This window comes from Salmo trutta, chromosome 5 (assembly GCF_901001165.1).
Source record: "Salmo trutta chromosome 5, fSalTru1.1, whole genome shotgun sequence".
Classification (NCBI taxonomy): domain Eukaryota; kingdom Metazoa; phylum Chordata; class Actinopteri; order Salmoniformes; family Salmonidae; genus Salmo; species Salmo trutta.
The window spans coordinates 56672283-56744371 of NC_042961.1; the positions used below are offsets into that span (position 1 = coordinate 56672283).

Consider the following 72089-nt stretch of genomic DNA (forward strand, 5'->3'; position numbering starts at 1 on the left):
TGTGAAGTTTGTTCTATAGAAAGTATTTGACTCTGATGTGTGCCACAGAAAGTATTTGACTCTAGCCACAGAATTAAGGAAATTGGAAGGGGGGTTTCGGCAAGGCTATTTTCTATCTCTTTTTTTATCCCCTTCTATCTTGGGACTGCAAGGCCGACCTATCAGGACTAGGTTAGGCTTGAGTTCCAGGCGACGTATCACCTGGAAAACTTTCCATAAAAAGTGGACTAAATGTTCAGTCGAGCTGTTGCATCTATCCAATATTTGTTTGTTATTTATTGTCTTAATATTTGATTTATTGTCATTTTACATCTTATTATGCAAAGATCAACATTTGTATTTCTTATTTAATGTTTGTTAACAAACTTAACTTTCTGTGATGTTTTTTGTTACTGTGTGATAATATTTGTGTATTATCATTATTTTCTTAAACATTACAAAATGTTTCTAAAATAAATGCTTATGTTTCTGGTCAACATGAGCTACCAAAATTATTCTGAAGTGTGCCAGGCCTTGCAGTCCCAAGATAGAAGGATGGAGGGGGATTTCGGCAGGCAAGAAAATAGCCTTTCCTTCATTTTGTGGCTAGAGTCAAATACTTTCTGTGGCACACATCAGAGCCAAACACTTTCTATAGAACAAACTTCAAATCAGGATAGGAAACCAAAATCAATAATTAATGTATGTGTGTTATATTAATCATAGAGGAGGGAGTAAACTGTAGGCAAGCAGTAAACATTTCAGAACAACTACTAGTCCAATAGGAATAAAATTAATTTTGTCAAAGAGATTTATTTATGGACTAATACAGTTGAAACAAATAGCCAAACCGAGACGTGCAGACATTACTAGTGCCTCCCCCGCGATCAAAATGACATAAAATATCAAATGAAACGCAGCCTAGCGTGATCAGAAATCTCAACTAGCAAGCAAGTCACAGCAATTCTGGCAGGTGGAGCTTTTCGGCACAGCACCGGAAAGTAGTGCATGTCAAGCGGGAGAGAACAGGACTCGGTTCTTTTATTTAACCAGACAAGTCAGTTAAGAACAAAGTCTTATTTACAATGACCGCCTACCCCTAACCCGGACGACGCTGGGCCAATTGTGCGCCGCTCTATGGGATCACAATCAGGGCCAGTTGTGATACAGCCTGAATCGAACCAGGGTATGTAGTGACGCCTTTAGCTCTGAGATGCAGTGCCTTAGACCGGTGCAACACACGGGAGCTCCTGGTGTTGTTGCCGTTCATTCCCTCCACATTGAGCAATCAATATTAGTTGTTTCTTGTGTAGGCTGCTGTCTTACTTGATATACAATAATGTGAGGCAAAGAAATGGCAGTGATACTCAGTTGGAAGCTTAATTATCGCGGTCAGATCTCAGGTTGGCAGGCATGTCCATACAAAACCAGTTCACTGGTCGCAGGTTTATTGACTCGTCGTGCAAACCAATGTATGTAGTTCTGTCCTTGAGCTGTTCTTGTCTAATGCTGTTCTGTATTATGTCATTCTGTATTATGTTTCATGTTTCATGTGGACCCCAGGAAGAGTAGCTGCTGCTTTTGCAACAGCTAATGGGGGTCCTAATAAAATACCAAGTAGGCCACACAAAACAGTCTTGAGTGGCAACAAATATGCCAAACTAGCTGACTGGTTTTCCATACACCCACTCCTTTCGACACACCCAATACTCCGGTTGCCATCTCGTTTTAGATCAATGGAAAAAAGATAAGAGAACTACAGTGCACCCTCACGAAAAATGCAAAACCATGGATAAAACAACCACTCAGCTGGAGGAGACCATCTCCAAAGCTGAACGATACAATATAAGATGTTGCCTGTACGAACTGACTGAAAACAACGTTGTGGACGTAAAACAAAAAGTAATTGACATGAACTAGCGCCCGGTCTTGGTGAGTCAGCGAGGCCGTCGACATCGCACACAGGCTGGGCTGGCGAGACAACAACAATTCAGTTAAGTAGTTAATTACTTTTATTGTTGTTACTTTTTATATCCTTTAACACAACAGAATATTGTAAAAAGGAAAGCATTTTTTTCTATTTTGTAAAGAGGCAAAGGAAGATTTAAGTTTCTTTAAAAAAAAATGCCATTCATACTCAGAAGATGTGCAATTTTGGAAAAACCAGTGGGGGCTATCAATGAGCTATGGTTATCACATGGTTTAAATTATTCTGCAGGGGTCGCTATTCTCAAAGAAAAGTATTGACAACTAAGGCTTTTTCAAGAGGTCACTGGGTCTTTTAGTAATTGAAACTGCTTAAAAACAGTAATTACTTTGTAATGTTTATGGTCATAACGCAAGAAATGCAAATAGAAAAACTATTGGAAGATATAGAAGAGAACGCAAATTCACTCGTAGATCATTTTACTTCTGCAAAGCTGATATTTGGGGGATACTTTAATATGGTCCTACACAATAGCATATATGAATATCCTGTACTCTAGGAAAATTAATGTATTATCTGCATTCTGTAATTGTATTAATGTTATTGATATATGGAGGTATAGAAAACCTGTGGTAAAATATTTCTCAAAAAATACTTCACTCTACAGTGCAGAATAGACTTATGGCTGATTTCCAATGATTTAGAACCTAAAGTTGATTAAATTGAGAACTCACCAGCTATTTTAACAGATCATAAAGTACTAAAAATAAAACTGAATCTTTGTGATGACTCACAGAAATGTTCAAATCCAATTTGAAAACTTCACAGCAAATGTCAATTATCTTATTTAACACTGGACATTATCCATTGATGATGATGACTTTGAGAAATAGTGTGAATTATTCATGTTTAAGATTAGAAGATTGGCAACGAGGCATGGCAAGGAACATGCATCAAAAAAGAGATTGAGGATTAAAAGCATTGTCAGTGAAATGACTTCTCTATCTGAACGTCAAAACGAAGGTACAGGGTTGTAGGATATTCAGTTACATGAACTGCTAAATTAATTAGATGAAATGTACAAAGAGAAGGCTAGAGAGGCTTTTGTTACATCAAGAAGACAATGGATGGAGGAAGGCGAGAATAATTCAGAAATGTATGTTTTAAGGAAACCAGCAACTGATGGAGCTATGTGAAGATAGTAAAATCTCTACCTTTTGTGGCTAGTTTTTAGAGTAATCTTTACAAACTGACTCTTCAACAAGGAAGTTCAGAAATATACTGAACAAAAATATAAATGCAACAATTTCAACGAGTTTTTACTGACTTACAGTTCATATAAGGAAATCAGTCTATTGAAATTAATTCATTAGGCCCTAATATATGGATTTCACATGATTGGAAATACAGATATGCAGCTGTTGGTCACAGATACCTTTAAAAAAAGGTAGGGGCGTGGATCAGAAAACCAGTCAGTATCTGGTGTGACCACGATTTGCCTCATGCAGAGCGACACATCTCCTTCACATACTATAGAGTTGATCAGGCTGTTGATTGTGGCCTGTGGGATGTTGTCCCACTACTCTTCAATCGTTGTCCAGTTGCTGGATATTGGCAGGAACTGGAACACGCTATCCTACAAGTCACTCCAGAGCATCCCAAACATGCTCAATGGTTTACATATCTGGTGAGTATGCTGGCCATGGAAGAACCAGGGCATTTTCAGCTTCCAGGAATTGTGTATAGATCCTTGCGACATGGGGCCACACATTATCATGCTGAAACATAAGGTGATGGCAGCGGATGAATGGCACGACAATGGGCCTCAGGATCTCATTACAGTATCTCTGTGCATTCAAATTGCCATCGATAAAATGCAATTGTGTTTGTTGTCTGTAGCTTACGGTTGGACGTACTGCCAGATTTTCAAAAACTATGTTGGAGGCAGTTTAAGGTAGAGAAATTAACATGAAAGTATTTGGCAACAGCTCTGGCTGACATTCCTGCAATCAACATGCTTCTTGATGTGCCACACCTGTCAGGTGGATGGATTATCTTGGCAAAGGAGAAATGCTCACTAACAGGGGTGTAAACAAATTTGTGCACAACATTTGAGAGAAATAAGCTTATTGTCCATATGGAACATTTTTTGGCTTCATATTTTTTGTTCAGTGTATTTCAGCCAATTATTCATCCAGTAATGTAAATGAGGAATTCAAAACTAAATGTTCCAAAATCATAACTATAGATGAAATAAAAATAAAAGTTTCAAAAACAATAAATCCCCGGGCAATTATGGGTTAATGGCAAAGTTTTACAAAGCCTCTATAGATAACATTACAAAATGTATTCTGGTAGTTTATGATGAATCTATGATGAATTACCCTCTTCCCCAAAACATGGTCTTTCACACTTCTGAATAATGATTAGCAGGTACGTGCCTCCATTTTAGCAAAGCGATTAAAATTTGGCTTGCATGTTATTATGTGTTCTCCTGTCTTGACAGTCCCAAATGTATTTTCTCCCAATTACTTAAGACACTGTTTAACTTTATTTGGAAAAGTAAATCTCACAGTGAAAAAATATGTTCTTAAACAGAGTGTGAGGGCAGTCCAACTGTGTTGATTAAATACAGTTGAAGTCGGAAGTTTTCATACACTTACTGTATGTTGGAGTCATTAAAATTAGTTTTTCAACCACTCCACAAATTTCTTGTTAACAAACTATAGTTTTGGCAAGTCGGTTAGGACATCTACTTTGTGCATGACACAAGTAATTGTTCCAACAATTGTTTTTTTCACTTATAATTCACTGTATCACAATTCCAATGGGTCTGAAGTTTACATACACTAAGTTGACTGTGCCTTTAAGCTTGGAAAATTCCATAAAATTATGTCATGGCTTTAGAAGCTTCTGATATGCTAATTGACATCCTTTGAGTCAATTGGAGGTGTACCTGTGGATCCCTGTGGCTCAGTTGGTAGAGCATGGTGTTTGCAACGCCAGGATGGTGTGTGCAACGCCAGGGTTGTGGGTTTGATTCCCACGGGGGGCCTGTGCATGAAATGAAATGTATGCATTCACTACTGTAAGTCGCTCTGGATAAGAGTGTCTGCTAAATGACGTAAATGTATTTCAAGGTCTACCTTCAAACTCAGTGCCTCTGCTTGACATTATGGGAAAATCAAAAGAAATCAGCCAAGACCTCAGAAAAGATTTGTAGACCTCCACAAGTCTGGTTCATCCTCGGGAGCAATTTTCAAATGCCTGAAGGTACCATGTTCATCTGTACACAACAATAGTACGCAAGTATGAACACCATGGGACCACGCAGCCGTCATACTGCTCAGGAAGGAGACGTGTTCTGTCGTACTTTGATGTGAAAATCAATCCCAGAACAACAGCAAAGGACCTTGTGAAGATGCTGGAGGAAACATGTACAAAAGTATCTATATCCACAGTAAAATAAGTCCTATATAACCTGAAAGGCCCCTCAGCAAGGAAGAAGCCACTGCTCCAAAACCACCATAAAAAAGCCAAACTATGGTTTGCAACTGCACATGAGGACAAAGATTGTACTTTTTGGAGAAATGTCCTCTGGTCTGATGAAACAAAAATAGAACTGTTTGGCCATAATGACCATCGTTATGTTTGGAGGAAAAAGGGGAATGCTTGCAAGCCGAAGAACACCGTCCCAACTGTGAAGTATGGATGTGGCAGCATCATGTTGTGGGGGTGCTTTGCTGCAGGAGGGACTGGTGCATTTCACAAAATAGATGGCAGGAAAAGGATGTGGATATTTTGAAGCAACATCTCAAGACATCAGTCAGGAATTTAAAGCTTGGTCGCAATTGGGTCTTCCAAATGGACAATGACCCCAAGCATACTTCCAAAGTTGTGGAAAAATGGCTTAAGGACAACAAAGTCAAGGTATTGGAGTGGCCATCACAAAGCCCTGACCTCAAGCCTATAGAAAATTTGTGGGCAGAACTGAAAAAGCATGTGCGAGCAAGGAGGCCTACAAACCTGACTCAGTTACACCAGCTATGTCAGGAGGAATGGGCCAAAATTCACACAACTTACTGTGGGAAGTTTATGGAAGGCTACCCGAAACGTTTGACCCAAGTTAAACAATTTAAAGGCAATGCTACCAAATACTAATTGAGTGTATGTAAACTTCTGACCCACTGGGAATGTGATGAAAGTGATAAAAGCTGAAATAAATCATTCTCCCTACTATTATTCTGACATTTCACCTAAGACAGGGATTTTTTTACTAGGATTAAATGTCAGGATTTGGGAGAAACTGAGTTTAAATGTATTTGGCTAAGGTGTATGTAAACTTCCGACTTCAACTGTACATTTAACCAACTGAAAGATTTATTGGATAAAGCGATACTTTAAGGACCAAACAGCTTTTGGTTTACAATACCAAATATTTTTTTCAGAACAATTGGTGTCTTAAGTTTCCCTTTGCAGTGTCCTTATGTAGTTAAAAAATGTTCTGTTAAACTGGCTGATTTCCAGAAACAAATGCTTAACTGTTGGTCCCTTCTATACAAACATACATTTTCCCCCTAATAAATATGTTTTATGGAATAATCACTGTTTTTAGAATATTGGTTTAGGAAGGACATTTTACTTGTGGGCCAGCTGCTCAACTCGGATGGACATCTGTATACATGCAGTGTATTCGGAAAGTATTCAGACCCCTTTTTTTCCACATTTTGTTTTACGATACAGCCTTACTCTAAAATTGATTAAATGTTTTTTTTCCCTCATCAATCTACGCACAATACCCTGTAATGACAAAGCAAAAACAGGTTTTGGAACAGGTTTTCATCAAGGATTTCTCTGTACTTTACATGTTTCTCTCAATCCTGACTAGTCTCCCAGTCCCTGCTGCTGATAAACATCCCCACAGCATGAAGCTGCCACCACCATGCTACACCATGGGGATGGTGCCAGGTTTCCTCTGGACGGGAAGCTTGGCATTCAGGCCAAAGAGTTCAATCTTGTTTCATCAGACCAGAGAATCTTGTTTCTCATGGTCTGAGAGTCCTTTAGGTGCTGTGGTGGATGAATCAGAATTAGTTGGGTAACATAGATAATTAAGATGTTTTATTTGTATAATATGCTTATGTGAGATACTTGTCATTAGGATGGCGTGCCCTTTGGACTCTGGTGTTGACAGTTGTACTTTTCCCTTAGCTAGGGCTCAGTCACTTGGGGCCCAGAGAGGGGAGAAGTCAGAATGAAACATTGTCTTCATATGTGAATGTGTCTTTACCTATTCTTAATCCATGTGAAGGGATGACGTGATTAATGGGGAACCAATTACTTGTCTCCACAATGTCTGTGCGCAAGTTACTCCCTCCTTTTCTATGTTGTGAGGAGGTTTATGGCAGTGTCTGGGACCATTGTATGTCCTCTCTCTAGATCTTGCACTTATCCTGGGATAGTGTATGACCTAGAGGCTCACTCCCCTCAGTGAGCTTGTCCAGGAGTGGGGTCAAGAGGGGTTTGCTTGAGATGGGAGTATTTAGAGTTGACAATTGATATATGCCATTGGATGAGTTGGTGTTTTTGTACTATGAAGTACCAGGAACGAGATTAGAAACCTCGTCAAGGGGACCAAACTGAATGATAATTTATAGCGAATGCTATCTGGCTGTGGATACTCCTCTCTCAAGTAACAGTCTTTCTTTGTGAACCATTCCTAACTATCTGTGGTTTGTCATGTCAAAGGGGGGTGGATCTTTGCTATAAAGTAGCCATTGTGTAGCCATCAGTAGCCATTGTGTTGACACTCTCAATGGTTCATTAGAAATGGTGAATCGTTGAAAGTCAAGTGCTTTTGCAAAGCTCTTAATTAAAGATGTAGTTTTAAGTATAACTGACTTCTGTGAAGTTTGTAACTCTCCTCATTTGGTAATGCAGAAATTAGCCACCACAGTGCCCTTTGGCAATCTCCAAATGGGCTGTCATGTGCCTTTTACTGAGGAGTGGCTTCCGTCTGGCCACTCTACCATAAAAACCTTGTTTGATGGCGTGCTGCAGAGATGGTTGTCCTTCTGGAAGGTTCTACCATCTCCACAGAGGAACTCTGGAGCTCTGTCAGAGTGACCATCGGGTTCTTGGTCACCTCCCTGACCAAAGCCCTTCTCCCCCGATTGCTTAGTTTGGCTGGGTGGCCAGCTCAAGGAAGAGTCTTGGTGGTTCCAAACCTCTTCCATTTAAGAATGATGGAGGCCACTGTTCTTGGGGACCTTCAATGCTGCAGAAATGTTTTGGTACCCTTCCCCAGATCTGTGCCTTGACACAATCCTGTCTCGGAGCTCTACGGACAAGTCCTTCAACCTCATGGCTTGGTTTTTGCTCTGACATGCACTGTCAACTGTGGGACCTTGTATAGACAGGTGTGTGCCTTTCCAAGTCATGTCCAATCAATTGAATTTAACACAAGATGTGGAAACATCAAGGATGATCAATGGAAACAGGATGAAATTTCGAGTCTCATAGCAAAGATTTTGAAAACATATATAAATAAGGTACAATTACTTTTTAACAACGTATGAGCTCCCTGTCTCACCAAAGGAACATGAAACAGTGTGTAAAGCAATACCAGGGGGTGTTCTAACCCTTTAGAAACAAACTGTGGTCAATCCAGATCCATCCCTTGGAAATTCAACCATAGTAGTTATTAGGCAATTACTGATAAAAAAAAAAACAGTTCAGTAATTCATTCTTTAGAAAAAGCTTTTTATGATAGTGATGTTCCAATAGCAAAATGTAGGTGGAACTTGCAATATGTTGTGAATTGGCCAAAGGTATGGACTTTCTCATGCAAATATGTGCTCACAAACAAAGTGAGGGAAACACTCTTTAAAATAACTCCTAGATATTTTCCCGTCCAATGAAAGCATTTGAAATGTTGATGAGAAATGTACATGTTGTCAATCTGGGACTGAATCACTTGGGCATTTGTTTTTCCAATGTGTGTATGAGGCTATGTTCTGGGTGGCTCTTCGGCTGGACATCCATCTCCAAGCTGGTGATGTTCTTTTTGTTACGGATAGTTCAAGATTCTCAACAAACGAAAAGTGTGTAATACATTTTGATTATGATTCTTGCTAAATATCACATCCATAAAATTAAATTAAGGAAAAATACATCTTATTCAATATGTTTTAAGGTAGACTTAAATAATGACTTTGCCACATTGAAAAGTATGTTTTGTAAGAATAAGAAAGGTATTGAAATCAATTGATACTCTTAACCTTTTCAAATTTCTTTTAATGTTAAAACCCTGTGTGTGTTTTTGTGTTTATCTGTTTGTGATGTTTTATGTGAAACATTTTAAGGATGCATAGATTTTTCAAACATTTGAATTTGTATCCTTCAAAATGTTTGGAATTTCAATAATAAAATGTTTAACTCTGGTCACCATATTGGTCTGCAGCTACCCCACTTGACTTTTCTTACCGCCGTGCTAGCTCTGGTCGAACGTCAGCTCGTAGTTAAAATCCGACCAGAGCTTGCTAGTTGCCGTCTCACTGTTTGTCTTTGATACCTAGCTAGCACACCCTCTCGTCCGTGAATAAAACCAACGCACTATGTGAACAAGAAGACTGAAAAGACAGTCGTGAAGCAGGCTCTGAAGTAAACTTGCTGCGGTGCCTCAACAAGTAGAGCAAGATCGGGAGCATCCTGACCGGTTGCGTAACTGCCTGGTTTGGCAAGTGCTCCGCATCTGACCATAAAGCGCTACAGAGGGTAGTGAGTACGGCCCAGTACATCACTGGGGCCAAGCTTCCTGTCATCCAGGACCACTGCTGCTACTCGCTGTTTATTATCTATGCATAATCACTTCAACTACCCTGTACCCCCGCACATTGACTCGGTACCCCCTGTATATAGCCTCGTTATTGTTATGTCATTTTCTTGTGTTACTTTTTGAATATATAGATTTGTTTATTTAGTAAATATTTTCTTAACTCTATTTCTTGAACTGCATTGTTGGTTAAGGGCTTGTAAGTAAACATTTCACAGTAAGGTCTACCTGTTGTATTCAGCGCATGTGACAATCTTTTTGATTTGATTTGAAGATGACAAAACTCTTCCAAGCAGTCCACAGCAGAAGTTAGTTATTCTTCTCTCTTCGGTTTCTCTGTCTCTCTTTGTGTCTGTCTGTGTAAGAGAGAGAGAGTGCGAGTGGTCTGTGTGTAAACTTTGTCTGTTAACATTACTGTTTCTACTGTAGTTATACTCGTAGGCAACATATCAACAGTGTTTCCTATGGATATATACTGTACTGTACTGTATATAAAATACCAATTCTGTTTGTTATATTATGGTATTATATTACCGGTATGTAATTGTGTTTCTCCTTTATCTACTCCGATTCAATACCGGTTGGAGTCTCAGATGTGTGTGATGCGACCGGTGGTGGGGCTGGTGAAGAGGCAGAGGAGTCAGCAGAAGGTCGTCCAGCTGTGGGCTGAGCTGGCTCACGATATCGCTGGAGCCCTGGAGGAGTCCATCACCTCGGCCTTCGCTCAGGGGTCGTTCCACCTCAAAAAGCACAAGAAAAAAAAGATATCAACACCAGCCGTCTCAGATGTTTGTTGAAATGTAATTTGATCTGAGAAATAAACCTAATTGATTGCACCCAAATTGGCCACTTTAATTTATATGATTTTAATAATATTCAATAAATATAGTACCTAACATCCGATTTGGACCAACCCTTTTTTATAACAATGATTTTGAACATGAGGAATCTACAGAAGTGGTAAATAGCCACCCACAGTCTCCCCACACCCCCCGCCAATTCCACCCCAACAATGAGTATATAGTATCAGTTGGACAAGTAGCGTGGAACTGCGGCTCAGAGTATTGTTTCTTCATCCTGTGTAATGTCTTCTCAGTGAATTTGGTGATGTCCCCCCTCTGTTTAGAGAAAAGAAATAAATGGGGGAGTATTTTTATATCACCTAATTAATAGCAGGAACAGTATTATCTCGTGGTTAGAACATGGTAATATCAGAATGTAGAATGGGACGTAAACCCAACAACTTCGACTCCAGCAGCCTCCATCAGACTTCGATAGGAGGTTGGTGGCACCTTAATTCGGGAGGATGGGCTAGTGGTAATGGCTGGAGCGGAATGGTATCAAATACATCAAACACATGGTTTTCCATGTTTGATGGCGTTCCATTTTGCTCCGTTCCGGAGCCATCCTCACCGTTGGCCATGTCCAGTGTGCTATCAGTGCAAATGGCTGCCACAGCCACTGTACCATCAGTACAGCCCCTTTCTACCTCATCCGGTCCTACTACAACACTGCAGTCCCAGTCTGTGCCACATGGTGGTACTCACACTCACCCGTCCAATGTCACTTCTACTCAGCCAGTCATTCAGCTGGCAGGAACGTTCTCTCCGGTCTCTGCTGGTGTGACAACACAACAAGAACAACAAACCACTCAAATCAAAATCAAATCAAATTTATTTATATAGCCCTTCGTATATCAGCTGAAATCTCAAAGTGCTGTACAGAAACGCAGCCTAAAACCCCAAACAGCAAGCAATGCATGTGAAAGAGGCACGTGGCTAGGAAAAACTCCCTAGGAAAAACTCCCTAGAAAGGCCAAAAACCTAGGAAGAAACCTAGAGAGGAACCAGGCTATGAGGGGTGGCCAGTCCTCTTCTGGCTGTGCCGGGTGGATATTATAACAGAACATGGTCAAGATGTTAAAATGTTCATAAATGACCAGCATGGTCAAATAATAATAATCATTGTAGTTGTCGAGGGTGCAACAAGCACGTCCGGTGAACAGGTCAGGGTTCCGTAGCCACAGGCAGAACAGTTGAAACTGGAGCAGCAGCATGGCCAGGTGGACTGGGGACAGCAAGGAGTCATCATGCCAGGTAGTCCCGAGGCATGGTCCTAGGGCTCAGGTCCTCCGAGAGAAAGAAAGAAAGAGAGAAAGAGAGAATTAGAGAGAGCATATTTAAATTCACACAGGACACCGGATAAGACAAGAGAATACTCCAGATGAAACAGACTGACCCTAGCCCCCCGGCACATAAACTACTGCAGCATAAATACTGGAGGCTGAGACAGGAGGGATCAGAAGACACTGTGGCCCCATCCGATGATACCCCCGGACAGGGCCAAACAGGCAGGATATAACCCCACCCACTTTGCCAAAGCACAGCCCCCACACCACTAGAGGGATGTCTACAACCACCAACTTACCGTCCGAAGACAAGGCCGAGTATAGCCCACAAAGATCTCCGCCACGGCACAACCCAAGGGGGGGCGCCAACCCAGACAGGAAGACCACGTCAGTGACTCAACCCACTCAAGTGACGCACCCCTCCCATGGACGGCATGGAAGAACACCAGTAAGTCAGTGACTCAGCCCCTGTAATAGGGTTAGAGGCAGAGAATCCCAGTGGAAAGAGGGGAACCGGCAAGGCAGAGACAGCAAGGGCGGTTCGTTGCTCCAGCCTTTCCGTTCACCTTCACACTCCTGGGCCAGACTACACTTAATCATAGGACCTACTGAAGAGATAAGTCTTCAGTAAAGACTTAAAGGTTGAGACTGAGTCTGCGTCTCTCACATGGGTAGGCAGACTATTCCATAAAAATGGAGCTCTATAGGAGAAAGCCCTACCTCCAGCCGTTTGCTTAGAAATTCTAGGGACAATTAGGAGGCCTGCGTCTTGTGACCGTAGTGTACGTGTAGGTATGTACGGCAGGACCAAATCGGAAAGATAGGTAGGAGCAAGCCCATGTAATGCTTTGTAGGTTAGCAGTAAAAACTTGAAATCAGCCCTTGCCTTAATAACAGGAAGCCAGTGTAGGGAGGCTAGTGTTACGCCCCTGAAAAAGGGGAGAAATAATCACGAGAGTGATACGGTATTGTTTCCTCAACGAGAACTTTTACTGTAATCATTTTACCAAAGTAACACATTTTACACAAGTAACACATTTTACAAAACAACAGATCTACAGGAAAGAGCTAGTGTTGTAGGGTACAAGGCTTATTCAAGTCACAACAGTATACACTAATTCACTGAAACATACACTCATTTCAATATAACTGTCAAGCACAAAGCTTTAACTCAGTAAACCATAACTCAATTTATCAACAGTCAATCAAGTGTTTGAAAAACCCTTATACACATAACACCACGAAATATCTTATTAGCAACGCACATGTTCATTCACGATCGACATAATATGGCAGCTACTCTCAGTACGAAGCTAGCCTTAGCTGCAACCGAGCAGGGCTCATATTACTCTGCAAACTTAACTCAACTCCCTCAATATGTTACTAAGACACACCTTAAACACTCTTGACATGTTAGCGAATTATTACATTTAAATGACTCAGTTTTATCATCAATATCGTACCTGAAAAAGGGGAGAAATAATCACGAGAGTGATACGGTATTGTTTCCTCACTGAGAACTTTTACTGTAATGAGGAAAAGACCGCGATTTCCCCGCGAACTTGAGTGGAGAACAGAGCAATCGGTCTCAGACTCATGGATTAAAGAGCATTTAGTAGATCACAGATTAACACTTTTCCCCTTCAATTAGGCACCACAAAATAAAGTAATCAATATAACGTTTACACATTCCTTTTACAATTCTTACCTTTTGTACACTTGATGGATTTTAACTTTAACACAATTATATGAATGTTATCAATCTCTATCAACTAATACAGAATGCATGATCTTTTTAACCTTAGATGTTTTAAGATCCTCACATACTATGAACTTACTAATACTTTTTAATGTATAACAGGCTATTAGTATTTCCTTTAACCTGTCACACTAGCACTGGAGTAATATGATCAAATTTTTTGGTTCTAGTCAGGATTCCAGCAGCCGTATTTAGCACTAACTGAAGTTTGTTTAGTGCTTTATCTGGGTAGCCGGAAAGTAGAGCATTGCAGTAGTCCAGCCTAGAAGTAACAAAAGCATGGATTAATTTTTCTGCGTCATTTTTGGACAGAAAGTTTCTGATTTTTGCAATGTTACGTAGATGGAAAAAAGCTGTCTTTGAAACAGTCTTGATATGTTCTTCAAAAGAGAGATCAGGGTCCAGAGTAACACCGAGGTCCTTCACAGTTTTATTTGAGACGACTGTACAACCATCCAGATTAATTGTCAGATTGAACAGAAGATCTCTTTGTTTCTTGGGACCGAGAACAAGCATCTCTGTTTTGTCCGAGTTTAAAAGTAGAAAGTTTGCAGCCATCCACTTCCTTATGTCTGAAACACAGGCTTCTAGCGAGGGCAATTTTGGAGCTTCACCATGTTTCATTGAAATGTACAGCTGTGTGTCGTCCGCATAGCAGTGAAATTTAACATTATGTTTTCGAATGACATCCCCAAGAGGTAAAATATATAGTGAAAACAATAGTGGTCCTAAAACGGAACCTTGAGGAACACCGAAATTTACAATTGATTTGTCAGAGGACAAACCATTCACAGAGACAAACTGATATCTTTCCGACAGATAAGATCTAAACCAGGCCAGAACTTGTCCATGTAGACCACTGCGTCCTCTACCTCCACTGGGCCAGCTGCTGCCAGTATGTCAACATAACAACAGCCCTTTGCTGCAGCCTCCTCTACTGGGTCACAGCATCAGCATCCTGGGGCTTAGAAAAATGTAACATGGCGATGAGAACACTCCTAGATACACAGGCCTAGGGAGCATGTTCCTGAGTACGGTCCACGTGCAGAGTGAATGTTATAGACTGATTCCTATGGTTGAGACGATACCTAATGTGTGTGTGTGTCTCAATTATACACTTTGTACCTTATGACAGATGACAGTCAGTCCCATTTTCCTCATCACTACCTTCTTCTTCCCAGAAAGTGTTATACTGGATCTGTTGATGTCTCTGCCTGAAGAGCTCCACCTCCTGGACCACCTGCTCCAGGTACTGTACACTCAAACCACAGATCTAGGATCCAATTGCCCTGCCCCTAGATTAAGAGTGCTGATCTTAATAAATAAGAGTTGGGACCTGATCCTAGATCAGCACTCCTACTCTGATGCGGTTTGTGAGTACAGGCCCCCAGGCCTAGAATTACTGATGGGTAACAGATCTTCACCTCAGTCATTTCTGTGGGAGGGAGTTTGCCCTCTTGCTAGTGAGACCTCTCCACCATCTTACATTTTTTTCTCTTTAATATATTATTTCCACCATCTCTCCCGTTTGAGATATACACTGAGTGTACAGAACATTAGGAACACTTTCCTAATATTAAGTTGCACCCCCTTTTGCCCACAGCACAACTTCAATTTGTAACTGTTAAGCGTGAAAAACCCAGCAGCGTTGCAGTTCTTGACACACTCAAACCTGTGTCCCTGGCACTTACTACCATACCCCATTCAAAGGCACTTAAATATTTTGTCTGGCACATTCATCCTTTAAATGGTACACATACACTATCCCCATCTCAATTGTCTCAAGGATTAAAAATCCTTCTTTAACCCATCTCCTCCCCTTCATCTACACTGATTGAAGTGGATTTACAGGTGACATCAATAAGGGATCATAGCTTTCACCTAGATTCACCTGGTCAGTCTATGTCATGGAAAGAGCAGGTGTTCCTAATGTTTTGTACACAATGTAAATGACATTACTCGTCTAATCTTTTTTTCGTATCACCCCTAGGTACATGAGAGGTCTTCAGCCCTGGTTCCCAAGGCATTCCGGGAAGGCACCGGTCCTGGTAGTCCCCGGTGGCGGCGGGAGGAAGAGCAATGGCCGTAGATCAAAGAAGAGAAGATGGCCATGAAAATGCCCTTCAGTTTAGATGCTGGAGACAAGGCGGGGGCCCCACCTCAAACACTGCAGGAGAGTCAGCTAGAAGGAGGGAGGTGTGCGGCTATTGGTGGGCTGCCAGATCATCGAGGAGGAGGTGACGGCAACAGTGACAGGACAGAATCCATCTCAGCCAATCAGGGTGTGGCTGCCACAGCAACAGTGGCGCCCAGCAACTCTGTTGCCAGGAATTCAAATTCCATTGCCAAGGACAGGGCTGGTTGTGTTGCAGGAGAGGACAGTGGAAAGAGCCAGAACTGACACTGTCAGCCTTTCCCATGCCAATGGACAAGCCCAAGGAGAAACGCCCAAATTGCGAGTCAGCAAAATCAGGGACAGCTACGCAAAGGAAACCTGACTGTGAGAAGGCTGGGACTATGTCCCTTTAACCCCTTCATGGTGCACTTGTAACAGATCCATTTGGTGGAAGATGTGTTGCCGTAGTGTCCATTTTGTTTATTTTCATATTCTGAGAGAAACAAAATGGCTGACAATCTTGAGGATTTCATAGAATGTTCGTAAGCACTTTATTAGTAAAGAAGGAGATATACAGTCACAATACAGCAGTATTTATTTGATCAGAAATGGCTCACTTTGGAATTCATTCATTGTTCATTTGACTGCCAACTTCATCAGTTGCGATTATTGTTCTATATATTTTTTAAACAGAATTTGCAAGTGTATTATTGGTTTGACATTATGCAGTTTACAAAAATGAGTTGGGAAATAACTTAGTTTTTGGTACACATTTTAAATATGTTTTGCGTGTGTAAGAACTACCACAGTGCAATATCTGTTCTATATACAGACAGATTGTTAGGCCATATTATTATATACATGTGATATTACAACATTATTTACGTTCATTAGTTTTAGTACCAAAGTAGTACCAAAGTGCAAAACAAGCCATGCTAATTGGTAAACTGGTATAAGTAACATATATCATTGGGCAGACTTATTGTAAACATGCATCACTGAAGTACAGCATATAAAACATGTTGTTTCCTTAGATATCCTGATAGGTAATAGAGTTGAGAGCAGATTATTCAATTAATGAATCTGAGGTTTGGTTTCACATACTCCTGTATCAGTGAGTCCATGGAAACCACACTTCTTTGGACAATCCTGTGTAGTGTTAATAAAGCATTGTCCCACAACCGTTATTCAGGCTTCGGCTCCCAAAGAGGAGACTGTCCGTTAGAGATCAATTTTCTGTCTGTTTTATTTCGTTGGTCGATGAGAAACACTTCTTTAAATGTATTAATCCTCTTCTTTGTCCAATTCTGTTTAAGAGTTGAGGGTGTCCCACTAGATCTCCGAGTAAGTCCTTATCTCCGCTATGCTGGTCCTAAGCTGTCAGGGAATATTTAAAACAGGTATTTGAGTATGGAATAGGTTTCTAAAGTGATCACTAGCTCCTCTGTGTGTCCTCAATCATGTAGAAATGTACTTGGAAAGTGCACACCCAGAAGGCTGAAACAGTTTACGAGGGCCAGTCATACCTATTACATACATATTTGGCAGCATTATGATGAACAATCCATTCCCACCTCTGATTGGCTGCCAGGGTCACTCATTGTAAAATGTTGCCCTGACGAGGTGGCGGTAGTCTGTATGACTTGAATGGCGTCCCTATCAGCGCCCCAGGAACTGTAGTCATGGCAGATGGTCTCAGACCTCCTCCTGGACACCTTTTGAAGAAGAAAAAGAAGACTTGATTGTCCATTGTCATTTTCAGATCATGGAATTTCCTTTTTTATGTTGCTTTTTAACCCTTTACGTAACATGCACTCGTCTCCCACACACACAGACGGAGGGGTCGGAAACAAGGGTGAGCCATGGGTTAAGTCAAGTGCCTTGCTCAAAGGCACCACAGCAGGAGATGGCATCTAGGATAGCTATAATAGATCCCCACCTGTGCCTGTGTTCCATGGTAGGGAGACGGCAGCCTTGTACTGGAGGATGACAGGGAATCTCCCTCTGCGTCGTACTGCAAGCCCACTCGGCCACCATAAGGTGGGTTAGGCTCATTCTCTGTATAAAAGGGGACAAAAATAATATTTACAAACGGTCCTCTGAAGATACTCATGTTTTAAAACGTGCCAAGCTACTCTACAGATAAGAATATTTTAAAATACATTTTTCGGAAGGGGGCAGCATTATGCCACACTTTTTAAAGTAAAATGAAATCAACGTTGACGTGTTACTTGCACAGGATGCAGCAGGTGGAAACAGTACAGAGAAATGCTCACTGACAAGCTCTTCTTCAGCAATACAGTGTTCAATATCAAACAGTAAGAAATAGAACATCCAGAATATGATCATAAAAGAGCACGGAATCAAAACTAGGTCAGATAAAGTAAAAGACTGTATAACAATGGCATATTATAAATGTACCCCTTATAACACAATTCTAGTAATAACCTATGGCAGGTGAGGCAGAGTAGGGTTTAGACAGTGTACCTGTTAGGACTGTGGTACTACTTGAACCAACCAAGTGGCCACCTGTATTTGGCCTGTTGGGCCATTCAAAGTCTTCCTCCAGCCACTGGTTAACTTGTTCAGTATGGATGTCTTTCACCCTGAAGGAAAGGGGAGAGAGGAAACGTACTTTATGAGCTTGCATTGCTGATCAACGTAGTATGATCATTGTTATGAGAATAATTATTGGTTGGTGTCATTGATTGCTACAAAAAAAATCACATCCTCAACCAGGTTTCAAAGTTCCAACTTCTTACACAGTTATATATGTGTTGGAGATCAGAGTTCATCATATCCAAATTCTATACAAATGCAGAGCTTTGTAATACATTTTTTGTGTTTCACCTCCAGGCTTGTCTGTGCCAACATCTTACTCCTGCTGTTTTATCTTTACAAATCCACACATTAGCTTCTCTCGTGACTAGATGGTGAAGGGTTCTCTCGTGACTAGATGGTGAAGGGTTCTCTCGTGACTAGATGGTGAAGGCTTCTCTCGTGACTAGATGGTGAAGGGTTCTCTCGTGACTAGATGGTGAAGGGTTCTCTCATGACTAGATGGTGAAGGGTTCTCTCATGACTAGATGGTGAAGGGTTCTCTCATGACTAGATGGTGAAGGGTTCTCTTATGACTAGATGGTGAAGGGTTCTCTCATGACTAGATGGTGAAGGGTTCTCTCATGACTAGATGGTGAAGGCTTCTCTCATGACTAGATGGTGAAGGCTTCTCTCATGACTAGATGGTGAAGGCTTCTCTCATGACTAGATGGTGAAGGGTTCTCTTATGACTAGATGGTGAAGGGTTCTCTCATGACTAGATGGTGAAGGGTTCTCTCATGACTAGATGGTGAAGGCTTCTCTCATGACTAGATGGTGAAGGCTTCTCTCATGACTAGATGGTGAAGGGTTCTTTCATGACTAGATGGTGAAGGGTTCTCTCATGACTAGATGGTGAAGGCTTCTCTCATGACTAGATGGTGAGGGGTTCTCTCATGACTAGATGGTGAAGGGTTCTCTCATGACTAGATGGTGAAGGCTTCTCTCATGACTAGATGGTGAAGGCTTCACTTACTGCACGTAAACATTTGTCACTCTTATAATATATATATTTATTTAATATTTTTAGCTGCTGTGTTGATCTGTAGTCAGTCTCACCTATGTAATTGTCGTCTATGCCAGGGCACGTAGACCACCACGACCCCCACGGCTGCTATCACCAGTCCTGCCAGGGTCAGTAACGCGGCATAGAGGTCCCTCTTCAGGATAGGACCGTAGCAGTCGGAGTCTAGGTACCAGTAGTCCTGGTTACATCTGTGTGGGTGGTGGATGGGACACAGAAGGATGGAGGGTTAAGTGGAGTCATTGTGCTGGTTTTATGTTGGCTTTATGTTGGCTAAGTGTTGTATGTTGGCTATATGTTGTATGTTGGCTATATGTTGTATGTTGGCTATATGTTGTATGTTGGCTATATGTTGTATGTGTTGTATGTTGGCTATATGTTATATGTTGGCTATATGTTGTATGTTGGCTATATGTTGTATGTTGGCTATATGTTGTATGTTGACTATATGTTGTATGTTGGCTATATGTTGTATGTTGGCTATATGTTGTATGTGTTGTATGTTGGCTATATGTTATATGTTGGCTATATGTTGTATGTTGGCTATATGTTGGCTATATGTTGTATGTTGGCTATATGTTGTATGTTGACTATATGTTGTATGTTGGCTATATGTTGTATGTTGGCTATATGTTGTATGTTGGCTATATGTTGTATGTTGGCTATGTGTTGTATGTTGGCTATATGTTGTATGTTGGCTATATGTTGGCTATATGTTGTATGTTGGCTATATGTTGTCTATCTGTTGTATGTTGACTATATGTTGTATGTTGGCTATATGTTGTATGTTGGCTATATGTTGTATGTGTTATATGTTGGCTATATGTTGTATGTTGGCTATATGTTGTATGTGTTATATGTTGTATGTGTTGTATGTTGGCTATATGTTGTATGTTGACTATATGTTGTATGTTGACTATATGTTGTATGTTGGCTATATGTTGTATGTGTTATATGTTGTATGTGTTGTATGTTGGCTATATGTTGTATGTTGGCTATATGTTGTATGTTGGCTATATGTTGTATGTTGACTATATGTTGTATGTGTTGTATGTTGGCTATATGTTGTATGTTGGCTATATGTTGTATGTTGGCTATATGTTGTATGTTGGCTATATGTTGTATGTGTTGTATGTTGTATGTGTTATATGTTGGCTATATGTTGTATGTTGGCTATATGTTGTATGTGTTGTATGTTGGCTATATGTTGTATGTTGACTATATGTTGTATGTTGGCTATATGTTATATGTTGGCTATATGTTGTATGTTTTGTATGTTGGCTATATGTTGTATGTTGACTATATGTTGTAGGTTGACTATATGTTGTATGTTGGCTATATGTTGTATGTGTTATATGTTGGCTATATGTTGTATGTTGGCTATATGTTGTATGTTGACTATATGTTGTATGTTGGCTATATGTTGTATGTTGGCTATATGTTGTATGTTGGCTATATGTTGACTATATGTTGTATGTTGGCTATATGTTGACTATATGTTGTATGTTGGCTATATGTTGTATGTGTTGTATGTTGACTATATGTTGTATGTTGACTATATGTTGTATGTTGGCTATATGTTGTATGTTGACTATATGTTGTATGTTGACTATATGTTGTATGTTGGCTATATGTTGGCTATATGTTGTATGTTGGCTATATGTTGTATGTGTTGTATGTTGGCTATATGTTGTATGTGTTGTATGTTGGCTATATGTTGTATGTTGGCTATATGTTGTATGTTGGCTATATGTTGGCTATATGTTGTATGTTGACTATATGTTGTATGTTATGCTATGTTATAAGAAGTCATAAGAGGTGATACTCGTACCTGCAGACTGGGCCGTCCCATGACATACCACAGGTGCCGGTGTTGCAGTTCTTTTCCCTGTTGTGTCCGGAGGCACAGGGAGAGACGCAGACCAGTCGCCCATCTATTTGTGCTGCATGGTAGTATATCCTCAAGTCCTTATCTAGTCTGACCGGGTCGCATACCGCTACACACAGATGATGGTAAGTTAAAAAGAATATTAAGTTCAAAGTTCAAAAGTTTGTTATGTTAAAAGTCAATGCAGGAGATGAATTGGAATTTTTCAATTCACTATAGCCAATTAAACAATACATATATATACACAGTACCAGTCAAACGTTTGGACACACCTACTCATTTAAGGGTTTTTCTTTATTTGTACTATTTTCTACATTGTTGAATAACAGTGAAGACATCAAAACTATGAAATAACACATATGGAATAATGTAGTAACCAAAAAATTTTAAACAAATCAAAATATGTCATATTTTAAATTCTTGAAGGCCTTGGTGACAGCTTTGCACACTCTTGGTATTCTGAATTACAGTAACTGACCCCAACCCTGGTAGGCACAGCTTTACAGTATAACCTCATGCACTAAAATGTGTTGAAAGGATATCCATAGATACCCTGGTGTGGACTCACAAATATAGGCTTTAGTGTACTTACATTCTTTATCAAATGTGGAATTGTTTACTATGATATCTCCAATTATGTCCACCCCAATACAGCCTGCTTGGCCTGTGAATGCAACAGAAATGTTTGTTATACAAAACAAATGATTTGACAAGCGATTTGCCAATAATACCATATTTTAATAACGCAGTAGAATTTTTTGGTGAATGTAAAGTTCGCGAGTGGTAATTTTTCTTTATTTTCTTTCATTTCATACACACTGGTCAGCTAACCCGGCCCCAGGTCTAATATGTGATTTTAACAACGGTGGGTGTGATCGTAAATTCAAATCTGGAGTGCCAGAGTGTGCTCTGGGCGTTCGGAAATTCAGTACATTGTCAGATTGTCCATTCATAAATTCAGAGTGTTTCGCTCTCGGGGCGCACACTGGACGCTCTGGCTGAGGAGTAGGGTTGACCTCGCAAAGGCAGTCAAGCACCCAAGCTAACTGGCTAACGTTGGCTAGCTACTTCCAGACACAAATGAGAGAACACCTCATTCTGACCATTTTACTCGCCCTAGCAAAGCTAGTTAGGCTGTTTCCATCTTATCTAGAGCGTTGGTGACCACTCGCGCCTGCACCATCACATGCATGTTGATTCTGTCCACCCCACACCAGATGCGATCAGGACACGCAGGTTGAAATATCTAAACGAACTCTGAACCATATATATTCATTTGGGGACATACCCATGCCACAATGTATGCGCTCACTGTCATAAGTTGCTATGGATAAAACCATCTGCTAAACAGCATATGTAAAATGGCACACACAGCAGATCTTGGATTGGCCAATATGGCCTACTTAACAACCGGTTTCTAATATCATAAGTGTCTGTAGTCAGTTACTGACCTGTGGTGCAGTTTTTGGCCACGTTGAGAATGTCCTTGATCTGTTCTTCTGACTCAGCAATCTCATTACTTAGGTTCTTCCCATTCTCTATGCGCAGTAGAACCTCATGCTGCACCACGACACTGCCATTGCTAGTAAAGAGAGAAGAGATTCCAAAAAAAAGGTTCCACATTTTAAATAGACGTTCTAAAAAGAGGTTCAACTAACCTTTTAAAGTAAGTGTTTAATGTACATGCATTCTACCTCTTTGTTGTGACGTTTCCTCAAATGTTCACATACCTGAGTCCTATTATTACTATGCCGATAAAATTGTTAATAGAGCGGTTGTACAGTAAGGTCATCTGGAAAACATAAGTTGTTATAGCTCAGTTAGTTACTATTAATGAGCTCATTAAGATTATACATGTGTCATTAAAAAATAGTTTGTATGTAAATTAGGCACTTACGTCGTTAGTGAATTTTTTTGTAAAATCTTGGTATTCCTGTGTTGATGGGTCACGGTATTCTATTTTAAATGTTTTGTTGAGTCTAACAGTGACATCTGTTGATACTTCAATGGTGTCTGTAGTTCATTGACATGAATAGGACGATAAAGAACAACAATTAGACAATTTATGGACCAGTAGTAGTTAGATAAACCAGGACAGTATATTCCATAGGACTGGCAGTTTTTTACTGACAAATAACCTCCAAGCCCTAGTAGTATCAGAGTATTTCCTGGTCAGGTCATGTGATTCGATCACTCACCCACAGTTACAATTATCGGAGGTCCAGTTGTTGAGAGTGAAGGTGACGTCAATGAAGGAGATGCAGTTGTAGAAGTTGGACTGGGTGCAGTAGAAGGGGTAGTTGGGATAGGTGTTGTAGAAGGGGTAGTTGGGGTATGTGTAGTAGTTGGGGTAGGTGTTGTAGAAGGGGTAGTTGAAGTAGATGTAGTAGAAGGGGTAGTTGGGGTAGATGTAGTAGAAGGGGTAGTTGGGGTATGTGTAGTAGTTGGGGTAGGTGTTGTAGAAGGGGTAGTTGAAGTAGGTGCAGTAGTTGGGGTAGGTGTTGTAGAATGGGTAGTTGGGGTAGGTGTTGTAGAAGGGGTAGTTGGGGTAGGTGTAGTTGAAGGGGTAGTTGGGATAGGTGTAGTAGATGGTGTAGTTGATGTAGTTAGGGTAGTTGGAGAAGGTGTGGTAGGTGTAGTTGATGTAGTTAACGTAGTTGGAGGTGTGATAGGTGGGGTAGTTGATGTAATTAGGATAGTTGTAGAAGATGTGGTAGGTGGGGTAGTTGATATAGTTGAAGAAGGTGTGTTGGGTGTTGTTGTGAAAGGTAATGTAGTTTGAGTAGTTAGAAAGGGTGTGGTAGATGGGGGAGTTGGAGACTGTGTTGTGGTTATTGCTTCTATCGTTGGGCTAGCTGATGGTTCTTGTGTAACAGTCGTAGCTGCTACAGCTGGAATACTTGTCATTTCAATCGTTGTTGTGTGTTCTTCAGGCGTCGTTCCCGCTGCAGTTGTGGAGTCAGTTGGCTCTGCAGTTGTACTTTCAGTTCTCTGGGTAGATGAGAGTCCAACGGTTGTGGCCGATATTTGCCCGTCCGTGACTGCTGAAGTTAGTTCATTTGTAGTGGCAGGCTCACTGGTAATCGTAGAAGGTTGTGAGGGACTTGTTTCCGGCGAGGTACTGGTTGAAGTTTCTGTTACACCTGAGGACATAGCTGTAGTTGTTTCCATTGTGTCTTTGGCTGTTTCTGGTGTCATGGTCACTCCCGATGTTGAAAACGTAGCTTCCACAGTTGCACTTGTTAAACCAGCTGAGGTCGATGTTGATTCTTCAGCAGATGTGCTTGCTTCAGAAGTTGTTGTTGATGCCTCACTTGATGTTGAGGTACCAGCAGTGCTAGTTAGAGACTCACTTGTAACGTCGGAGGACACTGATGTGTGCCCAGAAGTGATTGTGGGAGACGGGCTTGTCACAGTCTCTGTGCTAGCTGATGGTTCTTGTGTAACAATGGTAGATGCTTCAGCTGGAATACTTGTCATTTCTAACGTTGTTGTGTATTCTTCAGGGGTCGTTCCCGCTGCAGTTGTGGAGTCAGTTGGGTCTGCAGTTGTACTTTCAGTTCTCTGGGTAGATGAGAGTCCAACGGTTGTGGCCGATATTTGCCCGTCCGTGACTGCTGAAGTTAGTTCATTTGTAGTGGCAGGCTCACTGGTAATCGTAGAAGGTTGTGAGGGACTTGTTTCCGGCGAGGTACTGGTTGAAGTTTCTGTTACACCTGAGGACATAGCTGTAGTTGTTTCCATTGTGTCTTTGGCTGTTTCTGGTGTCATGGTCACTCCCGATGTTGAAAACGTAGCTTCCACAGTTGCACTTGTTAAACCAGCTGAGGTCGATGTTGATTCTTCAGCAGATGTGCTTGCTTCAGAAGTTGTTGTTGATGCCTCACTTGATGTTGAGGTACCAGCAGTGCTAGTTAGAGACTCACTTGTAACGTCAGAGGACACTGATGTGTGCCCAGAAGTGATTGTGGGAGACGGGCTTGTCACAGTCTCTGTGCTAGCTGATGGTTCTTGTGTAACAATGGTAGATGCTTCAGCTGGAATACTTGTCATTTCTAACGTTGTTGTGTGTTCTTCAGGGGTCGTTCCCGCTGCAGTTGTGGAGTCAGTTGGCTCTGCAGTTGTACTTTCAGTTCTCTGGGTAGATGAGAGTCCAAAGGTTGTGGCCGATATTTGCCCGTCCGTGACTGCTGAAGTTAGTTCATTTGTAGTGGCAGGCTCACTGGTAATCGTAGAAGGTTGTGAAGGACTTGTTTCCGGCGAGGTACTGGTTGAAGTTTCTGTTACACCTGAGGACATAGCTGTAGTTGTTTCCATTGTGTCTTTGGCTGTTTCTGGTGTCATGGTCACTCCCGATGTTGAAAACGTAGCTTCCACAGTTGCACTTGTTAAACCAGCTGAGGTCGATGTTGATTCTTCAGCAGATGTGCTTGCTTCAGAAGTTGTTGTTGATGCCTCACTTGATGTTGAGGTACCAGCAGTGCTTGTTAGAGACTCACTTGTAACGTCAGAGGACACTGATGTGTGCCCAGAAGTGATTGTGGGAGACGGGCTTGTCACAGTCTCTGTGCTAGCTGATGGTTCTTGTGTAACAATGGTAGATGCTTCAGCTGGAATACTTGTCATTTCTAACGTTGTTGTGTGTTCTTCAGGGGTCGTTCCCGCTGCAGTTGTGGAGTCAGTTGGCTCTGCAGTTGTACTTCCAGTTCTCTGGGTAGATGAGAGTCCAACGGTTGTGGCCGATATTTGCCCGTCCGTGACTGCTGAAGTTAGTTCATTTGTAGTGGCAGGCTCACTGGTAATCGTAGAAGGTTGTGAGGGACTTGTTTCCGGCGAGGTACTGGTTGAAGTTTCTGTTACACCTGAGGACATAGCTGTAGTTGTTTCCATTGTGTCTTTGGCTGTTTCTGGTGTCATGGTCACTCCCGATGTTGAAAACGTAGCTTCCACAGTTGCACTTGTTAAACCAGCTGAGGTCGATGTTGATTCTTCAGCAGATGTGCTTGCTTCAGAAGTTGTTGTTGATGCCTCACTTGATGTTGAGGTACCAGCAGTGCTAGTTAGAGACTCACTTGTAACGTCAGAGGACACTGATGTGTGCCCAGAAGTGATTGTGGGAGACGGGCTTGTCACAGTCTCTGTGCTAGCTGATGGTTCTTGTGTAACAATGGTAGATGCTTCAGCTGGAATACTTGTCATTTCTAACGTTGTTGTGTGTTCTTCAGGGGTCGTTCCCGCTGCAGTTGTGGAGTCAGTTGGGTCTGCAGTTGTACTTTCAGTTCTCTGGGTAGATGAGAGTCCAACGGTTGTGGCCGATATTTGCCCGTCCGTGACTGCTGAAGTTAGTTCATTTGTAGTGGCAGGCTCACTGGTAATCGTAGAAGGTTGTGAGGGACTTGTTTCCGGCGAGGTACTGGTTGAAGTTTCTGTTACACCTGAGGACATAGCTGTAGTTGTTTCCATTGTGTCTTTGGCTGTTTCTGGTGTCATGGTCACTCCCGCTGTTGAAAACGTAGCTTCCACAGTTGCACTTGTTGAACCAGCTGAGGTCGATGTTGATTCTTCAGCAGATGTGCTTGCTTCAGAAGTTGTTGTTGATGCCTCACTTGTTGTTGAGGTACCAGCAGTGCTAGTTAGAGACTCACTTGTAACGTCAGAGGACACTGATGTGTGCCCAGAAGTGATAGTGGGAGACGGGCTTGTCACAGTCTCTGTGCTAGCTGATGGTTCTTGTGTAACAATGGTAGATGCTTCAGCTGGAATACTTGTCATTTCTAACGTTGTTGTGTGTTCTTCAGGGGTCGTTCCCGCTGCAGTTGTGGAGTCAGTTGGGTCTGCAGTTGTACTTTCAGTTCTCTGGGTAGATGAGAGTCCAACGGTTGTAGCCGATATTTGCCCGTCCGTGACTGCTGAAGTTAGTTCATTTGTAGTGGCAGGCTCACTGGTAATCGTAGAAGGTTGTGAGGGACTTGTTTCCGGCGAGGTACTGGTTGAAGTTTCTGTTACACCTGAGGACATAGCTGTAGTTGTTTCCATTGTGTCTTTGGCTGTTTCTGGTGTCATGGTCACTCCCGATGTTGAAAACGTAGCTTCCACAGTTGCACTTGTTAAACCAGCTGAGGTCGATGTTGATTCTTCAGCAGATGTGCTTGCTTCAGAAGTTGTTGTTGATGCCTCACTTGATGTTGAGGTACCAGCAGTGCTAGTTAGAGACTCACTTGTAACGTCGGAGGACACTGATGTGTGCCCAGAAGTGATTGTGGGAGACGGGCTTGTCACAGTCTCTGTGCTAGCTGATGGTTCTTGTGTAACAATGGTAGATGCTTCAGCTGGAATAGTTGTCATTTCTAACGTTGTTGTGTGTTCTTCAGGGGTCGTTCCCGCTGCAGTTGTGGAGTCAGTTGGGTCTGCAGTTGTACTTTCAGTTCTCTGGGTAGATGAGAGTCCAACGGTTGTAGCCGATATTTGCCCGTCCGTGACTGCTGAAGTTAGTTCATTTGTAGTGGCAGGCTCACTGGTAATCGTAGAAGGTTGTGAGGGACTTGTTTCCGGCGAGGTACTGGTTGAAGTTTCTGTTACACCTGAGGACATAGCTGTAGTTGTTTCCATTGTGTCTTTGGCTGTTTCTGGTGTCATGGTCACTCCCGATGTTGAAAACGTAGCTTCCACAGTTGCACTTGTTAAACCAGCTGAGGTCGATGTTGATTCTTCAGCAGATGTGCTTGCTTCAGAAGTTGTTGATGCCTCGCTTGATGTTGAGGTACCAGCAGTGCTAGTTAGAGACTCACTTGTAACGTCAGAGGACACTGATGTGTGCCCAGAAGTGATTGTGGGAGACGGGCTTGTCACAGTCTCTGTGCTAGCTGATGGTTCTTGTGTAACAATGGTAGATGCTTCAGCTGGAATAGTTGTCATTTCTAACGTTGTTGTGTGTTCTTCAGGGGTCGTTCCCTCTGCAGTTGTGGAGTCAGTTGGGTCTGCAGTTGTACTTTCAGTTCTCTGGGTAGATGAGAGTCCAACGGTTGTGGCCAATATTTGCCCGTCCGTGACTGCTGAAGTTAGTTCATTTGTAGTGGCAGGCTCACTGGTAATCGTAGAAGGTTGTGAGGGACTTGTTTCCGGCGAGGTACTGGTTGAAGTTTCTGTTACACCTGAGGACATAGCTGTAGTTGTTTCCATTGTGTCTTTGGCTGTTTCTGGTGTCATGGTCACTCCCGATGTTGAAAACGTAGCTTCCACAGTTGCACTTGTTAAACCAGCTGAGATCGATGTTGATTCTTCAGCAGATGTGCTTGCTTCAGAAGTTGTTGTTGATGCCTCACTTGATGTTGAGGTACCAGCAGTGCTAGTTAGAGACTCACTTGTAACGTCGGAGGACACTGATGTGTGCCCAGAAGTGATTGTGGGAGACGGGCTTGTCACAGTCTCTGTGCTAGCTGATGGTTCTTGTGTAACAATGGTAGATGCTTCAGCTGGAATACTTGTCATTTCTAACGTTGTTGTGTATTCTTCAGGGGTCGTTCCCGCTGCAGTTGTGGAATCAGTTGGGTCTGCAGTTGTACTTTCAGTTCTCTGGGTAGATGAGAGTCCAACGGTTGTGGCCGATATTTGCCCGTCCGTGACTGCTGAAGTTAGTTCATTTGTAGTGGCAGGCTCACTGGTAATCGTAGAAGGTTGTGAGGGACTTGTTTCCGGCGAGGTACTGGTTGAAGTTTCTGTTACACCTGAGGACATAGCTGTAGTTGTTTCCATTGTGTCTTTGGCTGTTTCTGGTGTCATGGTCACTCCCGATGTTGAAAACGTAGCTTCCACAGTTGCACTTGTTAAACCAGCTGAGGTCGATGTTGATTCTTCAGCAGATGTGCTTGCTTCAGAAGTTGTTGTGGATGCCTCACTTGATGTTGAGGTACCAGCAGTGCTAGTTAGAGACTCACTTGTAACGTCAGAGGACACTGATGTGTGCCCAGAAGTGGTTGTGGGAGACGGGCTTGTCACAGTCTCTGTGCTAGCTGATGGTTCTTGTGTAACAATGGTAGATGCTTCAGCTGGAATACTTGTCATTTCTAACGTTGTTGTGTGTTCTTCAGGGGTCGTTCCCGCTGCAGTTGTGGAGTCAGTTGGCTCTGCAGTTGTACTTTCAGTTCTCTGGGTAGATGAGAGTCCAACGGTTGTGGCCGATATTTGCCCGTCCGTGACTGCTGAAGTTAGTTCATTTGTAGTGGCAGGCTCACTGGTAATCGTAGAAGGTTGTGAGGGACTTGTTTCCGGCGAGGTACTGGTTGAAGTTTCTGTTACACCTGAGGACATAGCTGTAGTTGTTTCCATTGTGTCTTTGGCTGTTTCTGGTGTCATGGTCACTCCCGATGTTGAAAACGTAGCTTCCACAGTTGCACTTGTTAAACCAGCTGAGGTCGATGTTGATTCTTCAGCAGATGTGCTTGCTTCAGAAGTTGTTGTTGATGCCTCACTTGATGTTGAGGTACCAGCAGTGCTAGTTAGAGTCTCACTTGTAACGTCGGAGGACACTGATGTGTGCCCAGAAGTAATTGTGGGAGACGGGCTTGTCACAGTCTCTGTGCTAGCTGATGGTTCTTGTGTAACAATGGTAGATACTTCAGCTGGAATACTTGTCATTTCTAACGTTGTTGTGTATTCTTCAGGGGTCGTTCCCGCTGCAGTTGTGGAGTCAGTTGGGTCTGCAGTTGTACTTTCAGTTCTCTGGGTAGATGAGAGTCCAACGGTTGTGGCCGATATTTGCCCGTCCGTGACTGCTGAAGTTAGTTCATTTGTAGTGGCAGGCTCACTGGTAATCGTAGAAGGTTGTGAGGGACTTGTTTCCGGCGAGGTACTGGTTGAAGTTTCTGTTACACCTGAGGACATAGCTGTAGTTGTTTCCATTGTGTCTTTGGCTGTTTCTGGTGTCATGGTCACTCCCGCTGTTGAAAACGTAGCTTCCACAGTTGCACTTGTTAAACCAGCTGAGGTCGATGTTGATTCTTCAGCAGATGTGCTTGCTTCAGAAGTTGTTGTTGATGCCTCACTTGTTGTTGAGGTACCAGCAGTGCTAGTTAGAGACTCACTTGTAACGTCAGAGGACACTGATGTGTGCCCAGAAGTGATAGTGGGAGACGGGCTTGTCACAGTCTCTGTGCTAGCTGATGGTTCTTGTGTAACAATGGTAGATGCTTCAGCTGGAATACTTGTCATTTCTAACGTTGTTGTGTGTTCTTCAGGGGTCGTTCCCGCTGCAGTTGTGGAGTCAGTTGGGTCTGCAGTTGTACTTTCAGTTCTCTGGGTAGATGAGAGTCCAACGGTTGTAGCCGATATTTGCCCGTCCGTGACTGCTGAAGTTAGTTCATTTGTAGTGGCAGGCTCACTGGTAATCGTAGAAGGTTGTGAGGGACTTGTTTCCGGCGAGGTACTGGTTGAAGTTTCTGTTACACCTGAGGACATAGCTGTAGTTGTTTCCATTGTGTCTTTGGCTGTTTCTGGTGTCATGGTCACTCCCGATGTTGAAAACGTAGCTTCCACAGTTGCACTTGTTAAACCAGCTGAGGTCGATGTTGATTCTTCAGCAGATGTGCTTGCTTCAGAAGTTGTTGTTGATGCCTCACTTGATGTTGAGGTACCAGCAGTGCTAGTTAGAGACTCACTTGTAACGTCGGAGGACACTGATGTGTGCCCAGAAGTGATTGTGGGAGACGGGCTTGTCACAGTCTCTGTGCTAGCTGATGGTTCTTGTGTAACAATGGTAGATGCTTCAGCTGGAATAGTTGTCATTTCTAACGTTGTTGTGTGTTCTTCAGGGGTCGTTCCCGCTGCAGTTGTGGAGTCAGTTGGGTCTGCAGTTGTACTTTCAGTTCTCTGGGTAGATGAGAGTCCAACGTTTGTAGCCGATATTTGCCCGTCCGTGACTGCTGAAGTTAGTTCATTTGTAGTGGCAGGCTCACTGGTAATCGTAGAAGGTTGTGAGGGACTTGTTTCCGGCGAGGTACTGGTTGAAGTTTCTGTTACACCTGAGGACATAGCTGTAGTTGTTTCCATTGTGTCTTTGGCTGTTTCTGGTGTCATGGTCACTCCCGATGTTGAAAACGTAGCTTCCACAGTTGCACTTGTTAAACCAGCTGAGGTCGATGTTGATTCTTCAGCAGATGTGCTTGCTTCAGAAGTTGTTGATGCCTCGCTTGATGTTGAGGTACCAGCAGTGCTAGTTAGAGACTCACTTGTAACGTCAGAGGACACTGATGTGTGCCCAGAAGTGATTGTGGGAGACGGGCTTGTCACAGTCTCTGTGCTAGCTGATGGTTCTTGTGTAACAATGGTAGATGCTTCAGCTGGAATAGTTGTCATTTCTAACGTTGTTGTGTGTTCTTCAGGGGTCGTTCCCTCTGCAGTTGTGGAGTCAGTTGGGTCTGCAGTTGTACTTTCAGTTCTCTGGGTAGATGAGAGTCCAACGGTTGTGGCCAATATTTGCCCGTCCGTGACTGCTGAAGTTAGTTCATTTGTAGTGGCAGGCTCACTGGTAATCGTAGAAGGTTGTGAGGGACTTGTTTCCGGCGAGGTACTGGTTGAAGTTTCTGTTACACCTGAGGACATAGCTGTAGTTGTTTCCATTGTGTCTTTGGCTGTTTCTGGTGTCATGGTCACTCCCGATGTTGAAAACGTAGCTTCCACAGTTGCACTTGTTAAACCAGCTGAGGTCGATGTTGATTCTTCAGCAGATGTGCTTGCTTCAGAAGTTGTTGTTGATGCCTCACTTGATGTTGAGGTACCAGCAGTGCTAGTTAGAGACTCACTTGTAACGTCGGAGGACACTGATGTGTGCCCAGAAGTGATTGTGGGAGACGGGCTTGTCACAGTCTCTGTGCTAGCTGATGGTTCTTGTGTAACAATGGTAGATGCTTCAGCTGGAATACTTGTCATTTCTAACGTTGTTGTGTATTCTTCAGGGGTCGTTCCCGCTGCAGTTGTGGAGTCAGTTGGGTCTGCAGTTGTACTTTCAGTTCTCTGGGTAGATGAGAGTCCAACGGTTGTAGCCGATATTTGCCCGTCCGTGACTGCTGAAGTTAGTTCATTTGTAGTGGCAGGCTCACTGGTAATCGTAGAAGGTTGTGAGGGACTTGTTTCCGGCGAGGTACTGGTTGAAGTTTCTGTTACACCTGAGGACATAGCTGTAGTTGTTTCCATTGTGTCTTTGGCTGTTTCTGGTGTCATGGTCACTCCCGATGTTGAAAACGTAGCTTCCACAGTTGCACTTGTTAAACCAGCTGAGGTCGATGTTGATTCTTCAGCAGATGTGCTTGCTTCAGAAGTTGTTGATGCCTCGCTTGATGTTGAGGTACCAGCAGTGCTAGTTAGAGACTCACTTGTAACGTCAGAGGACACTGATGTGTGCCCAGAAGTGATAGTGGGAGACGGGCTTGTCACAGTCTCTGTGCTAGCTGATGGTTCTTGTGTAACAATGGTAGATGCTTCAGCTGGAATAGTTGTCATTTCTAACGTTGTTGTGTGTTCTTCAGGGGTCGTTCCCTCTGCAGTTGTGGAGTCAGTTGGGTCTGCAGTTGTACTTTCAGTTCTCTGGGTAGATGAGAGTCCAACGGTTGTGGCCAATATTTGCCCGTCCGTGACTGCTGAAGTTAGTTCATTTGTAGTGGCAGGCTCACTGGTAATCGTAGAAGGTTGTGAGGGACTTGTTTCCGGCGAGGTACTGGTTGAAGTTTCTGTTACACCTGAGGACATAGCTGTAGTTGTTTCCATTGTGTCTTTGGCTGTTTCTGGTGTCATGGTCACTCCCGATGTTGAAAACGTAGCTTCCACAGTTGCACTTGCTAAACCAGCTGAGGTCGATGTTGATTCTTCAGCAGATGTGCTTGCTTCAGAAGTTGTTGTTGATGCCTCACTTGATGTTGAGGTACCAGCAGTGCTAGTTAGAGACTCACTTGTAACGTCGGAGGACACTGATGTGTGCCCAGAAGTGATTGTGGGAGACGGGCTTGTCACAGTCTCTGTGCTAGCTGATGGTTCTTGTGTAACAATGGTAGATGCTTCAGCTGGAATACTTGTCATTTCTAACGTTGTTGTGTGTTCTTCAGGGGTCGTTCCCGCTGCAGTTGTGGAGTCAGTTGGGTCTGCAGTTGTACTTTCAGTTCTCTGGGTAGATGAGAGTCCAACGGTTGTAGCCGATATTTGCCCGTCCGTGACTGCTGAAGTTAGTTCATTTGTAGTGGCAGGCTCACTGGTAATCGTAGAAGGTTGTGAGGGACTTGTTTCCGGCGAGGTACTGGTTGAAGTTTCTGTTACACCTGAGGACATAGCTGTAGTTGTTTCCATTGTGTCTTTGGCTGTTTCTGGTGTCATGGTCACTCCCGATGTTGAAAACGTAGCTTCCACAGTTGCACTTGTTAAACCAGCTGAGGTCGATGTTGATTCTTCAGCAGATGTGCTTGCTTCAGAAGTTGTTGTTGATGCCTCACTTGATGTTGAGGTACCAGCAGTGCTAGTTAGAGACTCACTTGTAACGTCGGAGGACACTGATGTGTGCCCAGAAGTGATTGTGGGAGACGGGCTTGTCACAGTCTCTGTGCTAGCTGATGGTTCTTGTGTAACAATGGTAGATGCTTCAGCTGGAATAGTTGTCATTTCTAACGTTGTTGTGTGTTCTTCAGGGGTCGTTCCCGCTGCAGTTGTGGAGTCAGTTGGGTCTGCAGTTGTACTTTCAGTTCTCTGGGTAGATGAGAGTCCAACGTTTGTAGCCGATATTTGCCCGTCCGTGACTGCTGAAGTTAGTTCATTTGTAGTGGCAGGCTCACTGGTAATCGTAGAAGGTTGTGAGGGACTTGTTTCCGGCGAGGTACTGGTTGAAGTTTCTGTTACACCTGAGGACATAGCTGTAGTTGTTTCCATTGTGTCTTTGGCTGTTTCTGGTGTCATGGTCACTCCCGATGTTGAAAACGTAGCTTCCACAGTTGCACTTGTTAAACCAGCTGAGGTCGATGTTGATTCTTCAGCAGATGTGCTTGCTTCAGAAGTTGTTGATGCCTCGCTTGATGTTGAGGTACCAGCAGTGCTAGTTAGAGACTCACTTGTAACGTCAGAGGACACTGATGTGTGCCCAGAAGTGATTGTGGGAGACGGGCTTGTCACAGTCTCTGTGCTAGCTGATGGTTCTTGTGTAACAATGGTAGATGCTTCAGCTGGAATAGTTGTCATTTCTAACGTTGTTGTGTGTTCTTCAGGGGTCGTTCCCTCTGCAGTTGTGGAGTCAGTTGGGTCTGCAGTTGTACTTTCAGTTCTCTGGGTAGATGAGAGTCCAACGGTTGTGGCCAATATTTGCCCGTCCGTGACTGCTGAAGTTAGTTCATTTGTAGTGGCAGGCTCACTGGTAATCGTAGAAGGTTGTGAGGGACTTGTTTCCGGCGAGGTACTGGTTGAAGTTTCTGTTACACCTGAGGACATAGCTGTAGTTGTTTCCATTGTGTCTTTGGCTGTTTCTGGTGTCATGGTCACTCCCGATGTTGAAAACGTAGCTTCCACAGTTGCACTTGTTAAACCAGCTGAGGTCGATGTTGATTCTTCAGCAGATGTGCTTGCTTCAGAAGTTGTTGTTGATGCCTCACTTGATGTTGAGGTACCAGCAGTGCTAGTTAGAGACTCACTTGTAACGTCGGAGGACACTGATGTGTGCCCAGAAGTGATTGTGGGAGACGGGCTTGTCACAGTCTCTGTGCTAGCTGATGGTTCTTGTGTAACAATGGTAGATGCTTCAGCTGGAATACTTGTCATTTCTAACGTTGTTGTGTATTCTTCAGGGGTCGTTCCCGCTGCAGTTGTGGAGTCAGTTGGGTCTGCAGTTGTACTTTCAGTTCTCTGGGTAGATGAGAGTCCAACGGTTGTGGCCGATATTTGCCCGTCCGTGACTGCTGAAGTTAGTTCATTTGTAGTGGCAGGCTCACTGGTAATCGTAGAAGGTTGTGAGGGACTTGTTTCCGGCGAGGTACTGGTTGAAGTTTCTGTTACACCTAAGGACATAGCTGTAGTTGTTTCCATTGTGTCTTTGGCTGTTTCTGGTGTCATGGTCACTCCCGATGTTGAAAACGTAGCTTCCACAGTTGCACTTGTTAAACCAGCTGAGGTCGATGTTGATTCTTCAGCAGATGTGCTTGCTTCAGAAGTTGTTGTTGATGCCTCACTTGATGTTGAGGTACCAGCAGTGCTAGTTAGAGACTCACTTGTAACGTCGGAGGACACTGATGTGTGCCCAGAAGTAATTGTGGGAGACGGGCTTGTCACAGTCTCTGTGCTAGCTGATGGTTCTTGTGTAACAATGGTAGATACTTCAGCTGGAATACTTGTCATTTCTAACGTTGTTGTGTATTCTTCAGGGGTCGTTCCCGCTGCAGTTGTGGAGTCAGTTGGGTCTGCAGTTGTACTTTCAGTTCTCTGGGTAGATGAGAGTCCAACGGTTGTAGCCGATATTTGCCCGTCCGTGACTGCTGAAGTTAGTTCATTTGTAGTGGCAGGCTCACTGGTAATCGTAGAAGGTTGTGAGGGACTTGTTTCCGGCGAGGTACTGGTTGAAGTTTCTGTTACACCTGAGGACATAGCTGTAGTTGTTTCCATTGTGTCTTTGGCTGTTTCTGGTGTCATGGTCACTCCCGATGTTGAAAACGTAGCTTCCACAGTTGCACTTGTTAAACCAGCTGAGGTCGATGTTGATTCTTCAGCAGATGTGCTTGCTTCAGAAGTTGTTGATGCCTCGCTTGATGTTGAGGTACCAGCAGTGCTAGTTAGAGACTCACTTGTAACGTCAGAGGACACTGATGTGTGCCCAGAAGTGATAGTGGGAGACGGGCTTGTCACAGTCTCTGTGCTAGCTGATGGTTCTTGTGTAACAATGGTAGATGCTTCAGCTGGAATAGTTGTCATTTCTAACGTTGTTGTGTGTTCTTCAGGGGTCGTTCCCTCTGCAGTTGTGGAGTCAGTTGGGTCTGCAGTTGTACTTTCAGTTCTCTGGGTAGATGAGAGTCCAACGGTTGTGGCCAATATTTGCCCGTCCGTGACTGCTGAAGTTAGTTCATTTGTAGTGGCAGGCTCACTGGTAATCGTAGAAGGTTGTGAGGGACTTGTTTCCGGCGAGGTACTGGTTGAAGTTTCTGTTACACCTGAGGACATAGCTGTAGTTGTTTCCATTGTGTCTTTGGCTGTTTCTGGTGTCATGGTCACTCCCGATGTTGAAAACGTAGCTTCCACAGTTGCACTTGCTAAACCAGCTGAGGTCGATGTTGATTCTTCAGCAGATGTGCTTGCTTCAGAAGTTGTTGTTGATGCCTCACTTGATGTTGAGGTACCAGCAGTGCTAGTTAGAGACTCACTTGTAACGTCGGAGGACACTGATGTGTGCCCAGAAGTGATTGTGGGAGACGGGCTTGTCACAGTCTCTGTGCTAGCTGATGGTTCTTGTGTAACAATGGTAGATGCTTCAGCTGGAATACTTGTCATTTCTAACGTTGTTGTGTGTTCTTCAGGGGTCGTTCCCGCTGCAGTTGTGGAGTCAGTTGGCTCTGCAGTTGTACTTTCAGTTCTCTGGGTAGATGAGAGTCCAACGGTTGTGGCCGATATTTGCCCGTCCGTGACTGCTGAAGTTAGTTCATTTGTAGTGGCAGGCTCACTGGTAATCGTAGAAGGTTGTGAGGGACTTGTTTCCGGCGAGGTACTGGTTGAAGTTTCTGTTACACCTGAGGACATAGCTGTAGTTGTTTCCATTGTGTCTTTGGCTGTTTCTGGTGTCATGGTCACTCCCGATGTTGAAAACGTAGCTTCCACAGTTGCACTTGTTAAACCAGCTGAGGTCGATGTTGATTCTTCAGCAGATGTGCTTGCTTCAGAAGTTGTTGATGCCTCGCTTGATGTTGAGGTACCAGCAGTGCTAGTTAGAGACTCACTTGTAACGTCAGAGGACACTGATGTGTGCCCAGAAGTGATTGTGGGAGACGGGCTTGTCACAGTCTCTGTGCTAGCTGATGGTTCTTGTGTAACAATGGTAGATGCTTCAGCTGGAATAGTTGTCATTTCTAACGTTGTTGTGTGTTCTTCAGGGGTCGTTCCCTCTGCAGTTGTGGAGTCAGTTGGGTCTGCAGTTGTACTTTCAGTTCTCTGGGTAGATGAGAGTCCAACGGTTGTGGCCAATATTTGCCCGTCCGTGACTGCTGAAGTTAGTTCATTTGTAGTGGCAGGCTCACTGGTAATCGTAGAAGGTTGTGAGGGACTTGTTTCCGGCGAGGTACTGGTTGAAGTTTCTGTTACACCTGAGGACATAGCTGTAGTTGTTTCCATTGTGTCTTTGGCTGTTTCTGGTGTCATGGTCACTCCCGATGTTGAAAACGTAGCTTCCACAGTTGCACTTGTTAAACCAGCTGAGGTCGATGTTGATTCTTCAGCAGATGTGCTTGCTTCAGAAGTTGTTGTTGATGCCTCACTTGATGTTGAGGTACCAGCAGTGCTAGTTAGAGACTCACTTGTAACGTCGGAGGACACTGATGTGTGCCCAGAAGTGATTGTGGGAGACGGGCTTGTCACAGTCTCTGTGCTAGCTGATGGTTCTTGTGTAACAATGGTAGATGCTTCAGCTGGAATACTTGTCATTTCTAACGTTGTTGTGTATTCTTCAGGGGTCGTTCCCTCTGCAGTTGTGGAGTCAGTTGGGTCTGCAGTTGTACTTTCAGTTCTCTGGGTAGATGAGAGTCCAACGGTTGTGGCCGATATTTGCCCGTCCGTGACTGCTGAAGTTAGTTCATTTGTAGTGGCAGGCTCACTGGTAATCGTAGAAGGTTGTGAGGGACTTGTTTCCGGCGAGGTACTGGTTGAAGTTTCTGTTACACCTGAGGACATAGCTGTAGTTGTTTCCATTGTGTCTTTGGCTGTTTCTGGTGTCATGGTCACTCCCGATGTTGAAAACGTAGCTTCCACAGTTGCACTTGTTAAACCAGCTGAGGTCGATGTTGATTCTTCAGCAGATGTGCTTGCTTCAGAAGTTGTTGTTGATGCCTCACTTGATGTTGAGGTACCAGCAGTGCTAGTTAGAGACTCACTTGTAACGTCGGAGGACACTGATGTGTGCCCAGAAGTGATTGTGGGAGACGGGCTTGTCACAGTCTCTGTGCTAGCTGATGGTTCTTGTGTAACAATGGTAGATGCTTCAGCTGGAATACTTGTCATTTCTAACGTTGTTGTGTATTCTTCAGGGGTCGTTCCCGCTGCAGTTGTGGAGTCAGTTGGGTCTGCAGTTGTACTTTCAGTTCTCTGGGTAGATGAGAGTCCAACGGTTGTGGCCGATATTTGCCCGTCCGTGACTGCTGAAGTTAGTTCATTTGTAGTGGCAGGCTCACTGGTAATCGTAGAAGGTTGTGAGGGACTTGTTTCCGGCGAGGTACTGGTTGAAGTTTCTGTTACACCTGAGGACATAGCTGTAGTTGTTTCCATTGTGTCTTTGGCTGTTTCTGGTGTCATGGTCACTCCCGATGTTGAAAACGTAGCTTCCACAGTTGCACTTGTTAAACCAGCTGAGGTCGATGTTGATTCTTCAGCAGATGTGCTTGCTTCAGAAGTTGTTGTTGATGCCTCACTTGATGTTGAGGTACCAGCAGTGCTAGTTAGAGACTCACTTGTAACGTCGGAGGACACTGATGTGTGCCCAGAAGTAATTGTGGGAGACGGGCTTGTCACAGTCTCTGTGCTAGCTGATGGTTCTTGTGTAACAATGGTAGATACTTCAGCTGGAATACTTGTCATTTCTAACGTTGTTGTGTATTCTTCAGGGGTCGTTCCCGCTGCAGTTGTGGAGTCAGTTGGGTCTGCAGTTGTACTTTCAGTTCTCTGGGTAGATGAGAGTCCAACGGTTGTAGCCGATATTTGCCCGTCCGTGACTGCTGAAGTTAGTTCATTTGTAGTGGCAGGCTCACTGGTAATCGTAGAAGGTTGTGAGGGACTTGTTTCCGGCGAGGTACTGGTTGAAGTTTCTGTTACACCTGAGGACATAGCTGTAGTTGTTTCCATTGTGTCTTTGGCTGTTTCTGGTGTCATGGTCACTCCCGATGTTGAAAACGTAGCTTCCACAGTTGCACTTGTTAAACCAGCTGAGGTCGATGTTGATTCTTCAGCAGATGTGCTTGCTTCAGAAGTTGTTGATGCCTCGCTTGATGTTGAGGTACCAGCAGTGCTAGTTAGAGACTCACTTGTAACGTCAGAGGACACTGATGTGTGCCCAGAAGTGATAGTGGGAGACGGGCTTGTCACAGTCTCTGTGCTAGCTGATGGTTCTTGTGTAACAATGGTAGATGCTTCAGCTGGAATAGTTGTCATTTCTAACGTTGTTGTGTGTTCTTCAGGGGTCGTTCCCTCTGCAGTTGTGGAGTCAGTTGGGTCTGCAGTTGTACTTTCAGTTCTCTGGGTAGATGAGAGTCCAACGGTTGTGGCCAATATTTGCCCGTCCGTGACTGCTGAAGTTAGTTCATTTGTAGTGGCAGGCTCACTGGTAATCGTAGAAGGTTGTGAGGGACTTGTTTCCGGCGAGGTACTGGTTGAAGTTTCTGTTACACCTGAGGACATAGCTGTAGTTGTTTCCATTGTGTCTTTGGCTGTTTCTGGTGTCATGGTCACTCCCGATGTTGAAAACGTAGCTTCCACAGTTGCACTTGCTAAACCAGCTGAGGTCGATGTTGATTCTTCAGCAGATGTGCTTGCTTCAGAAGTTGTTGTTGATGCCTCACTTGATGTTGAGGTACCAGCAGTGCTAGTTAGAGACTCACTTGTAACGTCGGAGGACACTGATGTGTGCCCAGAAGTGATTGTGGGAGACGGGCTTGTCACAGTCTCTGTGCTAGCTGATGGTTCTTGTGTAACAATGGTAGATGCTTCAGCTGGAATACTTGTCATTTCTAACGTTGTTGTGTGTTCTTCAGGGGTCGTTCCCGCTGCAGTTGTGGAGTCAGTTGGCTCTGCAGTTGTACTTTCAGTTCTCTGGGTAGATGAGAGTCCAACGGTTGTGGCCGATATTTGCCCGTCCGTGACTGCTGAAGTTAGTTCATTTGTAGTGGCAGGCTCACTGGTAATCGTAGAAGGTTGTGAGGGACTTGTTTCCGGCGAGGTACTGGTTGAAGTTTCTGTTACACCTGAGGACATAGCTGTAGTTGTTTCCATTGTGTCTTTGGCTGTTTCTGGTGTTATGGTCACTCCCGATGTTGAAAACGTAGCTTCCACAGTTGCACTTGTTAAACCAGCTGAGGTCGATGTTGATTCTTCAGCAGATGTGCTTGCTTCAGAAGTTGTTGATGCCTCGCTTGATGTTGAGGTACCAGCAGTGCTAGTTAGAGACTCACTTGTAACGTCAGAGGACACTGATGTGTGCCCAGAAGTGATTGTGGGAGACGGGCTTGTCACAGTCTCTGTGCTAGCTGATGGTTCTTGTGTAACAATGGTAGATGCTTCAGCTGGAATAGTTGTCATTTCTAACGTTGTTGTGTGTTCTTCAGGGGTCGTTCCCTCTGCAGTTGTGGAGTCAGTTGGGTCTGCAGTTGTACTTTCAGTTCTCTGGGTAGATGAGAGTCCAACGGTTGTGGCCAATATTTGCCCGTCCGTGACTGCTGAAGTTAGTTCATTTGTAGTGGCAGGCTCACTGGTAATCGTAGAAGGTTGTGAGGGACTTGTTTCCGGCGAGGTACTGGTTGAAGTTTCTGTTACACCTGAGGACATAGCTGTAGTTGTTTCCATTGTGTCTTTGGCTGTTTCTGGTGTCATGGTCACTCCCGATGTTGAAAACGTAGCTTCCACAGTTGCACTTGTTAAACCAGCTGAGGTCGATGTTGATTCTTCAGCAGATGTGCTTGCTTCAGAAGTTGTTGTTGATGCCTCACTTGATGTTGAGGTACCAGCAGTGCTAGTTAGAGACTCACTTGTAACGTCGGAGGACACTGATGTGTGCCCAGAAGTGATTGTGGGAGACGGGCTTGTCACAGTCTCTGTGCTAGCTGATGGTTCTTGTGTAACAATGGTAGATGCTTCAGCTGGAATACTTGTCATTTCTAACGTTGTTGTGTATTCTTCAGGGGTCGTTCCCGCTGCAGTTGTGGAGTCAGTTGGGTCTGCAGTTGTACTTTCAGTTCTCTGGGTAGATGAGAGTCCAACGGTTGTGGCCGATATTTGCCCGTCCGTGACTGCTGAAGTTAGTTCATTTGTAGTGGCAGGCTCACTGGTAATCGTAGAAGGTTGTGAGGGACTTGTTTCCGGCGAGGTACTGGTTGAAGTTTCTGTTACACCTGAGGACATAGCTGTAGTTGTTTCCATTGTGTCTTTGGCTGTTTCTGGTGTCATGGTCACTCCCGATGTTGAAAACGTAGCTTCCACAGTTGCACTTGTTAAACCAGCTGAGGTCGATGTTGATTCTTCAGCAGATGTGCTTGCTTCAGAAGTTGTTGTTGATGCCTCACTTGATGTTGAGGTACCAGCAGTGCTAGTTAGAGACTCACTTGTAACGTCGGAGGACACTGATGTGTGCCCAGAAGTAATTGTGGGAGACGGGCTTGTCACAGTCTCTGTGCTAGCTGATGGTTCTTGTGTAACAATGGTAGATACTTCAGCTGGAATACTTGTCATTTCTAACGTTGTTGTGTATTCTTCAGGGGTCGTTCCCGCTGCAGTTGTGGAGTCAGTTGGCTCTGCAGTTGTACTTTCAGTTCTCTGGGTAGATGAGAGTCCAACGGTTGTAGCCGATATTTGCCCGTCCGTGACTGCTGAAGTTAGTTCATTTGTAGTGGCAGGCTCACTGGTAATCGTAGAAGGTTGTGAGGGACTTGTTTCCGGCGAGGTACTGGTTGAAGTTTCTGTTACACCTGAGGACATAGCTGTAGTTGTTTCCATTGTGTCTTTGGCTGTTTCTGGTGTCATGGTCACTCCCGATGTTGAAAACGTAGCTTCCACAGTTGCACTTGTTAAACCAGCTGAGGTCGATGTTGATTCTTCAGCAGATGTGCTTGCTTCAGAAGTTGTTGATGCCTCGCTTGATGTTGAGGTACCAGCAGTGCTAGTTAGAGACTCACTTGTAACGTCAGAGGACACTGATGTGTGCCCAGAAGTGATAGTGGGAGACGGGCTTGTCACAGTCTCTGTGCTAGCTGATGGTTCTTGTGTAACAATGGTAGATGCTTCAGCTGGAATAGTTGTCATTTCTAACGTTGTTGTGTGTTCTTCAGGGGTCGTTCCCTCTGCAGTTGTGGAGTCAGTTGGGTCTGCAGTTGTACTTTCAGTTCTCTGGGTAGATGAGAGTCCAACGGTTGTGGCCAATATTTGCCCGTCCGTGACTGCTGAAGTTAGTTCATTTGTAGTGGCAGGCTCACTGGTAATCGTAGAAGGTTGTGAGGGACTTGTTTCCGGCGAGGTACTGGTTGAAGTTTCTGTTACACCTGAGGACATAGCTGTAGTTGTTTCCATTGTGTCTTTGGCTGTTTCTGGTGTCATGGTCACTCCCGATGTTGAAAACGTAGCTTCCACAGTTGCACTTGCTAAACCAGCTGAGGTCGATGTTGATTCCTCAGCAGATGTGCTTGCTTCAGAAGTTGTTGTTGATGCCTCACTTGATGTTGAGGTACCAGCAGTGCTAGTTAGAGACTCACTTGTAACGTCGGAGGACACTGATGTGTGCCCAGAAGTGATTGTGGGAGACGGGCTTGTCACAGTCTCTGTGCTAGCTGATGGTTCTTGTGTAACAATGGTAGATGCTTCAGCTGGAATACTTGTCATTTCTAACGTTGTTGTGTGTTCTTCAGGGGTCGTTCCCGCTGCAGTTGTGGAGTCAGTTGGCTCTGCAGTTGTATTTTCAGTTCTCTGGGTAGATGAGAGTCCAACGGTTGTGGCCGATATTTGCCCGTCCGTGACTGCTGAAGTTAGTTCATTTGTAGTGGCAGGCTCACTGGTAATCGTAGAAGGTTGTGAGGGACTTGTTTCCGGCGAGGTACTGGTTGAAGTTTCTGTTACACCTGAGGACATAGCTGTAGTTGTTTCCATTGTGTCTTTGGCTGTTTCTGGTGTCATGGTCACTCCCGATGTTGAAAACGTAGCTTCCACAGTTGCACTTGTTAAACCAGCTGAGGTCGATGTTGATTCTTCAGCAGATGTGCTTGCTTCAGAAGTTGTTGTTGATGCCTCACTTGTTGTTGAGGTACCAGCAGTGCTAGTTAGAGACTCACTTGTAACGTCGGAGGACACTGATGTGTGCCCAGAAGTGATTGTGGGAGACGGGCTTGTCACAGTCTCTGTGCTAGCTGATGGTTCTTGTGTAACAATGGTAGATGCTTCAGCTGGAATACTTGTCATTTCTAACGTTGTTGTGTGTTCTTCAGGGGTCGTTCCCGCTGCAGTTGTGGAGTCAGTTGGCTCTGCAGTTGTACTTTCAGTTCTCTGGGTAGATGAGAGTCCAACGGTTGTGGCCGATATTTGCCCGTCCGTGACTGCTGAAGTTAGTTCATTTGTAGTGGCAGGCTCACTGGTAATCGTAGAAGGTTGTGAGGGACTTGTTTCCGGCGAGGTACTGGTTGAAGTTTCTGTTACACCTGAGGATATAGCTGTAGTTGTTTCCATTGTGTCTTTGGCTGTTTCTGGTGTCATGGTCACTCCCGATGTTGAAAACGTAGCTTCCACAGTTGCACTTGTTAAACCAGCTGAGGTCGATGTTGATTCTTCAGCAGATGTGCTTGCTTCAGAAGTTGTTGTTGATGCCTCACTTGATGTTGAGGTACCAGCAGTGCTAGTTAGAGACTCACTTGTAACGTCGGAGGACACTGATGTGTGCCCAGAAGTGATTGTGGGAGACGGGCTTGTCACAGTCTCTGTGCTAGCTGATGGTTCTTGTGTAACAATGGTAGATGCTTCAGCTGGAATACTTGTCATTTCTAACGTTGTTGTGTATTCTTCAGGGGTCGTTCCCGCTGCAGTTGTGGAGTCAGTTGGGTCTGCAGTTGTACTTTCAGTTCTCTGGGTAGATGAGAGTCCAACGGTTGTGGCCGATATTTGCCCGTCCGTGACTGCTGAAGTTAGTTCATTTGTAGTGGCAGGCTCACTGGTAATCGTAGAAGGTTGTGAGGGACTTGTTTCCGGCGAGGTACTGGTTGAAGTTTCTGTTACACCTGAGGACATAGCTGTAGTTGTTTCCATTGTGTCTTTGGCTGTTTCTGGTGTCATGGTCACTCCCGATGTTGAAAACGTAGCTTCCACAGTTGCACTTGTTAAACCAGCTGAGGTCGATGTTGATTCTTCAGCAGATGTGCTTGCTTCAGAAGTTGTTGTTGATGCCTCACTTGTTGTTGAGGTACCAGCAGTGCTAGTTAGAGACTCACTTGTAACGTCGGAGGACACTGATGTGTGCCCAGAAGTGATAGTGGGAGACGGGCTTGTCACAGTCTCTGTGCTAGCTGATGGTTCTTGTGTAACAATGGTAGATGCTTCAGCTGGAATAGTTGTCATTTCTAACGTTGTTGTGTGTTCTTCAGGGGTCGTTCCCGCTGCAGTTGTGGAGTCAGTTGGGTCTGCAGTTGTACTTTCAGTTCTCTGGGTAGATGAGAGTCCAAAGGTTGTGGCCGATATTTGCCCGTCCGTGACTGCTGAAGTTAGTTCATTTGTAGTGGCAGGCTCACTGGTAATCGTAGAAGGTTGTGAGGGACTTGTTTCCGGCGAGGTACTGGTTGAAGTTTCTGTTACACCTGAGGACATAACTGTAGTTGTTTCCATTGTGTCTTCGGCTGTTTCTGGTGTCATGGTCACTCCCGATGTTGAAAACATAGCTTCCACAGTTGCAGTTGTTAAACCAGCTGAGGTCGATGTTGATTCTTCAGCAGATGTGCTTACTTCAGAAGTTGTTGTTGATGCCTCACTTGTTGTTGAGGTACCAGCAGTGCTAGTTAGAGACTCACTTGTAACGTCGGAGGACACTGATGTGTGCCCAGAAGTGATAGTGGGAGACGGGCTTGTCACAGTCTCTGTGCTAGCTGATGGTTCTTGTGTAACAATGGTAGATGCTTCAGCTGGAATACTTGTCATTTCTAACGTTGTTGTGTGTTCTTCAGGGGTCGTTCCCGCTGCAGTTGTGGAGTCAGTTGGGTCTGCAGTTGTTCTTTCAGTTCTCTGGGTAGATGAGAGTCCAACGGTTGTGGCCGATATTTGCCCGTCCGTGACTGCTGAAGTTAGTTCATTTGTAGTGGCAGGCTCACTGGTAATCGTAGAAGGTTGTGAGGGACTTGTTTCCGGCGAGGTACTGGTTGAAGTTTCTGTTACATCTGAGGACATAACTGTAGTTGTCTCCATTGTGTCTTTGGCTGTTTCTGGTGTCATGGTTTCTCCCGATGTTGAAAACGTAGCTTCCACAGTTGCATTTGTTAAACCAGCTGAGGTCGATGTTGATTCTTCAGCAGATGTGCTTGCTTCAGAAGTTGTTGTTGATGCCTCACTTGATGTTGAGGTACCAACAGTGCTAGTTAGAGACTCACTTGTAACGTCAGAGGACACTGATGTGTGCCCAGAAGTGATTGTGGGAGACGGGCTAGTCACAGTCTCTGTGCTAGCTGATGGTTCTTGTGTAACAATGGTAGATGCTTCAGCTGGAATAGTTGTCATTTCTAACGTTGTTGTGTGTTCTTCAGGGGTCGTTCCCGCTGCAGTTGTGGAGTCAGTTGGGTCTGCAGTTGTACTTTCAGTTCTCTGGGTAGATGAGAGTCCAACGGTTGTGGCCGATATTTGCCCGTCCGTGACTGCTGAAGTTAGTTCATTTGTAGTGGCAGGCTCACTGGTAATCGTAGAAGGTTGTGAGGGACTTGTTTCCGGCGAGGTACTGGTTGAAGTTTCTGTTACATCTGAGGACATAACTGTAGTTGTTTCCATTGTGTCTTTGGCTGTTTCTGGTGTCATGGTCACTCCCGATGTTGAAAACGTAGCTTCCACAGTTGCACTTGTTAAACCAGCTGAGGTCGATGTTGATTCTTCAGCAGATGTGCTTGCTTCAGAAGTTGTTGATGCCTCACTTGATGTTGAGGTACCAGCAGTGCTAGTTAGAGACTCACTTGTAACGTCAGAGGACACTGATGTGTGCCCAGAAGTGATTGTGGGAGACGGGCTTGTCACAGTCTCTGTGCTAGCTGATGGTTCTTGTGTAACAATGGTAGATGCTTCAGCTGGAATAGTTGTCATTTCTAACGTTGTTGTGTGTTCTTCAGGGGTCGTTCCCGCTGCAGTTGTGGAGTCAGTTGGGTCTGCAGTTGTACTTTCAGTTCTCTGGGTAGATGAGAGTCCAACGGTTGTGGCCGATATTTGCCCGTCATTGACTGCTGAAGTTAGTTCATTTGTAGTGGCAGGCTCACTGGTAATCGTAGAAGGTTGTGAAGGACTTGTTTCCGGCGAGGTACTGGTTGAAGTTTCTGTTACACCTGAGGACATAACTGTACTTGTTTCCATTGTGTCTTCGGCTGTTTCTGGTGTCATGGTCACTCCCGATGTTGAAAACATAGCTTCCACAGTTGCACTTGTTAAACCAGCTGAGGTCGATGTTGATTCTTCAGCAGATGTGCTTGCTTCAGAAGTTGTTGTTGATGCCTCACTTGTTGTTGAGGTACCAGCAGTGCTAGTTAGAGACTCACTTGTAACGTCGGAGGACACTGATGTGTGCCCAGAAGTGATAGTGGGAGACGGGCTTGTCACAGTCTCTGTGCTAGCTGATGGTTCTTGTGTAACAATGGTAGATGCTTCAGCTGGAATACTTGTCATTTCTAACGTTGTTGTGTGTTCTTCAGGGGTCGTTCCCGCTGCAGTTGTGGAGTCAGTTGGGTCTGCAGTTGTACTTTCAGTTCTCTGGGTAGATGAGAGTCCAACGGTTGTGGCCGATATTTGCCCGTCCGTGACTGCTGAAGTTAGTTCATTTGTAGTGGCAGGCTCACTGGTAATCGTAGAAGGTTGTGAGGGACTTGTTTCCGGCGAGGTACTGGTTGAAGTTTCTGTTACATCTGAGGACATAACTGTAGTTGTTTCCATTGTGTCTTTGGCTGTTTCTGGTGTCATGGTCACTCCCGATGTTGAAAACGTAGCTTCCACAGTTGCACTTGTTAAACCAGCTGAGGTCGATGTTGATTCTTCAGCAGATGTGCTTGCTTCAGAAGTTGTTGATGCCTCACTTGATGTTGAGGTACCAGCAGTGCTAGTTAGAGACTCACTTGTAACGTCAGAGGACACTGATGTGTGCCCAGAAGTGATTGTGGGAGACGGGCTTGTCACAGTCTCTGTGCTAGCTGATGGTTCTTGTGTAACAATGGTAGATGCTTCAGCTGGAATAGTTGTCATTTCTAACGTTGTTGTGTGTTCTTCAGGGGTCGTTCCCGCTGCAGTTGTGGAGTCAGTTGGGTCTGCAGTTGTACTTTCAGTTCTCTGGGTAGATGAGAGTCCAACGGTTGTGGCCGATATTTGCCCGTCATTGACTGCTGAAGTTAGTTCATTTGTAGTGGCAGGCTCACTGGTAATCGTAGAAGGTTGTGAAGGACTTGTTTCCGGCGAGGTACTGGTTGAAGTTTCTGTTACACCTGAGGACATAACTGTACTTGTTTCCATTGTGTCTTCGGCTGTTTCTGGTGTCATGGTCACTCCCGATGTTGAAAACATAGCTTCCACAGTTGCACTTGTTAAACCAGCTGAGGTCGATGTTGATTCTTCAGCAGATGTGCTTGCTTCAGAAGTTGTTGTTGATGCCTCACTTGTTGTTGAGGTACCAGCAGTGCTAGTTAGAGACTCACTTGTAACGTCGGAGGACACTGATGTGTGCCCAGAAGTGATAGTGGGAGACGGGCTTGTCACAGTCTCTGTGCTAGCTGATGGTTCTTGTGTAACAATGGTAGATGCTTCAGCTGGAATACTTGTCATTTCTAACGTTGTTGTGTGTTCTTCAGGGGTCGTTCCCGCTGCAGTTGTGGAGTCAGTTGGGTCTGCAGTTGTACTTTCAGTTCTCTGGGTAGATGAGAGTCCAACGGTTGTAGCCGATATTTGCCCGTCCGTGACTGCTGAAGTTAGTTCATTTGTAGTGGCAGGCTCACTGGTAATCGTAGAAGGTTGTGAGGGACTTGTTTCCGGCGAGGTACTGGTTGAAGTTTCTGTTACACCTGAGGACATAGCTGTAGTTGTTTCCATTGTGTCTTTGGCTGTTTCTGGTGTCATGGTCACTCCCGATGTTGAAAACGTAGCTTCCACAGTTGCACTTGTTAAACCAGCTGAGGTCGATGTTGATTCTTCAGCAGATGTGCTTGCTTCAGAAGTTGTTGTTGATGCCTCACTTGTTGTTGAGGTACCAGCAGTGCTAGTTAGAGACTCACTCGTAACGTCAGAGGACACTGATGGGTGCCCAGAAGTGATTGTGGGAGACGGGCTTGTCACAGTCTCTGGGCTAGTTGATGGTTCTTGTGTAACAATGGTAGTTGTTTCAGCTGGAATACTTGTCATTTCTAACGTTGTTGTGTGTTCTTCAGGGGTCGTTCCCGCTGCAGTTGTGGAGTCAGTTGGCTCTGCAGTTGTACTTTCAGTTCCCTGTGTAGATGAGAGTCCAACGGTAGTGGAAGATATTTGCCCGTCCGTGACTGCTGAAGTTAGTTCATTTGTAGTGGCAGGCTCACTGGTAATCGTAGAAGGTTTTGAGGGTTTTTGTTCTGGCAAGGCACTTGTTGCTGCCATTTTATTCTTGACAGATGCAGTTATATTTTTCTTGAGTCTGTCTGGGATTTTTACCCACATTTTAAATGTTGTAATCCCATCTGGTGGTGGATGATTTTTCTCTTTAGATGTTATAGTGAAGTCAGTTGATGAGGCTGTATTTGCTGTTTTGGGTGGTAGAGAATGAATCATTAGTACAGTTTTATAAGTTATTTCAACAAAAATAAATATATAATTAGGACTGCTTTCACACATCGTCTATATTTTCCTCGCCAGTTTAATACAATCCTTTATTGAATGAAAGATTTCAATAGAATGTTTTTGTAACTTCACATCCCAATATAATGGCGCCGGAAGAGGTCGCTGCCGGTGTACTGTTCATTTTACAGTCCCCTAACCTATTGCTATTGTGTTTTTTCGCGTTATTTGTAACTTATTTTGTACATAATGTTTCTGCCACCATCTCTTATGACGAAAATAGCTTCTATACATCAGGACAGCGATTACTCACCTCGTACTGGAAGAATATTTTTTCTTTAACGAGTTGGACACAAAGGATTTACTCCAAATACCCGACAAGGCCCTCATCCCCGTCATTCGCAGGAGAATGAGACGGAGATATCGGGGACGTAGCTCTCGGTGCCTTGTAAGGATCTGACGGCTAGTCGGTAATCTTCCTCTACATCCTAATGTGACATTAAAAATTGTATTACCTTGTGTTTCACTGAGTCGTGGCTGAACGACGACATGAATAACACACAGCTGGCTGGTTATACGATTTTTCGGCAGGATAGAACAGCCGCCTCTGGTAAGATAAGGGGTGACGGTCTATGTACAGTATATTAGTAAACAACAGCTGGTGCACGAAATCTAAGGAAGTCTAAAGGTTTTGCTCCCCTTGAGGTATGAAATCTCATGATAAGCTGTAGACCACACTATTTACAGAGAGAGTTTCAACTATATTCTTTGTAGCTGTCTATTTACCACCACAAACCGATGATGGCACTAAGACCGCACTCAATCAGCTGTATACGGCCATAAGCTAGCACAGACTGGAATATGTTCCGGTATTCTTCCGATGGCATTGAGGAGTACACCACATCAGTCACTGGCTTCATAAATAAGTGCATCGATGACGTCATCCCCACAGTGGCTGTACGTACAGTTGAAGTCGGAAGTTTACATACACTTAGGTTGGAGTCATTAAAACTAGTTTTTCAACCACTCCACAAATTTCTTGTTAACAAACTATAGCTTTGGCAAGTTGGTTAGGACATAGTAATTTTCCCAACAATTGTTCACAGACAGACTGTTTTATTCTGTGCATGTGACAAATAACATTTGAGTTGATTATATAATTACATACATTTTCCATCTCAGATCATGTCAAAAGATTAATGAGCACTGAGCAGTTAGCTGAACTCCTTCGACATTTTTCCGTTGGTTCATTTTATTGCAGTTTCAAAGTATGTTACAACATGCAAGGTTATATGGCTATGAAAGCTGCTGAAACGATACTCTAGAAGTATAGAGTTCCCTGTAAATGCCACTCCCATCCTCCTACTAGCGAAAGTCTACCGAATTACTTTTATCATCATTATAAAAATTACTTATTAACATTTGCTCATAGCATTAGATGACTTGTAGCACAACTGTCTTAAGGTTTTCTACAACGCATCACCGGGGGCAAACTACCTGCCCTCCTGGACACCTACACCACCCGATGTCACAGGAAGGCCAAAAAGATTATCAAGGACAACAACCACCCGAGCCACTGCACGTTGCACCACAGACTGTCCAGGAGTTGGCGGATGCTTTAGTTCAGGTCTGGGAGGAGATCCCTCAGGAGACCATCCGCCACCTCATCAGGAGCATGCCCAGGCGTTGTAGGGAGGTCATACAGGCACGTGGAGGCCACACACACTACTGAGCCTCATTTTGACTTGTTTTAAGGACATTACATCAAAGTTGGATCAGCCTGTAGTGTGGTTTTCCACATTAATTTTGAGTGTGACTCCAAATCCAGACCTCCATGGGTTGATAAATTGGATTTCCATTGATTATTTTTGTGTGATTTTGTTGTCAGCACATTCAACTATGTAAAGAAAAAGTATTTAATAAGATTATTTCATTCATTCAGATCTAGGATGTGTTATTTTAGTGTTCCCTTTATTTTTTTGAGCAGTGTATATATATATATATATATATATATATATATATATATATATATATATATATATATATATATATACAAATACATATACATATGTAGATATCAATTATATTGCTGACTATAACTTCACCAACAGTAAAATGCAGTTTATAACCACACCTATGATAATAGAATATTCCATGGAACTTAATTAGCCTAACCATTAGGTATGGGGTTTTACAGCGATCAATAAGAGAGAACTTAGTTGTATAGCCATTGCATGTGCATTGCTGATGACTAATACTAAGTTATCAGCTGTTAAATGCAGTTTAAAATCACATCTACCCTTTAAAAAAAGTAGTACTAAACATTGGAATGGGGTCTTACCTATAAGAGGCGACAATAGTAGAAAACTCCATAGTATATCCATAGCATGGTCTCCCAGGAAACCCATGATTGGTAAGGAGCAACCACTCTGTTTAAATGATGTTCAACAAGAGCTGAGACACATATGATACTTTATATAGAATGACACAGTGACTACAGGGAGGTTGTCCTGGTCAAACAGGCTGTTACGTGTTTCTATGTTCAGCCACTTAACTATCAGCTCTCTATGAGCTCTAGAATATTTATTATAGCTGGTGTGCAAGTTCAGGAGGGCACTGGAAAAGGCAAAGGCATCACAGTCAGAGATAAGAGATCTGTAGCTGTGATGGACCTCCCACTGTAAAAAGATGACAAAGGATTGTAAATGTCAATGCAAATAATATTTTAACATTTCAGGGGCTGCAATAAATATTATGCTGTTTTTTTTTCATCCTCCTGACAATGATTGAGTTAATATCTTCTTGCAACAGAAGGATCAAGCCAATAAAAACTGTGGAATCCATCTGTAGTGTACAAGTACACAAGATACAGATATTTGTTATTTTGCTAATTCAAAGATATAGCATTTCACCATCATTGTCCCATAAAAAAACACTATCCTCAGTATCCACTTGTTGTAGATATCATATCGATGGATAGGATTGAACATTGAATGATTATTTCAGACTCTTACCCCACAGAGTTGATTGATAACCTATTAGAATTCCAACTCCTGTAGCATAAGTAAGTGATTATGATGGAGGGGTCAGTGATGGCTATGTGACATTTATTTTGCCGGTAACTAGATGCATCATGCTACTATCTTCAACTAACCAACTGCCATGGTCACATTTGAGCAAGTTCTGCAATGTTTGATCAGGACCCATCCCTAGTGTTTGCTGTTCTCTTGTGACGCTGGGGACGGTAATAAAAATGAAATAATCATTTCATGTACACATTTAAAGATACATTCTGCGATTTAAAAAAAAAAACAGCAAAATGGCCAACCCCCTTACAAAAACAAACACATGATTCCACATGTGGAAAATCACAATGTTTTTACATGTGAAATTCTCACATATTGCACACGTGAAACCATGTGGCTTTAGAACACTTCACATGTGATGATATTTCACATGAAGTTTCACATCTCACAAGTGGATTTCCATGTGATCACAACCTTTCACATGTGAACTGATGTGGTTTTGGAACAACTTCGCAGGTGTGGATATTTCACACGTGGATTTTCACGTGATCACACAACCTTTCACATGTGTATTCCCATTTTCACATGATGCCCTGCAAACAATCTGGATCCGTTCTGCACATTTCACAGCTACGTTGAGACAATGACTTATCATTGACCCAAGCACTGCTCAGATAATCCCTACCATTGTGTCACAGAGCTGTCGTAGTACTGCTGAAAATGTACATTGTCCCAGGGTTGTTGGCAGAAAGTAACCTAATGTATGTCCCTCTAACTCCCCTGAATGCCTCTGTCAGTCATACAGCTATTGTATTTTATTTTATTTATTTATTTTACCTCTATTTAACTAGGCAAGTCAGTTAAGAACAAATTCTTACTTACAATGATGGCCTACCAAAAGGCAAAAAGCCTCCTGCGGGAACGGGGGATTAAGCAGTAATCATCCGCCTATGAACCTGAGTTATACTTAGGACTGAGGCTGTTTGCCCTAGTAGGAAGTCCACTGTGCAGCTTACCCTGCACTATCGGCTCAAACATATAGATCACTGTCATGTCTTCCTCTGATAAGCCTCCCAGTAAAGCAATAAAAACAATCTATAATCCCAGAAAAGTACTATTAATAACCCACATTAACATACACTATGTAGTCTAAGAAAGAAAGTTCATGAAATCGATCATTTGCTAGTAACAGACAACACTCATATACTGACTGTCTCTGAAACTCACTTAGATAATACCTTTGATGATACAGTGGTAGCAATACATGTTTTCAATATCTTCAGAAGAGACAGGAATGCCAATGGTGGAGGTGTTTCCATTGATGTTCAGTCATATTCCTGTAAAACTTAGCGAGGATCTCTTGTCAAATGCTGTTGAAGTAATATGGCTAGAGGTTCACATGTCTTACCTAAAGGCTGCTATAAACCACCAAGTGCTAACAGAAAGTATCTAGATAATAGGTGTGGAATGCTTGAAAATCTACACTACTAATCAACATACAAGAGAATTTGCGATGTCGGGGCTCTGATGTTGGGCCATTAGGCCTGGCTCGCAGTCGGCGTTCCAATTCATCCCAAATGTGTTTGATGAGGTTGAGGTCAGGGCTGTGTGCAGGCCAGTCAAGTTCTTCAACACCAATCTCAACAAACCATTTCTCTATTGACCTTGCTTTGTGCACAGGGACATTGTCATGCTGAAACAGGAAAGGGCCTTCTTCAAGCTCTTGCCAAAGTTGGGAGCACAGTATCATTTAGAACATGCCTGGGCAATTCCAGTCCTCGGGGGCCTGATTGGAGTCACACTTTTCCTCCATCCCTAGAAAACACAACTTATTTTAAACTAATTGCATTTTTAACTGAAGATCATGATTAGTTGATCATTGGAGTCAGGTGTGTTAGCTGGCGCTGGGACAAAAGTGTGACACCAATCAGGCCCACGAGGACTGGAGTTGCCCAGGCCTGGTCTAGAATGTCATTGTATGCTGCAGCTTTAAGATTTCCCTTCACTGGAACTAAGGGACCTAGGCCGAACCATGAAAAACATCCCCAGACCATTATTTGTCCTCCACCAAACTTTACAGTTGACACTATGCATTGGGCAGGTAGCGTTCTCCTGGCATCTGCCAAACCCAGATTCCTCCATCGGACTGCCAGATTGTGATGCGTGATTTATCACTCGAGAACGCATTTCTACTGCTCCGGAGTCCAATGTCGGCGAGCTTTACAACACTCCAGCCAACGCTTGGCATTGTGCATGGTGATCGTAGGCTTGTGTGCGGCTGCTCGGTAATGGAAACCTGTTTCATGAAGCTCCCGACGAACTAACAGTTCTTGTGCTAACCTTGCTTCCAGAAGCAGTGTGGAACTCAGTAGTGAGTGTTACAACCAAGGACAGACAATGTTTATGCGTTTTAGCACTCAGTGGTCCCGTTCTGTGAGCTTGTGTGACCTACCACTTCACGGCCGAGCCATTGATGCTCCTAGATGTTTCAGTTGACCGGGGTAGCTCAAGAGGCTGCCTGGATCTTTAATTTAAAGACCCTTGCTCCATACGTTCTTAACATAGACTTTGATCTGAAGCCATTCTTGTGATTATTGTGATTTTTGCTATCGTAAATGTTTATAGGCCTATGTAGCCAAATTGTATCTATGATCGTATGATATCCATTCATGTTTTTGGTATGTTATTTTTATATCTGACAATTAACCAATGATATCAGGCCACACCCGGCCATGATTACAAACACCTGTGTGTGTCCTTTGACACTTTATAAACTAGTCACCCCGCAGTGTTTGTCATTATACCCTGATGAAGACAGCTTGTCTGTCGAAACGTTGGTTATTAGGTTATTAAATTATTGCGTCTGAACTCCTAGAGTGTGCGGCTCTCCTTTAATTTTTCAAGTGTTCTACTCCGCTAGCCAGCACCTCGCCTAAATAGGTGTGTTTTTTTCACCTCTAGATGAATCTGTTACCCAGTAAACAGCACCCAACCGACTAAAAGCTCTAAAACGATGCCGAAATATAATTATTTTCCTGACACTGGTGAAAGACCCAAACAAGATTACTTTGAATATAACCAAAGGGAAAGTGATGAGATAATTGTCTCGGAGTCCCTGTGCATGTGACAAATAACATTTGAGTTGATACTAACATCAAGGCGGTGACCCGATCCTTTAAGTTCATGCTCTACAACATTCGCAGAGTACGACCCTGCCTCACACAGGAAGCGGCGCAGGTCCTAATCCAGGCACTTGTCATCTCCCGTCTGGATTACTGCAACTCGCTGTTGGCTGGGCTCCCTGCCTGTGCCCTTAAACCCCTACAACTCATCCAGAACGCCGCAGCCCGTCTGGTGTTCAACCTTCCCAAGTTCTCTCACGTCACCCCGCTCCTCCGCTCTCTCCACTGGCTTCCAGTTGAAGCTCGCATCCGCTACAAGACCATGGTGCTTGCCTACGGAGCTGTGAGGGGAACGGCACCTCCGTACCTTCAGGCTCTGATCAGGCCCTACACCCAAACAAGGGCACTGCGTTCATCCACCTCTGGCCTGCTCGCCTCCCTACCTCTGAGGAAGCACAGTTCCCGCTCAGCCCAGTCAAAACTGTTCGCTGCTCCGGCACCCCAATGGTGGAACAAGCTCCCTCACGACGCCAGGACAGCGGAGTCAATCACCACCTTCCGGAGACACCTGAAACCCCACCTCTTTAAGGAATACCTGGGATAGGATAAAGTAATCCCTCTAACCCCCCCCCCCCCCCCTAAAAGATTTAGATGCACTATTGTAAAGTGGTTGTTCCACTGGATATCATAAGGTGAATGCACCAATTTGTAAGTCGCTCTGGATAAGAGCGTCTGCTAAATGACTTAAATGTAAATGTAAAAAAATAATATAATTACATACATTTTCCATCTCAGATCATGTCAAAAGATTAATGAGCACTGAGCAGTTAGCTGAACTCCTTTGACATTTTTCCGTTGGTTTATTTTATTGCAGTTTCAAAGTATGTTACAACATGCAAGGTTATATGGCTATGAAAGCTGCTGAAACGATACTCTAGAAGTATAGAGTTCCCTGTAAATGCCACTCCCATCCTCGTAATAGCGAAAGTCTACCGAATTACTTTTATTGTCATTATAAAAATTACTTATTAACATTTGCTCATATCATTAGATGACTTGTAGCACAACTGTCTTAAGATTTTCTACAACGCATGACCGGGGGAAAACTACCTTCCCTCCTGGACACCTACACCACCCGATGTCACAGGAAGGCCAAAAAGATCATCAAGGACAACAACCACCCGAGCCACTGCCTGTTCACCCCGCTATCATCCAGAAGGCGAGGTCAGTACAGGTGCATCAAAGCTGGGACCGAGAGACTGAAAAACAGCTTCTATCTCAAGCCAATCAGACTGTTTAACAGCCATCACTAACATTGAGTGGCTGCTGCCAACATACTGACTCAATCTCTAGCCACTTTAATAATGAAAATTGGATGTAATAAATGTATCACTAGTCACTTTAAACTATGCCACTTTATATAATGCTTACATACCCTACACTACTCATCTCAAATGTATATACTGTACCCTATACCATCTACTGCATCTGGCCTATGCCGTTCGGCCATCACTCATCCATATATATAGTTTTATGTACATATTCGTATTCATTCCTTTACACTTGTGTGTATAAGGTAGTTGTTGTGAAATTGTTAGATTACTTGTTAGATATTACTGCATGGTCGGAACTAGAAGCACAAGCATTTCACTACACTCGCATTAACATCTGCTAACCATGTGTATGTGACCAATAAAATTTGATTTGATGTCCACTGTCCCTCTTCAGAAACAGAGGTTCTTGCCCTATGGGTTGTTCTGGCTTGGACAAGGCTTACTTTAATGACTACTATATGTTTGCCTATAGTTTGACTATAATTTGGAATTACTCTAATTTGACTATTCACGTTGCAAGTTTTTCCCAAATTCTCAGGTCTTATAAACATTTCCATAATTTGCAAGTTCACTCACTGATACTCTTCGCATTCACGATAAATAACGTGCATATATTTTAGTGTGTTTTTCGGAAGTTCAATACGTTTGGTTTTGAGCATCATTGCAGTGTTACAATATGTTGTATATTATATTTTACCTTACAAATGCACTGAAAATGGACTAATTTACACATCTTATGAGTATATCTTTTGATGTGACAACACTGAAGAAATGACACTTTGCTACAATGTAAAGTAGTGAGTGTACAGCTTGTATAACAGTGTAAATTTGCTGTCCCCTAAAAATAACACAACACACAGCCATTAATGTCTAAACCGCTGGCAACAAAAGTGACTACACACCTAAGTGAAAATATCCAAATTGGGCCCAAAGTGTCAATATTTTGTGTGGCCACCATCATTTTCCAGCACTGCCTTAACCCTCTTGGGCATGGAGTTCACCAGAGCTTCACAGGTTGCCACTGGAGTCCTCTTCCACTCCTCCATGACGACATCACGGAGCTGGTGGATGTTAGAGACCTTGCACTCCTCCACCGTCCATTTGAGGATGCCCCACAGATGCTCAATAGGGTTTAGGTCTGGAGACATGCTTGGCCAGTCCATCACCTTTACCCTCAGCTTCTTTAGCAAGGCAGGGGTCGCCTTGGAGGTGTGTTTGGGGTTGTTATCATGTTGGAATACTGCCCTGCGGCCCAGTCTCCGAAGGGAGGGGATCATGCTCTGCTTCAGTATGTCACAGTACTTGTTGGCATTCATGGTTCCCTCAATGAACTGTAGCTCCCCAGTGCCGGCAGCACTCATGCAGCCCCAGACCATGACACTCCCACCACCATGCTTGACTGTAGGCAAGACACACTTGTCTTTGTACTCCTCACCTGGTTGCCGCCACACACGCTTGACACAATCTGAACCAAATAAGTTTATCTTGGTCTCATCAGACCACAGGACAGGGTTCCAGTAATCCATGTCCTTAGTCTGCTTGTCTTCAGCAAACTGTTTGCGGGCTTTCTTGTGCATCATCTTTAGAAGAGGCTTCCTTCTGGGACGACAGCCATGCAGACCAATTTGATGCAGTGTGCGGCGTATGGTCTGAGCACTGACAGGCTGACCCCCCACCCCTTCAACCTCTGCAGCAATGCTGGCAGCACTCATACGTCTATTTCCCAAAGACAACCTCTGGATATGAAGCTGAGCACGTGCACTCAACTTCTTTGGTCGACCATGGCGAGGCCTGTTCTGAGTGGAACCTGTTCTGTTAAACCGCTGTATGGTCTTGGCCACCGTGCTGCAGCTCAGTGTCAGGGTCTTGGCAATCTTCTTATAGCCCAGGCCATCTTTATGTAGAGCAACAATTATTTTTTTCAGATCCTCAGAGAGTTCTTTGCCATGAGGTGCCATGTTGAACTTCCAGTGACCAGTCAGTATGAGGGAGTGTGAGAGCGATGACACCAAATTTAACACACCTGCTCCCCATTCACACCTGAGACCTTGTAACACTAACGAGTCACATGACACCGGGGAGGGAAAATGGCTAATTGGGCCCAATTTGGATATTTTCACTTAGGGGTGTACTCACTTTTGTTGCCAGCGGTTTAGACATTAATGGCTGTGTGTTGAGTTATTTTGAGGGGACAGCAAATTTACACTCTTATACAAGCTGTACACTCACTACTTTACATTGTAGCAAAGTGTCATTTCATCGGTGTTGTCACATGAAAAGATATACTCAAATATTTACAAAAATGTCAGGGGTGTACTCACTTTTGTGAGATACTGTGTATATATATATACAGTGGGGCAAAAAATTATTTAGGCAGCCACCAATTGTGCAAGTTCTCCCACTTAAAAATAAATTCATTAAAAATCCTACAATGTGATTTTCTGGATTTTTTTCTTCTCAATTTGTCTGTCATAATTGACGTGTACCTATGATGAAAATTACAGGCCTCGCTCATCTTTTTAAGTGGGAGAACTTGCACAATTGGTGGCTGACTAAATACTTTTTTGCCCCACTGTAATATATATATATTGTTGACTATAACTTCACCAGCAGTAAAATGCAGTTTATAACCACACCTATGATAATAGAATATTCCATGGAACTTAATTAGCCTAACCATTAGGTATGGGGTTTTACAGCGATCAATAAGAGAGAACTTAGTTGTATAGCCATTGCATGTGCATTGCTGATGACTAATACTAAGTTATCAGCTGTTAAATGCAGTTTAAAATCACATCTACCCTTTAAAAAAAGTAGTACTAAACATTGGAATGGGGTCTTACCTATAAGAGGCGACAATAGTAGAAAACTCCATAGTATATCCATAGCATGGTCTCCCAGGAAACCCATGATTGCTAAGGAGCAACCACTCTGTTTAAATGATGTTCAACAAGAGCTGAGACACATATGATACTTTATATAGAATGACACAGTGACTACAGGGAGGTTGTCCTGGTCAAACAGGCTGTTACGTGTTTCTATGTTCAGCCACTTAACTATCAGCTCTCTATGAGCTCTAGAATATTTATTATAACCGGTGTGTAAGTTCAGGAGGGCACTGGAAAAGGCAAAGGCATCACAGTCAGAGATAAGAGATCTGTAGCTGTGATGGACCTCCCACTGTAAAAAGATGACAAAGGATTGTAAATGTCAATGCAAATAATATTTTAACATTCCAGGGGCTGCAATAAATATTATGCTGTTTTTTTTCATCCTCCTGACAATGATCTAGTTAATATCTTCTTGCAACAGAAGGATCAAGCCAATAAAAACTGTGGAATCCATCTGTAGTGTACAAGTACACAAGATACAGATATTTGTTATTTTGCTAATTCAAAGATATAGCATTTCACCATCATTATCCCATAAAAAACACTATCCTCAGTATCCACTTGTTGTAGATATCATATCGATGGATAGGTTTGAACATTGAATGATTATTTCAGACTCTTACCCCACAGAGTTGATTGATAACCTATTAGAATTCCAACTCCTGTAGCATAAGTAAGTGATTATGATGGAGGGGTCAGTGATGGCTATGTGACATTTATTTTGCTGGTAACTAGATGCATCATGCTACTATCTTCAACTAACCAACTGCCATGGTCACATTTGAGCACGTTCTGCAATGTTTGATCAGGACCCATCCTTAGTGTTTGCTGTTCTCTTGTGACGCTGGGGACGGTAATAAAAATGAAATAATCATTTCATGTACACATTTAAAGATACATTCTGCGATTTAAAAAAAAAAAAACGCAAAATGGCCAACCCCCTTACAAAAACAAACACATGATTCCACAAGTGGAAAATCACAATGTTTTTACATGTGAAATTCTCACATATTGCACACGTGAAACCATGTGGCTTTAGAACACTTCACATGTGATGATATTTCACATGAAGTTTCACATCTCACAAGTGGATTTTCATGTGATCCCAACCTTTCACATGTGAAATTATGTGGTTTTGGAACAACTTCGCAGGTGCGGATATTTCACACGTGGATTTTCACATGTGATCACACAACCTTTCACATGTGTATTCCCATTTTCACATGATGCCCTGCAAACATTCTGGATCCGTTCTGCGCATTTCACAGCTACGTTGAGACAATGACTTATCATTGACCCAAGCACTGCTCAGATAATCCCTACCATTGTGTCACAGAGCTGTCGTAGTGCTGCTGAAAATGTACATTGTCCCAGGGTTGTTGGCAGTAAGCAACCTAATGTATGTCCCTCTAACTCCCCTGAATGCCTCTGTCAGTCATACAGCTATTGTATTTTATTTTATTTATTTATTTTACCTCTATTTAACTAGGCAAGTCAGTTAAGAACAAATTCTTACTTACAATGATGGCCTACCAAAAGGCAAAAAGCCTCCTGCGGGAACGGGGGATTAAGCAGTAATCATCCGCCTATGAACCTGAGTTATACTTAGGACTGAGGCTGTTTGCCCTAGTAGGAAGTCCACTGTGCAGCTTACCCTGCACTATCGGCTCAAACATATAGATCACTGTCATGTCTTCCTCTGATAAGCCTCCCAGTAAAGCAATAAAAACAATCTATAATCCCAGAAAAGTACTATTAATAACCCACATTAACATACACTATGTAGTCTAAGAAAGAAAGTTCATGAAATCGATCATTTGCTAGTAACAGACAACACTCATATACTGACTGTCTCTGAAACTCACTTAGATAATACCTTTGATGATACAGTGGTAGCAATACATGTTTTCAATATCTTCAGAAGAGACAGGAATGCCAATGGTGGAGGTGTTTCCATTGATGTTCAGTCATATTCCTGTAAAACTTAGCGAGGATCTCTTGTCAAATGCTGTTGAAGTAATATGGCTAGAGGTTCACATGTCTCACCTAAAGGCTGCTATAAACCACCAAGTGCTAACAGAAAGTATCTAGATAATATGTGTGGAATGCTTGAAAATCTACACTACTAATCAACATACAAGAGAATTTGCGATGTCGGGGCTCTGATGTTGGGCCATTAGGCCTGGCTCGCAGTCGGCGTTCCAATTCATCCCAAATGTGTTTGATGAGGTTGAGGTCAGGGCTGTGTGCAGGCCAGTCAAGTTCTTCAACACCAATCTCAACAAACCATTTCTCTATTGACCTTGCTTTGTGCACAGGGACATTGTCATGCTGAAACAGGAAAGGGCCTTCTTCAAGCTCTTGCCAAAGTTGGAAGCACAGTATCATTTAGAACATGCCTGGGCAATTCCAGTCCTCGGGGGCCTGATTGGAGTCACACTTTTCCTCCATCCCTAGCAAACACAACTTATTTTAAACTAATTGCATTTTTAACTGAAGATCATGATTAGTTGATCATTGGAGTCAGGTGTGTTTGCTGGCGCTGGGACAAAAGTGTGACACCAATCAGGCCCACGAGGACTGGAGTTGCCCAGGCCTGGTCTAGAATGTCATTGTATGCTGCAGCTTTAAGATTTCCCTTCACTGGAACTAAAGGACCTAGGCCGAACCATGAAAACAACCCCAGACCATTATTTGTCCTCCACCAAACTTTACAGTTGACACTATGCATTGGGGCAGGTAGCGTTTATCCTGGCATCTGCCAAACCCAGATTCCTCCATCGGACTGCCAGATTGTGATGCGTGATTTATCACTCGAGAACGCATTTCTACTGCTCCGGAGTCCAATGTCGGCGAGCTTTACAACACTCCAGCCAACGCTTGGCATTGTGCATGGTGATCGTAGGCTTGTGTGCGGCTGCTCGGTAATGGAAACCTGTTTCATGAAGCTCCCGACGAACTAACAGTTCTTGTGCTGACCTTGCTTCCAGAAGCAGTGTGGAACTCAGTAGTGAGTGTTACAACCAAGGACAGACAATGTTTATGCGCTTTAGCACTCAGTGGTCCCGTTCTGTGAGCTTGTGTGACCTACCACTTCACGGCTGAGCCATTGATGCTCCTAGATGTTTCAGTTGACCTGGGCAGCTCAAGAGGCTGCCTGGATCTTTAATTTAAAGACCCTTGCTCCATACGTTCTTAACATAGACTTTGATCTGAAGCCATTCTTGTGATTATTGTTATTTTTGCTATCGTAAATGTTTATAGGCCTATGTAGCCAAATTGTATCTATGATCGTATGATATCCATTCATGTTTTTGGTATGTTATTTTTATATCTGACAATTAACCAATGATATCAGGCCACACCCGGCCATGATTACAAACACCTGTGTGTGTCCTTTGACACTTTATAAACTAGTCACCACGCAGTGTTTGTCGGACTGTGCTGACAGTTGAGGGATGAACTTTGCAAGGTAGGTGATCATGCCCATGATGCGTCTCACATCGTCCTTGGTCTTCGGGCATTCCATGTTGTTGATGGCTGATGTTTTCCTCGGGTCTGGTTTGACTCCATCCTCTGAAAGTACGTCTCCCACGATGGTAAGTGTTTTCACACCAAACTCACATTTGTCCTTGTTTAGTTTTAGGTTGACTTTCCGAGTCAGGTCCAGCACTTGTCTCACTCTCGTGTCGTATTCTTCTTTTGTGGACCCCCCAGACGATGATGTCATCCATCATGGTCTCCACTCCTGGAATGTGCTCAAAGATCATGTTGATTGTCTTGTGGTAGACCTCTGGCGCTGAGAGAATCCCACATGGTAGACGAAGAAATCTGTACCTGCCCTCAGGTGTGTTGAATGTGCATAGCCTTGAGCTTGCATCATCTAGCTTCATTTGACAGAATCCTGATGAGGCATCAAGCTTACTGAACCACTTTGCTCCAGCAAACTGCTACATTATCTCTTCTCTGGTTGGCAACTTGAAATGCTCTCTCTTGATTGATTTGTTGAGATCTCTCTGGTGGAGACATATCCTGAGATCACCGTTCTTTTTCACCACAATAACCAGTGAGCTTACCCAGTCTGTAGGTTCATACATTTTTGTGACGACGTCCATTTTTCCATGCATCCAAATTCCTCCTTGAGCTTTTTCCTCAGTGCAAATGTAACTTTTCTGCATGCATGCACAACTGGAGTAATTGTGTCATCAGTACATATTTTGTGTTCTCCTGGTAAACATCCAAGACCCTCAAACACGTCCTCATACTCAGCCAATAGTGATTCTTGGTCATTTTCAGTCTGTGATGTCACAACATACACTCTTTTCAACAAATTGAGCTTTTCACATGCATTGATTCCTAGAATAGGCTGTACACTCTTTTCCACGATTAGCAGCTGTGCTCTGAACTGTTTTCCTTTGTGCTGTAAAGTTACTATGCAGCTTCCTTTGACTGGTATGTTCTCCCCTGTATAACCAGTAACCTTAATTTTCACCGGGTGTATTTTGCTCTTCACCTTCAGTGTTTTGTAGTCATCCAATGACAACAGGTTTACCTGTGCTCCAGTATCAAGCTTGAATGATATTATAGTTTCATTCGCAGTCAATGGCACAATCCATTCAGCTTTTACTGCATTGCGTATTTCCACAGGATCAACAAAGAATTCTTCAATCTCCTCCTTGGCTGTGTGAAACTTTTAAACTACTAACATTGGTTATTAGGTTATTAAATTATTGCGTCTGAACTCCTAGAGTGTGCGGCTCTCCTTTAATTTTTCAAGTGTTCTACTCCGCTAGCCAGCACCTCACCTAAATAGGTGTGCGTTTCTTTCGCCTCTAGATTGACCGGGGCAGCTCTAGCAGGGCAGAAATTTGTTGAATTGACTTGTTGGGAAGGTGGCATCCTATGACGGTGCCACGTTTACAGTCCCTAAGCTCTTCAGTAAGGTCGTTCTACTGTCAATGTTTGTCTATGGAGATTGCATGGCTGTGTGCTTGATTTTATATACCTGTAAGCAACGGGTGTGGCTGAAATAGCCAAATCCACTCATTTGAAGGGGTGCCAACATACCTTTGTATATATAGTGTATGTGATATCAACAGAGAGGTATATTTTCTGGGTGATCTAAATATTGACTGGCTTTCATCAAGCTGCCACTCAAGAAAAAGCTTCAAACTGTAACCAGCGCCTCAAACCTTGTCATAAGCTTCGTCTTCTGATAAGGCGAAATCAGTATCGGACCAATACGCAGCGGATTGAGTGCTCATATTTACTTTTAATTTGTAAAGGGAACACGAAAAAACAAAGAACGACAGTTTCGCAGGCTATACACAGCAGTGCAAAAACTCTCCCACAAAGGGACAGGTGGAAAACAGGCTCCCTAAGTATGACTCTCAATTAGAAACAACGATGTACAGCTGTTCCTGATTGAGAGCAACACCAGGCCAACAAAGAAATAGACAACATAGAAACCCTAGAATACAAAACAAGAACATAAACCAAAAACCCCGGAACACATAAATCCAACACCCCTCTACATACACACACACACACCCCGAACCATATAAAACAAATACCCCTCTACCTAAATACATAGCCCAAACCACATGAAACAAACACCCCCTGCCACGTCCTGACCAAACTATAATAACAAATAACCCCTATTACTGGTCAGGACGTGACAAACCTGGTTCAGTCAAGCTACCAGGGTATTAACAAACAGCACAGGAATGAAATCATCCACATGTATTGATCACATTGAGCAGTGTCCAAATTTATCAGATGGACTCATCATAATATAGTAGGCCTAGTATAGTGTATAAGAGGTCATATAATACGTTTTGTAGTGATTCCTATGTTAAAAATGTAAAGAATATTTGCTGGTCTGTGGTGTGTAATGAGGAGCAACCAGATGGTGCACTTGACACATTTATGAAATTGCTTATTCCAGTTACTTATAAGCATGCACCCAACAAGAAAATGCCTGTAAAACCTGTTAAATCCCCGTGGATTGATGAATAATTGTATGGTTGAGAGCGGTGAGGCAAAAAGAATGGCAGATAAGTCTGGCTGCACTGCAGATTTGCCAATGTACTGCAAATTGAGAAATCATCTGACTAAACTGAATAAATAGAATAAACTATACAATGAAACAAAGATAAATTATATAAAGAATGATAGTTAAAAGCTTTGGAGCACCTTAAATTACATTTTTTGCCAAAAAGGCAAACTCGGCTTCATCATTCATTGAATCACATGGCTCATTTATCACAAAACCCACTGAAATTACCAACAAATTAAATTATTTTTTTATTGGCATGATTAGCAACCTTAGGCATGACATGCCTACAACAAATTCTGAACCTACACATCTATCCATAACTGACCTGTTACAGGCTTTGGTTTTTCCGTTTATATTTAGAGGTTGGACGTTAGCGGGTTAGCACGTGAGGTGCACCGATTGGTGTCTCATCGTTAGTCAATATGTTTCACCTGTGCTGGCTTGTCCATCTCTTTAGTCGGCATGTGTTTCACCTGTGCTGGCTTGTCATCTCTTTAGTCAGCATGTGTTTCACCTGTGCTGGCTTGTCCATCTCTTTAGTCGGAAGGTGTTTCACCTGTGCTGGCTTGTCCATCTCTTTAGTCAGCATGTGTTTCACCTGTGCTGGCTTGTCCATCTCTTTAGTCGGAAGGTGTTTCACCTGTGCTGGCTTGTCCATCTCTTTAGTCGGCATGGGTTTCACCTGTGCTGGCTTGTCCATCTCTTTAGTCAGCATGTGTTTCACCTGTGCTGGCTTGTCCATCTCTTTAGTCAGAAGGTGTTTCACCTGTGCTGGCTTGTCATCTCTTTAGTCAGTATGTGTTTCACCTGTGCTGGCTTGTCATCTCTTTAGTTGAAAGGTGTTTCACCTGTGCTGGCTTGTCCATCTCTTTAGTCAGCATGTGTTTCACCTGTGCTGGCTTGTCCATCTCTTTAGTGGGAAGGTGTTTCACCTGTGCTAGCTTGTCCATCTCTTTAGTCAGCATGTGTTTCACCTGTGCTGGCTTGTCCATCTCTTTAGTGGGAAGGTGTTTCACCTGTGCTGGCTTGTCATCTCTTTAGTCAGTATGTGTTTCACCTGTGCTGGCTTGTCATCTCTTTAGTCGGCATGTGTTTCACCTGTGCTAGCTTGTCCATCTCTTTAGTGGGAAGGTGTTTCACCTGTGCTAGCTTGTCCATCTCTTTAGTGGGAAGGTGTTTCACCTGTGCTGGCTTGTCCATCTCTTTAGTGGGAAGGTGTTTCACCTGTGCTGACCCAGGTGATATTTAAGAGTGGCTGGCCCAGTGCTCCAGTTGTCTTGAGAGATGTGAAGGATTAACACCATCAGTTGGCTCTCTCTATTAGATATTCCTAAAAACAATCCTTTACATGATCATCCCCGCTTCCCTTTTGTTTTGGTGGTTGTTAGTGACTCTGTTAGTTAATCCTTCTGTTTGAGTGAAACGTTTTGGTTTCTTGTTGGGGAACGTAACAAAATGGGGGCTCGTCCGGGATCTTGTTTCCTGTGATAGTTGCTCTAATATCCGACTGTGAAGCTTTGCTGTGACCAGATACTTGAGTGTTCAAAATACACGTTTGTGGTAGAGTTGCTGTCACTGACATCCACCCTAATGGGTTATAAGATTGGTGGAATTGTTTTATAAGTTGCATTATCACACAGGCTAGTTGGAAGCATTTATGGAAAACCCTACATGGGAGATGATAGATAAATGTACGAAGGCAAAGCTGCTCATCATCGCAAAGAATTATGACATCAAAGTGGCATCTGGCGATCCAAAAGCAGTGGTCGAAGTGCTGATCGGTGGATGAGGAAATCTTTATGGAGAGAGGGGACTGATGAAAAGGGTGCTGCGGATAGTAGGGTGAGTCCCGTAGACGTGCAACCGAGGGAGTTAGAACTGAAGGCAAAGTAGGAGTAACATAGATTAGAGCTTGAGGACAGGGAAAGACGAGATGAGAGTACAGCCAAAGAACCAGTACGTTGAACATGCAGCCAAACAACAAGATCAAGAGCGTGAGCGTGAGCGTGAGCGTGAGCATGAGCGTGAGCATGAGCGTGAGCATGCCATTTGATTAAGAGTAATAGATCTGGAAGCACTCCGAATTCCAGTCAGGCCATCCTGCACCCTCAACAGAGTTTGATTTTGGTCGAACAGCCTGCTTGCACTGTTTTTTAACAAAAAAGAGGTAGATGTGTATTTTACTGTTTGAGCAGATTGCCACATCCCTAAAATGGCTGTGAAAGATTTGGTCACTGCTCCCTCAAGTGTTGAGAACGCCTCTTTGTTTTGGTTGTCATTGTATCACATTACATTTTTTGTCATCTTTGAATATGTTTTAGTTTGTTTGTTCCCCTTTCTGTTTGAGCGACAATTTTTGGTTTCCTGTGAAAGAGTTGAAAAATGATTGTCTATCAACAATGACAAGCCATCTGGGTCTGACAACTTGGATGGAAAATGACTGACAATGATAGCAGACGATATTCCCACTTCTGTTTCTCTTCAATCTAAGTCTACAGGGAAGTGTGTGCCCTCAGGCCTGGAGGGAAGCAAGAATAGCAAAGTACCCTTTACTGGCTCAAAAAGCCAACTAATCAGCCTGTTACCAATCTGTAGTAAACTTTTGGAAACAATTGTGTTTGACCAGATACACTGCTATTTCACAGTAAATAAATTAACTTACTTTCAGGGTGAAAAAAAAACTCATGTTCTATAATAGTTATGATTGAAAACACGATATATAATGTATAAGTTCTATCTATCTAGATGCAATGTATATCAAATTACTTTATTCTTCCTATATAACTACTGTAGAAAGAAAAGTGCCATGTATGTCAAATGTGTTTAGAATGTACAAAAAGAAAAAGCAACTTTTATTGTCGTCCTCTGAAGAGGATGCATAATGCTTATAGGGAAAGTCATTCAACATGTACGACACTTACACAAATGATTGATTGGCTGAGAGAAATTGTTAATAAAAAGATTATGGGAGCTGTTTTGTTTGACTTCAGTGCAGGATTTGACATTATCAATCATAATCTGCTGCTGGAAAAACGTATGTGTTATGTCTTTACATCCCCTGCTATATTGTGAATCGAGAGTTACCTGTCTAACAGAACACAAAGGGTGTTCTTTTAATGGAAGCCTCTCCAACATAATCAAGGTAGAGTCAGGCATTCACCAGGGCAGCGGTCTAGGCCCCTTACTTTAAAAAAATCTTTACTAATGACCTGCCACTGGCTCTGAGCAAAGCCTGTGTGTCTATGTATGCTGATGACTCAACACTATACATGTCAGCTACTACAGCAAGTGAAATCACTGCAACACTTTCAGAATGGGTGGCAAGAAATACATTAGTCCTATATATATATATATATATATATATATATATATATATATATATATATATATATATATATATTATATATATTTTTTTAAAGCATTTGTATTTTGGACAAATCATTCACTAAACTCTAAACCCAAACTAAATCTTGTAATGAATAATATGGATATTGAGCAAGTTGAGGAGACTAAACTGCTTGGAGTAACCCTGGATTGTGAACTGTCATGGTCAAAACATGTTGATTCAACAGTTGCTACGATGGGGTGAGGTCTGTCCATAATAAACTCCCGCTCTGCCTTCTTAACAACGCTATCAACAAGGCAGGTCCCACAGGCCTTAATTTTGTCACACCTGGACTACTGTCCAGTCATGTGGCCAGGTGCCACAAAGAGGGACTTCGGAAATTACAATTGGCCCAGAACAGGGCAGCCATGTGTGGCCCTTAAGTGTACAAGGAGAGCTAACATTAATATGTAAATCTACCTAACTCGAAGTAGAGGAGAAATGGGCTTCATCGCTGCTTGTATTTGTGAGAAGTATTGACATGTTGAATGCACCAACCTGTCTGTTTAAACTACTAGCACACAGCTCAGACACCCATGCATACCCCACAAGACATGCCACCAGAGGTCTCTTCACAATCCCCAAGTCAAGAACAGACTACAGGAGGCACACAGCTCTACATAGAGCCATGACTACAGTACATGGAAGTCTATTCCACATCAAGTAACTCATGCAAGCAGTGAAATCTGATTTAAAAGACACACAAAAATACACATACTGTACACACACACACATGATAACATACACACTATATACACGTACACTTTCTGTAGAAACTGTATGTGGTAGTATAGTAGAGGCTTGAGGGCACACACTTAATGTGTTGTGAAATTTGTTGTGAAATGTAATGTCATATTTTTTATTGTATATAACTGCCTTAATTTTGCTGGACCCCAAAAAGAGTAGCTGCTGCCTTGGCAGGAACTAATGGGGATCCATAATAAATCCCAGGAAGATTTACTGCTGCTTTGGAAGGAACTAATGGTGATCCATGATAAACCCCAGGAAGAGTTGCTGCTGCCTTGGCAGGAACTAATGGAGATCCATAATAAACCCCAGGAAGAGTAGCTGCTGCCTTGGTAGGAACTAATGGGGATCCATAATAAACCCCAGGAAGAGTTGCTACTGCCTTGGCAGGAACTAATGGAGATCCATAATAAACCCCAGGAAGTGTAGCTACTGCCTTGGCAGGAACTTATGGGGATCCATAATAAACCCCAGGAAGAGTCGCTGCTGCCTTGGCAGGAACTAATGGAGATCCATAATAAACCCCAGGAAGTGTAGCTACTGCCTTGGCAGGAACTTATGGGGATCCATAATAAATGCACAAACATTGTACCACTTACCTTAAAAACCCCACACCATTTCATTACTTCCCTTACAAACAAAACATGTTAAATGTTCAGTTTCACATGTGAAAACCACAATTTTCACTTGAAAAAAAATCACAATTTCACATTGAGCTGAAATGTGAGAACCATAGAGACACACGTGAGATCAGTTGTTCACTTGTGAAACCATATGTTGAAATGTATTCAATGTAGAGTTCACATGTTAACACACCATTTCACATGTGAAAATCAAATTTGCATTTTCACATGGGAAAATCTAACTCTCACATTGGAATAACATTTTCTGTGTAATGTAACCCTTCTCAAATTCATACACAACGCTTTAGATGCAAGGACTGACATTCCATGACAACCACATGATAGTTTTAACCATGTTTTGATGCTATACCTTGTTTGTTTACAATGGAATGAATGGATGAATGGACAAACAAATGAAATAATGCATGACTGAATTAATGAACAAATGAGCGAACAGTTGAATGTTTCTTGTTTTGGATCTGAGGTTTCCAGTTTCTACATAGTACAGGTTATTTGAGGTGATTGCTTCGTGAAAACTCATTACTACATCTATAAATTGTATCCTTAAACTTACAATCTATCAATGTTTGCCCATCCTTGAAGTGTGACATGTGGCCGGCGTCACTAATCTCTTCCCCAGGCTCAATTGATAGAGAGAGCCAGCTGGTGGATGAGATTGCGTCAGAACTGAGTCCACCTTCATTCTTCCCTTTCCCTGACACTTTTTTGTTAAACAGCAGATATACCAATTCCAGAATGACTCTTTAAATGCTAGCAAAACAAGAGAAGTAATTGGACTTTGGATCCAACTCACTAGTCTTCTTACAGAAGTGTGCATTTTACCTGCTTGTGAAAAAAGTATGACTGCTACAGTTGAAGTGGGAAGTTTACATACACCTTAGCCAAATACATTTAAACTCAGTTTTTCACAATCCCTGACTTTTAATCCTAGTAAACACTCCCTGTCTTAGGTCAGTTAGAATCACCACTTTATTTTAATAATGTGAAATGTCAGAATAATAGTAGAGAAAATTATTTATTTCAGCTTTTATTTCTTTCATCACATTCCCAGTGGGTCAGAAGTTTACATACACTCCGTTAGTATTTTGTAGCATTGCCTTTAAATTGTTTAACTTGGGTCAAACATTTTGGGTAGCCTTCCACAAGCTTCCCACAATAAGTTGGGTGAATTTTGGCCCATTCCTCCTGACAGAGCTGGTGTAACTGAGTCAGGTTTTGTAGGCCTCCACGCTCACACATGCTTTTTCAGTTCTGCCCACAAATTTTCGATAGGATTGAGGTCAGGGCTTTGTGATGGCCACTCCAATACCTTGACTTTGTCCTTAAGCCATTTTTCCACAACTTTGGAAGTATGCTTGGAGTCGTTGTCCATTTGGAAGACCCATTTGCGACCAAGCTTTAACTTCCTGACTGATGTCTTGAGATGTTGTTTCAATATATCCACATAACTTTCCTCCCTCATGATGCCATCTATTTTGTGAAGTGCACCAGTCCTTCCTGCAGCAAAGCACCCCCACAACATGATGCTTCCACCCCCGTGCTTCACGGTTGGGGTGGTGTTCTTCAGCTTGCAAGCCTTCCCCTTTTTCCTCCAAACATAACGATGGTCATTATGGCCAAACAGTTCTATTTTTGTTTCATCAGACCAGAGGACATGTCTCCAAAAAGTATGATCTTTGTCCCCATGTGCAGTTGCAAACCATAGTCTGGC

General features: G+C 43.2%; 3 protein-coding genes and 1 long non-coding RNA gene across 4 annotated transcripts; 1 reads left to right on the top strand and 3 right to left on the bottom strand.

The window, feature by feature from the left end:
- The first annotated feature begins 9939 nt into the window (after nt 1-9939).
- LOC115194616 (uncharacterized) lies at nt 9940-16352 on the top strand. The gene is made up of 3 exons (XR_003878414.1): nt 9940-10540; nt 14809-14876; nt 15618-16352. It is a non-coding gene; the product is annotated as an uncharacterized LOC115194616 (long non-coding RNA).
- Nucleotides 16271-23596, bottom strand: LOC115194602 (mucin-3B). The gene is made up of 11 exons (XM_029754444.1): nt 23452-23596; nt 23151-23266; nt 22984-23045; nt 22705-22835; nt 21846-21917; nt 21197-21362; nt 19401-19556; nt 18231-18349; nt 17683-17801; nt 17318-17458; nt 16271-17120 (listed from the first exon to the last, which is right to left on the bottom strand). The coding sequence occupies exons 3-11, from the start codon at nt 23043-23045 to the stop codon at nt 17076-17078; spliced, it is 1011 nt and encodes a 336-aa protein (XP_029610304.1). The 5' UTR covers nt 23151-23266; nt 23452-23596; the 3' UTR covers nt 16271-17075.
- Nucleotides 23444-43121, bottom strand: LOC115194987 (mucin-19-like). Its single transcript, XM_029754889.1, has one exon. It carries the CDS (start codon nt 43040-43042, stop codon nt 23444-23446), a length of 19599 nt encoding a protein of 6532 aa, XP_029610749.1. The 5' UTR covers nt 43043-43121.
- Nucleotides 43122-43123: 2 nt separating this feature from the next.
- LOC115194988 (mucin-5AC-like) lies at nt 43124-46608 on the bottom strand (the record flags this gene model as incomplete). Its single annotated transcript, XM_029754890.1, has 1 exon — nt 43124-46608. A coding segment is annotated over exon 1 (3354 nt), but the record flags the coding sequence as incomplete, so codon positions are not given.
- Nucleotides 46609-72089: the final 25481 nt, after the last annotated feature.

Coding starts and splice junctions, on each gene's coding strand:
- LOC115194602 (XM_029754444.1), bottom strand. CDS start 23,045: ATGACCTTACTGTACAACCGCTCTATTAACAATTTTATCGGCATAGTA. Junction 17,802..18,230: donor TAGTACCACAGTCCTAACAG/GTACACTGTCTA, acceptor CCTTTTATACAG/AGAATGAGCCTAACCCACCT. Junction 17,121..17,317: donor ACCCTGGCAGCCAATCAGAG/GTGGGAATGGAT, acceptor ATTCCCTGACAG/CTTAGGACCAGCATAGCGGA.
- LOC115194987 (XM_029754889.1), bottom strand. CDS start 43,042: ATGACAAGTATTCCAGCTGAAGCATCTACCATTGTTACACAAGAACCA.